The sequence below is a fragment of the Oncorhynchus keta genome, chromosome 17 (genome assembly GCF_023373465.1).
Source record: "Oncorhynchus keta strain PuntledgeMale-10-30-2019 chromosome 17, Oket_V2, whole genome shotgun sequence".
NCBI lineage: Eukaryota > Metazoa > Chordata > Actinopteri > Salmoniformes > Salmonidae > Oncorhynchus > Oncorhynchus keta.
In genome coordinates, this window is record NC_068437.1 from 36,269,769 (window position 1) to 36,341,857 (window position 72,089).

A 72,089-nucleotide genomic window follows, 5' to 3' on the forward strand; every position below is an offset into this window, starting at 1 on the left:
AAGTGAAACTTTGTCCATGTGTGTTTTGGCAATTTATATTGTTTGGTTCACAAGCTAGGTTGAAAAACAATGTTTGACTTTCAACTGACTAGCGGCTACTAGTCAGACTCAACCTCACAGGCAAAAACATTATTTCAGTCGTCTTACCAGATAACCTCTTGCCCTTAAAGGGGCAGGTGAACAATTGTCTCATCTGTGATCTTTTGGATAAAATGTCACAAAAAATGTATTAAACAATTTAACACATTACTTCATACCTGTAATATGAATAATACGTTTATTGTTTTAAAAATATTACAAAGCATGTTCATCCGTTTTAGCTGGTAAAAAAAGGTATGTTTTACGCCCTGCTCACTCGTCTAACTTCCTTTCATGGGCAAAAATTAGCCAGCTAGTTAACCTAGCCTATTACTTCTAGCTACATATTGAACTTCCAACCTCTCAGGCCAGAGGCATAATGTATGAATCAGTGGAGGCTCCTCTAAGGAGGAAGGGGAGGACCATCCTCCTCAGTGAATTTCATCAAATGAAAATTGTAAAACATTAAAAAAGTTATCCTTTTTAGATAAAACTATACTAAATACAGTGCATTCGGAAAGTATTCAGACCCCTTGACTTTTTCCACATTTTGTTACATTATAGCCTTATTCTAAAATTGATCAAATTATTACCCCCCCTCATCAATCTACACACAATACCCCATAATGACAAAGTGAAAACAGGTTTTTAGAAATTTTTGCAAATCTATAAAAATATATATATAAAAAAAAATACCTGTACAAGTATTCAGACCCTTTACTCAGTACTTTGTTGAAGCACCGATCGCAGCCTTCTGTCTTCTTGGGTATATTAAGGCCATGCTCGTTTAAAAAAAATGGTGACCTCCCTCATCTATCTTCAGAGCTCGTGTTGCTAGGTGACCTAAACCGGGATATGCTTAACACCCCGGCCATCCTACAATCTAAGCTTGATGCTATCAATCTCACACAAATGATCAATGAACCTACCAGGTACAACCCCAAATCCGTAAACACAGGCACTGTCATCGATATCATCCCAACCAACTCGCCCTCCAAATACACCTCTGCTGTTGTCAACCAAGATCTCAGGGATCACTGCCTCATTGCCTGCATCCGTAATGGGTCTGCAGTCAAACGACCACCCCTCATCACTGTCAAACGCTTCCTAAAACACTTGAGCGAGCAGGCCTTTCTAATCGACCTGGCCGGGGTATCCTGGAATGATATTGACCTCATCCCATAAGTAGAGGATGCCTGGTTATTCCTTAAAAGTGCCTAAATATTAAATAAGTATGCTCCATTCAATTTTTTTTTTAACCAGGAACAGATATTGCCCCTGGTTCACACCGGACCTGTCTGCCATTGACCAGCACAAAATCATCCTGTGGCGTACTGCATTAGTATCGAATAGCCCCAGTGATATGCAACTTTTCAGGGAAGTTAGGAACCAATATACACAGGCAGTTAGGAAAGCTAAGGCTAGCTTTTTCAAACAGAAATTTGCATCCTGTAGCACAAACTCAAAAAAGTTCTGGGACACTAAAGTCCATGGAGAGAATAAGAGCACCTCCTCCCAGCTGCCCTCTGCACTGAGGCTAGGAAACACTGTCACCACCTATAAATCCACTATAATTGAGAATTTCAATAAGCATTTTTCTACAGCTGGCCATGCTTTCCACCTGGCTACCCCTACCCCAGTCAACTGCCCGGCACCCCCCACAGCAACTCGCCCAAGCCTCCACCATTTCTCCTTCACCCAAATCCAGATAGCTGATGTTCTAAAAGAGCTGCAAAATCTGGACCCCTACAAATCAGCCGGGCTAGACAATCTGGACCCTCTCTTTCTAAAATGGTACCAAAATTGTTGCAGCCCCTATTACTAGCCTGTTCAAACTATCTTTCGTGTCGTCTGATATTCCCAAAGGTTGGAAAGCAGCTGCGGTCATCCCCCTCTTCAAAGGGGGAGACACTTTAGACCCAAACTGCTACAGACCTATATCTATCCTACCCTGCCTTTCTAAGGTCTTCGAAAGCCAAGTTAACAAACAGATTCCCGACCATTTCGTATCCCACCGTACCTTCTCCGTTAAGCAATCTGGATCAGAGCTGGTCATGGGTGCACCTCAGCCACGTTCAAGGTCCTAAACAATATCATAACCGCCATCGATAAGAGACATTACTGTGCAGCCGTATTCATTGACCTGGCCAAGGCTTTCGACTCCGTCAATCACCACATTCTTATCGGCAGACTAAACAGCCTTGGTTTCTCAAATGACTGCCTCGCCTGGTTCACCAACTACTTCTCTGATAGAGTTCAGTGTGGCAAATCAGAGGGTTTGTTGTCCGGACCTCTGGCAGTCTCTATTGGGGTGCCACAGGGTTCAATTCTCGGGCCGACTCTCTTCTCTGTATACATCAATGATATCGCTCTTGCTGCTGGTGATTCTCTGATCCACCTCTACGCAGACGACACCGTTCTGTATACTTCTGGCCCTTCTTTGGACACTGTGTTAACTAACCTCCAGGTTAGACTGTAAACTGGTTAGACTGTAAACTCTCCTTCCAGACTCACATTAAGCATCTCCAATCCAAAATTAAATCTAGAATCGGCTTCCTATTTCGCAACAAAGCATCCTTCATTCATGCTGCCAAAACATACCCTCGTAAAACTGACCATGCTACCGATCCTCGACTTCGGCGATGACCTTTACAAAATAGTCTCAAACACTCTACTCAACAAATTGATGCAGTCTATCACAGTGCCATCCGTTTTGTCACTAAAGCCCCATATACCACCCACCACTACGACCTGTACGCTCTCGTTTGCTGGCCCTCGCTTCATACTCGTCGTCAAACCCACTGGCTCCAGGTCATCTACAAGTCTCTGCTAGGTAAAGCCCCGTCTCAGCTCACTGGTCACCATAGCAGCACCCACCCATAGCACGCGTTCCAGCAGGTATATCTCACAATTCAACCCCAAAGCCAATTCCTGCTTTGGCCGCCTTTCCTTTCAGTTCTCTGCTGCCAATGACTGGAACGAACTGCAAAAATCCCTGAAGCTGGAGACTCATATCTCCCTCACTAGCTTTAAGCACCAGGTGTCAGAGCGGCTCACAGATCACTGCACCTGTACATATCCCATCTGCAAATAGCCCATCCAACTACCTCATCCCCATACTGTATTTATTTATCTTGCTCCTTTGCACCCCAGTATCTCTACTTGCACATTCATCTTCTGTATATCTGTCACCCCGCTGTCTAATTGGTATATTGTAATTACTTTGCCACCATGGCCTATTTATCTTACCTCATTTGCACACACTGTATATAGATTTTCTTAAACTGTATTATTGACTGTGTTTTGTTTATTCCATATGTAACTCTGTTGTTGTATGTGTCGAACTGCTTTGCGTTATTCTACGCCAGGTTGCAGTTGTAAATGAGAACTTGTTCTCAACTAGCCTGCCTGGTTAAATAAAGGTGAAATAAACTTAAAGCGCACTGACCACCACTTGTATGAATGTATGGTTGGATCAGGACCGTTGTTAATTTAGGAAAGTGACAATTTTAGCTAGCCACCGGAGAACAACACAACAATTAAAGTTTTCTTCTGTCAATGGTGTTTAGCGTGATGTGATTGGTCGGAAGCCAAATCAAAACTGTCTTCCCTTGACACTTATTTTTGGTGCGCCAGGAACATTCACAGTTGAGCTCACACAGTTCAGCTCAATGCTGATTGGCTATTATTCTCTTAAAAAAATGTATCAAGGGAGGCCAAATGCTTGCTGGCTTCCCTTGCATTCAATGCTACGCGGGGCAACAATATCATGCTCTTTTTGACCAAACAGCATCAAATAGTTGGGCTACTGTTTCGCTTGGATGCTTTCTACAGTGAGATACATACAGGGATTGAAGGGAAATTATGAAACACAGAGAGATGAAAGATAAATAATTTTATATATTAAAAAAAAAAAATTGTAAATGTTTTGGGGAAGCCTTACTTCCCTTGGAATCCATGAATACACACCACTGCCTAGCAGCCAGTGGAGCAGGGGGAGATTATGGCAAATTGAAAGCTTCCATTTTTCTGCATGTTATTGGAGAGGATGCATTTGAAATTTAGAAGAGGCAAACTTGACATTGACTGTGCTCATGGCTAAATTTGAAGAGTACTTTGTACCAAGCCAGAACATCACGTTTCAGAGACAGGGAGTCAGTTTTGACCAATACTTGGCTGAGTTCATCAGACTGAGTAAAATGTGTGAATTTGAAAATATAAAAGAAAGACTCACTAGTGAAAGACAGGATAGTCTGTGGCATACTTGATAATGGACTCAATGAGAGATTTCTGCTTGAGCAAGATTTAACTTTGGATAAAGCATTGAACATGTATAGAGAAGCTGAAACCACCTGAGCACAAGCTAAAGAGCTGCATAGGGATGAGACTGCAGTGCATGCAGTAAAAAGAGAGGAGCAACAGACAACACTGTACAAAACAAAAACAAGTATAAGAGAAACATCTAAACACTACAGCTGTGTTCGAATACACATACTGTATACTACACACTTAATGAGTATATACTACATACTATTAGTTAATTTTAGTATACTATAAAACAGAACAGTATCCTTTCAGTCAAAGGTACTAGTTCTTTGCTGGTCTACCGAAAGTTGATGCTGTTGCTATGCAACCTCTTGCTAGCTAGTTAGCGTAACAAATTACCACTTAGATATTTTATGCTATGTTTTTTTATTTAATTTAACCTTTATTTAATTAGGCAAGTCATTTAAGAACAAATTCTTATTTACAATGACGGCAAAAGGCAAAAGGCCTCCTGCGGGGACGGGGGCCTGGGATTAAAGAAAATAAATAAATACAATATAAATATTGGACAAAACACATCACAACAAGAGAGACAACACTACATAAAGAGAGACCTAAGACAACAACATAGCAAGGCAGCAACACATGACAACACAGCATGGTAGCAACACAACATAACAACATGGTAGCAACACAACATAACCACATGGCAGCAACACAACATGGTAGCAGCACCAAAACATGGTACAAACATTATTGGGCACAGTTAACAGCACAAAGGGCAAGAACGTAGAGACAACAATACATCTCACAAAGCAGCGACAACTGTCAGTAAAAGTGTCCATGATTGAGTCTTTGAATGAAAAGATTGAGATGTCGTTCGTAAGGACTGCGTAGCAAAAACATTGTCAGCCAACATAACGTGTAAGGTAACTTATTTGAAAAGTAATAACTTTATTACATTGTTCAATTAATTAGTTGGCATAATTAGTTAAAGCAATGAATTTGTATCTGCTAACATTGGACTTCGGCTGCATATTTTCCGCCATTTTCTTAAAATCAATCTGAAAACAATGTGAAGCCACACCCATTTCCTGAAGAATTGCATTATGGGCCCTAAGGTACAGAAACAGTGCCCTGTTTGTATACTTCATATTTTGGCAAATTTAGTACGACATCCGGAAAATTTTGGCATACTAACTACCGTAATTGCTGGACTATTAAGCGCACCTGAATATAAACCGCACCAACTGATTTAAAAAAAAAAAAGGATTTTGTACATAAATACGGCGCACATGTCTATAAGCCGCAGGTGGCTACCGGTACATTGAAACAATTTAACTTTATACAGCCTTTAAACTAAACACGGCTTGTAACAAAAATAAATAGGCTTTAACGAAATACGGCTTGTAACGAAAATAAATAGGCTTTAACGAAACACGGCTTGTAACAAAAATTAAACAGTAGCATACCAGTAAAGTCATTGGTCACTATCTTCCTCCTCCTGTGCACTGAAACCACTGAAGTCATCTCCTTCGGTGTCGGAGTTGAATAGCCTCAGAATTGCTTCATCCGATGTTGGATGTTTTCATTGTCGCTCTCCTCTCTTTCTTCCGGAGGCAAATTCCCGCAGCAGTCCAGCCTTTCGAAACCCGTTGATGATAGTGGATTTTTTGACAATGCTCCAAGCTGTCAGGACCCACTGGCAGACTTGACCATAAGTGGCTCTTCGCATGCGGCCCGTTTTAGTGAAGGATTTCTCCCCACTTGTCATCCAAGCCTCCCACTGAACACGGAGCGCCACCTTAAATGCACGATTTACACTGATGTCCAGTGGCTGCAAATACTTTGTTGTGCCCCCAGGAATCACAGCTGGAATTGAGTTTGTCCTCTTGATGGCTTCTTTCACAGAATCTGTTATGTGGGCCCTCATGCTGTCCAACACGAGCAATGCCTTGTTCTTGTGAAAGAATCCTTCCGGTCGCTTGCCGTAACACTCCGTATGCCATTCATGCATTAGGCCTTCCGTCATCCATCCTTTCTTGTTGACTTTCATAACAATTCCTCTCTGGAATTTTTCTTTAGGCATCGTCATGCGTTTAAAAATCAACATTGGTGGAAGCTTTTCTCCCGATGCCGTGCAGCTCAGAACACAGGTGAAGTGCCTTTTTTCATGCCCAGTTGTTTTCAGCGTGACGGATGATTCGCCTTTCCTGTTGACAGTCCGAGTGAGAGGCAGGTCAAACGTCAGAGGAACCTCATCCATATTTATGATGTCGTGCGGGCCGATGGAATGCTCCTCTATCTTTGCATCAGTGAATTTGCGGAAGTTTGAAACTTTTTCATTGTAGTCGGGAGGGAGCTGCTGACACAGACTCGTCCGTACCCTGATGGACAGGCCCTCATAAATCTTAGACACCACGATGGTCCACCTCTAAAATCCTCAAACTTCATTTGCGGTGGCGATTGTTTTGGCTTTCAGTTGGATCTGCACAGCTGAAACACCTCGACCGTCTGCTCTCTGTGTGTTGACCCAGTCTTCAAGCTCATTTTCTAGTTCGGGCCATCTGCTTTTCTTCCCTCTGAAAGCTTTTGTCGTCTTTTTGCACTGAGTCAGTTCCTCACGCTGCTGTTTCCAACGTTTTATCATTGACTCATTAAGGCCAAGCTCCCGTGCAACAGCTCTATTTCCTTTTCCAACAGCCAGATCGATCACCTTCAACTTGAAAGCTGCATCATATGCATTTCTCCGTGTCTTTGCCATGATGAGGGTGACAAAATGACTACCGTAATCAGAATGAAGGGAAGTTTGAGCGCGCTCGATTTACGTCACATTATGTGACGGTGCTCAGTTTTTTGGCGGCATGAATCTTGTGAAAGCGGAAAAATCCATAAATTAGCTGCGTCATTGTATTATGACCAATAAGCATACTATATACTCAATTCACGTCACAAATAATATGACTAGTGTGGGTAGTATGAGTATTCGAACACAGCTTACATGTGGAAAATGATGAGTTATCCACAAGCTATAAAATTTCCCTCCATATGGAAAATTGTGTAACAACTTTGGGGAAAATAATACTTTCTCAAAATTCTGCAGAGCTGAGGCTACAAAGAAAAATGTTCACACAGTCAAGGAGGAAACTGAAGAATTCTTTGTTGATTGGATATTTGCAATGCAATAAAAGCTGAATGGATTGTGCCATTGATCATGAATGAGACTATAATACCATTCAAGCTCGATACTGGAGCTCAGGTAAACCTGTTGTTGCTGGATGACTACAAAACACAAAGTATAAGGCAAAATACACCCTGTGAAGGTTACTTGGGAGAATGCACCAGTCAAAGGAAGCTGCATAATAACTTTACAGCACAAAGGAAAACAGTTCAAAGCACAGCTGCTGATTGTGGAAAAGTGTACAGCCTGTCCTAGAAAACAGTGCATGTGAAAAGCTGAATCTGGTGAAGAGTGTTTGTAGTGACATCACAGACTGAAAATGACCAAGAATAACTACTGACTGAGTACAAGGATGTGTTTGAAGGTCTCGGATGTTTAGCTGGAGAACACAAAACATGTAGCGATAACAAAGTTACTCCAGTTGTGCATTCGTGCAGGAAAGTTCCATTCACACTGAGGAAAAAGATCAAGGAGGAACTCGGACTCATGGAGAAATTGGACGTCATCACAAAAACCAATGAACCTACAGATTGGGTAAGCTCACTGGTTATTGTGGTGAAAAAAATGGCAATCTCAGGATATGTCTAGACCCTAGAAATCTGAACACAGCCATCAAGAGAAATCTTTTGAAGTTGCCAACCAGAAAATAGATCATGTTGCTGTTTGCTGGAACAAAGTGGTTCAGTCAGCTTGAGGCCTCATCAGGATTCTGGCTAAATGATGCAAGCTCAAGGCTATGCACATTCAACACACCTGAGGGCAGGGACAGATTTCTTCGTCTACCATACAGGATTCTCTCAGCGCCAGAGGTCTACCACAAGACAATCCACATGATTTTCGAGCATATTCCAGGAGTAGAGACAATGATGGACGACATCATTGTCTGGGGGTCCACAAAAAAAGAACACAACGCGAGAGTGTTAGTGGAATTTCTAAATTCCAATATGTTTTATAGCCAAATCAAATTCGCACTCGCTCTAGTTCATTAATGAGGTGTAAGTTAATTAATTATGCATGAAGTAGATCGAGACCAGTCTTAAAAGCCAGGTAAACAGCGTTTAATTCAAGTGAGTACTAACACATACACATATTTCCACAGGTTATAAACTGAAAATGACGTCAGCGTTTTCTAAACGTTCTATCTATTTCACAAGTAGAGGGGCCCTCTAGCTCTCGAGCCTTCGCGTTATCAGCACGAAGTCAAGGCCAGTCAGTATAAATCAACATTCTAGACAGTCTGGAGATGGGCCGTTCCTGCCACCTGGAGATTGTACAAATGTATGAACTAAGGAACAGACCTTCATTGTTACTAAACTCCTGACTACATTATATACAATTGGGAATGGGAGCAAGAGAGAAAATTCACATGTTCCGCTACATTATAGCATTTGGACTAGTCAGTTCTGATTGGAATGTATACATAATTAGTAATTTCAACCATAATTTCCTCTAACAGAGAGTGAGACGTGCTGGAACTGACATGGAAAGTCAACCTGAAACTAAACAACGACAAATGCGAGTTTGGTGGGGGGGAAACACTTACCTTTATGGGAGACGTACTCTCAGAGGAGGGAGTCAAACCAGACCTGAGGAAAACATCAGCGATCAACAAAATGGAGCACTCGAAGAACAAGGACGCCATGAGATGCTTCACAGGCATGATCGCCACCTTGCAAAGTTCATACCTCAATTGTCAGCACAGTCCACTCCACCCAGAGGTCTTCTGGAACAGAACAACTAATGGGAATGGTCCCATGAACAGGAAAACTGCTTAAAAAAAGCATCTGGACTGAATGTTTTTGTTTATGTGAAAACAAAGAGAGCCACAATAGAGTATTGTTGGCCAGAAACTGTATTTCTTTGGAAAAAAACAAACATGCTCAAAATATGTTTATTGATGTGTGATTTTGACCCCCCCCCCCATTTTTTTGTTACATGTTATGCAATGCTGAGTAAACAAATGTGAGATTTGACATGTGAGGTTAGAGAACATTATTGTAATGTTAAAGGAAGGAAGATGTGTTGTGTTAACATTAAGACTGACCCTGGATCACTCCTCTTTTCAGTTCGCTGTAGCTTGCGACTGGAACGAGCTGCAACAAATACTCAAACTGGACAGTTTTTTCTCAATCTATTCATTCAAAGACTCAATCATGGGTGCTCTTACTGACAGTTGTGGCTGCTTTGTGTGATGTATTGTTGTCTCTACCTTCTTGACCTTTGTGCTGTTGACTGTGCCCAATAATGTGTGTACCATGTTTTGTGCTGCTACCATGTTGTTGTTATGTTGTGTTGCTACCATGCTGTGTTGTCATGTGTTGCTGCCTTGCTATGTAGTGTTGTGTTGTCTCTCTTGTTGTGATGTGTGTTTTGTCCTATATTTATATTGTATTTATTTATTTTCTTTAATCCCAGGCCCCCGTCCCCGCAGGAGGACTTTTGGCAGGCTGTCATTGTAAATGACTAGTTAATTAAAAAGTAAAAAATATGCATATAGATGAATTTTACCATTTTTAACACAGATTGACCAATGGTGTTTATATAAATAGTGAAGAGAACAGGTCCCAAAAGCGACCCCTGTGGTACACCTTACATCAAGAAATTACTTACATCAAGAAATTCAGACTTAACCCCATCAATCATGATGGCTTGAGTTCTTTCACTAAGATAATCATTAAACCATGAATAGGAGTCAGACCTCAGGCCTATCGAGGACAACTTATTCAATAAAATAGCATGATCAACAGTATTACATTTACATTTACATTTAAGTCATTTAGCAGACGCTCTTATCCAGAGCGACTTACAAATTGGTGCATTCACCAAGTATCAAAAGCTTTTGACAGGTCCACAAACAAAGCAGCACATTTCATTTTAGTGTCTAAAGCGTTGACAAGATCATTAACAACTAAAGTGGCTCCTGTAATAGTGCTTTGCCCAGGTCTAGACCCTGATTGGTTTACATTCAAAATACATTTCTCAGATTTAAAAAAGCAAAGTTGTACATTCACTAAGGATTCAAGAACTTTAATTAGACAAGGAAGCCTGGAAATGGGGCAATATTCATTAAGATCACTACTATCCCCGCCCATATGGAGTCGCAGCACAAGAGCTGATTTCCATACTTTTGGAATATTTCCTGAAAACAATTTGGGTTATCAAGCCTACAATGATGGGCGCTGCACACTTAAGCAAACTGGGATCCAATTGGTTGGCCCCTGTGGATGTCTTGTTTTCTATCGCTGGCAAAGCATCCTGGAATTATTTTTCTGTAAATAGCCTAAAATAAAAGCTTTGACTATAATTTCTCTGATCATTCAGCATTTTTCCCCTATCAGCATCCAGCCCAATATCATTGTGAATTGGCTTATAAGTTATTTCAAAGAGAGAGCCCGCTGAAATAAAATGGTGATTAAATTGGGGCGGCAAGTAGCCTTGGGGTTAGAGCATTGGGCTAGTAACCGAAAGGTTGCAAGATTGAATCCCTGAGTTGACAAGGTAAAAATCTGTTTTTCTGCCCCTGAACAAGGCAGTTAACCCACGGTTCCTAGGCTGTCATTGAAAATAAGAATTTGTTCTTAACTGACTTGCCTAGTTAAATCAAATAAAATTGATCAATGGTGCCATTTTTCCCAGAAATGAGGCCAGTGTCTGAATTAATTTGCTGTGGCAGAGAGGAAGAAGTAGAACCCTTAACATATTTGACAGTTTTCCAGAATTTAGCTGGGTTGCAATAACAATCTGAAAGAGCGGTTAAAATAATAAGAATTAGCTTTCCATAAACATCAACAAAGTAATGCATATTCACAGCATTGTTCAATAATTTTGTATGGATTTCACTATCATACCCTTGTCACGCCTTGGTCTTAGTATTTTGTGTTTTCTTTAATTATTTGTTCAGGCCAGGGTGTGACATGGGTTTATTGTGTTGTCGTATTGGTTTTTTTGTAGGCATTGGGATTGTGGCTGATTAGGGGTGTGTCTAGATTAGGCTTGGCTGCCTGAGGCGGTTCTCAATCAGATTTTCGTTGTCTCTGATTGGGAACCATATTTAGGTATCCTGGGTTTCACTGTGTATTTTGTGGGTTATTGTTCCGGTCTCTGTGTAGTGTTCACCAGATAGGCTGTTATAGGTTTTCACGTTCCGTTTGTTGTTTTGTATATATTAAGTTATTTCATGTATCACTATTCTTCATTAAAGAACATGAGTAACCACCACGCTGCATTTTGGTCCGACTCTCCTTCAACAGATGAACGGCGTTACAACCCTCCTTTAAAAAATGGACTGATTTGCTCCAAGTAGAGCAAACATACAGCATTCAACAGAAAGTGTCTCTTGCACTTGAAAAGCAAAAATCTATAGTTGGGATGACTTCAAAAACAGCATTACCGACAGTCTGTGCTTAGTGGGGCTGAGGTTGGCCAGTGACAGTGTCAGTTGAAGGGTCCTAAAGGGATGATAGGAAGTTCCTCTCACCACAGCCCCTTGTCCCCTAGGCCTAGGTTGTCATATGCTATTGTTGTCAGTATCACATCTTCTGGAGACCACCATCCACTCAGCTATGAAGAAGGATAGTGTGCCCAGGAAGCCCACTAGCACCATGATGAGCAGCTGCCAGTGCAGTAGTAGGTAGTTACTGTAGAAGAAGGCCAGGGCTGCCATGATGGACTGGACAAGGTAGAAGACAGCGAAGGCGGGAGCGCTGTCCTCCTGGAACATGTATCCCACAATGCTCAACAGCTGGGTGTTGATGCAGCTGTCTCCAAGGCCAAGCAGGAAGCTGCACAGCAGAGCCAACTCAACACTGGGGGTGATGAAGGCCTGCAGGTTTGTACCCTCCTCTGGGGCCAGAGGGGCGTCACTGGCGATGTTCAGGAAGATCAAGTAGAAGGCCACAAAGTGAGTGATCAGCCCCAACAGCACCACAGGGCTCCTCCCAAACCGGTTGCACTTGTTCAACATCCCAAACATGCCCCCTCCCAGGATCTCCCCAATGCCAATGAAAATGCCTGAGAGCCCAATCAGACTTTTGGCATTGTCCCCAAATTGAGTCATGGCCCCAATACACGTCCCATATACCCCACTGTAAAAGGTCAGCTCCAGGCCTGTGTATGCTATGAAGATGCTTAACAGCAGCATCTCTTTAGTGACAGACAGCTGCAATGCCTTCCTGAAAGCATCCAGAGCCTGGGAACCGAGACCTTGAGGGACTACAACAACAGAGGCACTCTCTGAGGACTCAGCCTGCAGCAGTGACTCAGATTCATCAGAGGATATGGACTTAGGCTCTGGCTTCTGGATCAGGAAGAACAGGAAGCTGCCTATCAGGCTTATGACCGTGAGAGCGATGAATACAGTCTGGCGATCCTTGTCTAATATGTGAACATGGCCATACCAGGCAAAATAAATATACATGTTCCCAAATAAAAAGCTGAACTGTAGCAAGGACCAGAAAATACCATAGTTCCTGCCAATGGTGACATCTGTAGAGTTGATGGTGAGTAGGTTACCCTGAGCAGTCCACAATATTGCAGCCGCTATTCCAACAACTACAGAGGCTGCGTAAAAACTCCAAGTGAAGGGTTGGATGAACGTGGCAATGTATCCACTGTATGCTAGTCCACTAAAGAACATGGAAAGTTGTGGTCCTATAACAGCCACTACCGAGGGAGCAATAAGGTTGGATGCAGAGAAAACTCCATAGATGATGGACATGCTTGTGTATCCACTCCCACTGAAGCCAGTGCTGTTGAAACTCTTGATCACAGTTTGCTCTATATTTCCACATGTTGAAAAAGCAGTGAACACGAACATAAATCCAAAGCCCAGGATTACGATGTTCAACAGTGTCTTTCCTTCTGGACTCATGTTTTTTAAGGTGGTGCCGTTTTATTTTGATGATCAGCTAGCTAGTTAATAAACCTCTGAAGTGGTCCACACGCCTCATCGAGTCGGGTGCTGCACTGTCTGTCTGACGAGTCCTCGTTTGTGCAATAACAAGGTGGAGATACCAGATGGACATTGCACCGAAACTGGCAACCTGCTGATAGTCGACAACGATAAGAAAACCGGAAGTTGAGTGATGAGATGCAACACCACACTAGCTGGGTAGAAACAAATTACTGTTAAGGCTGCGCAAAAGTGCTTCAAAACAGAGGTGCAACATCTCGAGACTTCCGTGAACGCTTGCGAAATGTGTTTCCCCCAAACGAGGTTAGCCAAATCCACGCACTTTTAAAGAAGGGGCGTATTCCAGCCTACATACGTCCCCGTCATTGGTCAACAGCATGAAAGCGGTGATTGGATAGATTCAGAGCGCGCGAGAGGAGCATCTTTCAAGCGCGAGTTCTCTCACTTCAGCCGAGAATAATGAATGCCAATAGCGCTACAGGTAGGTAAAATAAAATAGCTTAAAGATTTTTAGGTATAGAATATTTTGACTAGGGATTTTTACTTTCAGTCATAATTTTCATCTTGCTAGTGAAACCGAGAATCCACTATTGAAGGTTAGCTGTAGTTATCACAAAGATTGTTATTGATCTTTTTAATGAATGTAATAAATTCATGATTAAAAAAAACAAAAAAAGTTGTTAGCTGGTATGCTCAAAAAATGTTTGTGACCTATGTAGTTGTCAGTGAATATCACTGTTGACTACATGTATATTTCAATTCATAGTTGGTTACTATACCTCAAATCAAATCAAATCAAATCCAATTTTATTTGTCACATACACATGGTTAGCAGATGTTAATGCGAGTGTAGCGAAATGCTTGTGCTTCTAGTTCCGACAATGCAGTGATAACCAACAAGTAATCTAACTAACAATTCCAAAACTACTGTCTTATACACAGTGTAAGGGGATAAAGAATATGTACATAAGGATATATGAATGAGTGATGGTACAGAGCAGCATACAGTAGATGGTATCGAGTACAGTATATACATATACATTTACATTTAAGTCATTTAGCAGACGCTCTTATCCAGAGCGACTTACAAATTGGTGCATTCACCTTATGACATCCAGTGGAACAGCCACTTTACAATAGTGCATCTAAATCTTTTAAGGGGGGTGAGAAGGATTACTTTATCCTATCCTAGGTATTCCTTAAAGAGGTGGGGTTTCAGGTGTCTCCGGAAGGTGGTGATTGACTCCGCTGTCCTGGCGTCGTGGGGGAGTTTGTTCCACCATTGGGGGGTCAGAGCAGCGAACAGTTTTGACTGGGCTGAGCCGGAACTGTACTTCCTCAGTGGTAGGGAGGCGAGCAGGCCAGAGGTGGATGAACGCAGTGCCCTTGTTTGGGTGTAGGGCCTGATCAGAGCCTGGAGGTACTGAGGTGCCGTTCCCCTCACAGCTCATATGAGATGAGTATGTAGACAAAGTAAACAAAGTGGCATAGTTAAAGTGGCTAGTGATACATGTATTACATAAGGATGCAGTCGATGATGTAGAGTACAGTATATACGTATGCATATGAGATGAATAATGTAGGGTAAGTAACATTATATAAGGTAGCATTGTTTAAAGTGGCTAGTGATATATTTACATCATTTCCCATCAATTCCCATTATTAAAGTGGCTGGAGTTGGGTCAGTGTCAATGACAGTGTGTTGGCAGCAGCCACTCAATGTTAGTGGTGGCTGTTTTACAGTCTGATGGCCTTGAGATAGAAGCTGTTTTTCAGTCTCTCTGTCCCAGCTTTGATGCACCTGTACTGACCTCGCCTTCTGGATGATAGTGGGGTGAACAGGCAGTGGTTCGGGTGGTTGATGTCCTTGATGATCTTTATGGCCTTCCTGTAACATCGGGTGGTGTAGGTGTCCTGGAGGGCAGGTAGTTTGCCCCCGGTGATGCGTTGTGCAGACCTCACTACCCTCTGGAGAGCCTTACGGTTGAGGGCGGAGCAGTTGCCGTACCAGGCGGTGATACAGCCCGCCAGGATGCTCTCGATTGTGCATCTGTAGAAGTTTGTGAGTGCTTTTGGTGACAAGCCAAATTTCTTCAGCCTCCTGAGGTTGAAGAGGCGCTGCTGCGCCTTCTTCACGACGCTGTCAGTGTGAGTGGACCAATTCAGTTTGTCTGTGATGTGTATGCCGAGGAACTTAAAACTTGCTACCCTCTCCACTACTGTTCCATCGATGTGGATAGGGGGGTGTTCCCTCTGCTGTTTCCTGAAGTCCACAATCATCTCCTTAGTTTTGTTGACGTTGAGTGTGAGGTTATTTTCCTGACACCACACTCCGAGGGCCCTCACCTCCTCCCTGTAGGCCGTCTCGTCGTTGTTGGTAATCAAGCCTACCACAGTTGTCGTCCGCAAACTTGATGATTGAGTTGGAGGCGTGCGTGGCCACGCAGTCGTGGGTGAACAGGGAGTACAGGAGAGGGCTCAGAACGCACCCTTGTGGGGCCCCCGTGTTGAGGATCAGCGGGGAGGAGATGTTGTTGCCTACCCTCACCACCTGGGGGCGGCCCGTCAGGAAGTCCAGTACCCAGTTGCACAGGGCGGGGTCGAGACCCAGGGTCTCGAGCTTGATGACGAGCTTGGAGGGTACTATGGTGTTGAATGCCGAGCTGTAGTCGATGAACAGCATTCTCACATAGGTATTCCTCTTGTCCAGGTGGGTTAGGGCAGTGTGCAGTGTGGTTGAGATTGCATCGTCTGTGGACCTATTTGGGCGGTAAGCAAATTGGAGTGGGTCTAGGGTGTCAGGTAGGGTGGAGGTGATATGGTCCTTGACTAGTCTCTCAAAGCACTTCATGATGACGGAAGGGAGTGCTACGGGGCGGTAGTCGTTTAGCTCAGTTACCTTAGCTTTCTTGGGAACAGGAACAATGGTGGCCCTCTTGAAGCATGTGGGAACAGCAGACTGGTATAGGGATTGATTGAATATGTCCGTAAACACACCGGCCAGCTGGTCTGCGCATGCTCTGAGGGCGCGGCTGGGGATGCCGTCTGGGCCTGCAGCCTTGCGAGGGTTAACACGTTTAAATGTCTTACTCACCTCGGCTGCAGTGAAGTAGAGACCGCATGTTTTCGTTGCAGGCCGTGTCAGTGGCACTGTATTGTCCTCAAAGCGGGCAAAAAAGTTATTTAGTCTGCCTGGGAGCAAGACATCCTGGTCCGTGACTGGGCTGGTTTTCTTCTTGTAGTCCGTGATTGACTGTAGACCCTGCCACATGCCTCTTGTGTCTGAGCCGTTGAATTGAGATTCCACTTTGTCTCTGTACTGACGCTTAGCTTGTTTAATAGCCTTGCGGAGGGAATAGCTGCACTGTTTGTATTCGGTCATGTTGCCAGACACCTTGCCATGATTAAAAGCAGTGGTTCGCGCTTTCAGTTTCACGCGAATGCTGCCATCAATCCACGGTTTCTGGTTAGGGAATGTTTTTATCGTTGCTATGGGAACGACATCTTCGACGCATGTTCTAATGAACTCGCACACCGAATCAGCGTATTCGTCAATATTTTTATCTGACGCAATACGAAACATGTCCCAGTCCACGTGATGGAAGCAGTCTTGGAGTGTGGAGTCAGCTTGGTTTGACCAGCGTTGGACAGACTTCAGCGTGGGAGCCTCTTTTGTTTGAGTTTCTGCCTGTAGGCAGGGATCAACAAAATGGAGTCGTGGTCAGCTTTTCCGAAAGGGGGCGGGGCAGGGCCTTATATGCGTCGCGGAAGTTAGAGTAACAATGATCCAAGGTTTTACCACCCCTGGTTGCGCAATCGATATGCTGATAAAATTTAGGGAGTCTTGTTTTCAGATTAGCTTTAGCTTTCAAGGAATACCTAGGATAGGGTAAGATAGGGTAAGTAATCCTTCTCACCCCCCCCCCCCTAAAAAGATTTAGATGCACTATTGTAAAGTGGCTGTTCCACTGGATGTCATAAGGTGTATGCACCAATTTGTAAGTCGCTCTGGATAAGAGCGTCTGCTAAATGACTTAAATGTAATGTAATGTAAATGTAAATGTTAAAATCCCCAGCTACAATGAATGCAGCCTCCGGATAAATGGTTTCCAGTTTGCAAAGAGTTAAATAAAGTTCGTTCAGAGCCATCGATGTGTCTGCTTGGGGGGGGATATATACGGCTGTGATTATAATCGAAGAGAATTCTTTTGGAAGATAATGCGGTCTACATTTGATTGTGAGGAATTCTAAATCAGGTGAACAGAAGGATTTGAGTTCCTGTATGTTTCCTTCATCACACCATGTCTTGTTAGTCATGAGGCATACGCCCCCGCCACTCTTCTTACCAGAAGATGTTTGTTTCTGTTGGCGCGATGCGTGGAGAAACCCGTTGGCTGCACCGCATTGGATAGCGTCTTCCCAGTAAGCCATGTTTCCGTGAAGCAGAGAACGTTGCAGTCTCTGATGTCCCTCTGGAATGCTACCCTTGCTCGGATTTCGTCAACCTTGTTGTCAAGAGACTGGACATTGGCAAGAAGAATGCTGGGGAGTGGTGCGCGATGTGCCCTTGTTCGGAGTCTGACCAGAAGACCGCTACGTTTCCCTCTTTTTCGGAGTCGTTTTCTTGGGTCGCTGCATGCGATCCATTCCGTTGTCCTGTTTGTAAGGCAGAACACAGGATCCGTGTCGCGGAAAACATATTCTTGGTCGTACTGATGGTGAGTTGACGCTGATCTTATATTCAGTAGTTCTTCTCGACTGTATGTAATGAAACCTAAGATGACCTGGGGTACTAATGTAAGAAATAACACGTAAAAAAACAAAAAACTGCATAGTTTCCTAGGAACGCGAGGCGAGGCGGCCATCTCTGTCGGCGCCGGAAGTACCTCCCGGGTACAAGTACCATGTATTTTCCTACGAGGCTCACACAAATGGACCACTGTTCTTTTGAGGCATCCTTTCGAATGGCCATTGAAGGAGTTTAAAAGTTTAAAGAGTGGCTACAGACGACAAGAGTCGGGAGTCACTTGCACTTGGAGCAACACTGTCATGTCACACACGGTCTCACACACTCGCACATATGGAACGCCATTTGTGTCTTTGCATGTAAAAAAAGATACACGTCAAATAACACTATTTCTAGCAACTGGCCCAACGCTCTAACCACTAGGCCGCCCCCAAATAATAAGACATTATTTGTTCGACCGAATGGGAAAACGTCTGTGTGAGCATTTGAAATTAGATCAAGATCAAACGAGCAGGATCAAAAATGTTTGCAAATATATTTGATACACCAGAAGTTGCTAATAACATCTGTATCTGAGCTGACCTGAGCCCTAGGACCATGCCCCAGGACTACCTGACATGATGACTCCTTGCTGTCCCCAGTCCACCTGGCCATGCTGCTGCTCCAGTTTCAACTGTTCTGCCTTACTATTATTTGACCATGCTGGTCATTTATGAACATTTGAACATCTTGGCCATGTTCTGTTATAATCTCCACCCGGCACAGCCAGAAGAGGACTGGCCACCCCACATAGCCTGGTTCCTCTCTAGGTTTCTTCCTAGGTTTTGGCCTTTCGAGGGAGTTTTTCCTAGCCACTGTGCTTCTACACCTGCATTGCTTGCTGTTTGGGGTTTTAGGCTGGGTTTCTGTACAGCACTTTGAGATATCAGCTGATGTACGGAGGGCTATATAAATAAATTTGATTTGATTTGATATCTAGCTCGCTGTAGCATGGCTGCCAAGCTAGCACCAATGGCACCAGCCTGAAAACAACGACCAGCAGAAATTTTGCAGCAGTCATTTTCAATATTCTTAGCAATGATTTAAGTATCCATGTGAGTAAGTATTAGCTAGGTAGCCACTTGTTGTTCTCCTATTGAAATAACTAGTTAGACAGCTACTTAGCCCTGTTGCCCAAAACTAACGTTATAATCAGCCAGCTAGCCTCATCTGGCTGGTAACGTTATAAGCCATAACGTTATGTGTTGTGAAGCTAGCCACAATAAGGATTAGCCACAATAGTGGAATTTGCGTTTTGCCTTCAAAATAAAAGTCCCTAGTTGAAAGTGATGCAGAAGGTTACAATTGGCGTAATCATGACATATTTAGACAAGATAATGTTAAACAATGTTGGAATGTGGAGCAATGAAATGTGGTATCAGTCTTCTCGGTAACACCCACAGAACACAACTGTGAAGAGTTTGCGCAAATATTAGTGTCGTAGCTCTAATTGCGGGACTTTGACTGGGAAATCACCTCCCCAGTCAACCTATTGACATTCATATGACACTGTACAGCCTTATCTAAGGATTGGGGATACATTTTAAAAAAAAACATTTTTATTTCACCTTTATTTAACCAGGTAGGCTAGTTGAGAACAAGTTCTCATTTACAACTGCGACCTGGCCAAGATAAAGCATAGCAGTGTGAACAGACAACAACACAGAGTTACACATGGAGCAAACAATAAACAAGTCAATAACACAGTAAAAAAAAAAAATGTCTATATACATTGTGTGCAAAAGGCATGAGGAGGTAGGCGAATAATGACAATTTAGCAGATTAACACTGGAGTGATAAATGATCAGATGGTCATGTGCAGGTAGAGATACTGGTGTGCAAAAGAGCAGAAAAGTAAATAAATAAGAACAGTATGGGGATGAGGTAGGTAAATTGGGTGGGCTATTTACCAATGGACTATGTACAGCTGCAGCGATCGGGTAGCTGCTCAGATAGCAGATGTTTAAAGTTGGTGAGGGAGATAAAGGTCTCCAACTTCAGCGATTTTTGCAATTCGTTCCAATCACAGGCAGCAGAGAACTGGAAGGAAAGGCAGCCAAATGAGGTGTTGTCTTTAGGGATGATCAGTGTGATACACCTGCTGGAGCGCGTGCTACGGGTGGGTGTTGCCATCGTCACCAGTAAACGAAGATAAGGCGGAGCTTTACCTAGCATGGACTTGTAGATGACCTGGAGCCAGTGGGTCTGGTGACGAATATGTAGCGAGGGCCAGCCGACTAGAGCATACAGGTCGCAGTGGTGGGTGGTATAAGGTGCTTTAGTAACAAAACTGATGGCACAGTGATAAACTGCATCCAGTTTGCTGAGTAGAATATTGGAAGCTATTTTGTAGATGACATCGCCGAAGTCGAGGAATCGGTAGGATAGTCAGTTTTACTAGGGTAAGTTTGGCGGCGTGAGTGAAAGAGGCTTTGTTGCGAAATAGAAAGCCGACTCTAGATTTGATTTTAGATTGGAGATGTTTGATATGAGTCTGGAAGGAGAGTTTACAGTCTAGCCAGACTCCTAGGTACTTATAGATGTCCACATATTCTGGGTCGGAACCATCCAAGGTGGTAATGCTAGTCGGGCGTGCGGGTGCAGGCAGCGAACGGTTGAAAAGCATGCATTTGGTTTTACTAGCATTTAAGAGCAGTTGGAGGCCACGGAAGGAGTGTTGTACGGCATTGAAGCATCAGTCTACCCAGTACCCAAGTGATGTTTTCCCCAAAGTCCACAGAGTTATCAGGCTCCAAAACATCCACGTTGTATTGTTTTTCCTCTGGAATAGTGTTCGATACACATAGTAGGTTGACTGGTGCAATAAATGTGCCTCAATTCACAGTGGTGAATTGAGCTACGATGCTAATGTTCTCTGGGTGTCACTGAGTAGACTGGCTAGCTTCACATAGGTGGGTCTGACCACCATTAATCAAATAAGAACTGTCTTATAAATTAGGGGTATTTTAGATGATGACACCAAGCTAGATAGTTAGCTAGCTAACTATAGCTACTGAAACAGATTATGTCGTTTTGCTATGTTTTTGGGGAAGAACATTGTTTGCATCCATCAGCTAGCTAGCTTTTTATGACCAACACTGTTCAGAGTTTGGGGAAGTGTGTCTGCACTCGTGTGGCAGCAGCAGGTGCGCGAGACAAAACTTTACCAGCATCATAGCATAGGTATTGGTGAATCGTTGTGACATATGAAATACGAGTGATTGTGTAATAACTACGTACAAAATGTATGAACGTGTTCAATGATTACGTGACGTGCAGTCATATTCAGGTCCTGATTGGTGAACAAGCTTATTTGACTCGTCAAATAGTGTTATTTGACATGTATCATTTTTGACAGGCAAAGACCCAAACGGGGTTCCATATGCACACACTCACAGATTTCTTGTTTGTTTAGTATTTAGCTCTTTTGTAGAAATTAGAAAAATAAACTCCATATATTTTTTTCATGCTCATTATAGGTGTCAACACAATCTGATCATCAGATTCCAAACAAAGATTACCTGTACTCTGCTGAAGTGTGCTGACAAGAAGGAAGATTGAGCAGGTGGGTCAGCGTTTCACATGTCTAATAAGACTGTCTGTTAATCCAGTTGTCCCTTATTTGTTCTCTGATTCAACTTGACACAATTCTGTGTGTGTTTGGTCCCAGGAGCAAAGATCCTAATTTTCCAGAATATTTGGCCATTGTGTACAATGTACAGAACCACAATGTTTGTGGCAGACGCCCTCAGGCATAGGGATTTGGGGGCCAAAGCCATAGAGACACTGACCCAGCTCTTTGAAATCGGGCACTCCCCCTCATCTCCCTAACGTCCTGAAGAACGCGTCTGCTAAATGACTTAAATGTAATGTAAATGTAAGAACGACCTGCAGATTTAGTACAGAGAGGACTACATCTTCACCTCTGTCAAGACCTCCAGTTCTGTTACCGGTAAGTTAATATTTTTTTAAGATAGGTGCCTAGGAAACTGGGTGATATTTTTTTCAATTCAGGACAGTCTTGTGTTATGATTATGATAATTTCCTTTTGTATCATGGTAGGTGTAGGAAATTGTGGACACATCATTGTACTACATTTCTCTTTGGCACAGATTGTACCACAAAGTGTTCAGGCAGGAGCATGGGGAACAGAATGGGCCTGAGATGCTCTCAGCCCTAGAGAGGCAGGTTGAGGAGTATAATCTTAGGTGTGGCGAGATCTGTGCCAAGGTTGAGAAATCTTATTGATGAACCCCTCTGGTGCTTCATTGATTCCTCTGGGAACATGGACAGAGAACTGCATAGTTTTTCTTCTCCTACCCCCACCGGTGCTGGTGGTCTCCCCCTTGGGGTTAATGCTGACTCAGTCTGAGGATGAGACCACAATCCTTTAGGGCCGTCAACTGTTGAAGGACATACTGCAGACGCCTTTGCAGGGAGCGGTTAGGCTGGTCCTCGCCTCATCATTTCAGATGACTGCAAGGCAGAGAGGGGCGCTTTAGGGAGGGCATTTCCAGGGGCCGAACTGCTCCTCTACACCTTCCACCTACTCTATGCAGTGTGGAGCTGGCTGTGGGGTAAGGAGAGTGGAGTAGAGAGACAGGCATACCCTCTTCACTGTTGGCAAAGACATCATGTGTGCCAGGGAAGAGATGGTTGAGCCCCTCTATCAGCAGGCAAAACAAAACTCAGTTGTAGCCAGGTTAGTGTAGTATAACAGTATAATGAGGTGCAATCTATTAACTTATGCTTTATTCTCAGTAACTTTATTATGATAAAACCAAGACATGGGGAGGAGCTGCCACGCGGAGCTACCAACCCGATGGAACAACTTTGTGGAGGCAGCAATGCGGGTCCTTATGGATAAAAACCCTCTAGAGGACGAAAGTGTTCAATCTCCCTGCCTTATTTGACCGGCCCGGAGGCCTATTATGAGGCACGGATGACTGATGTTGCCCTTGATGGCAGGGAAACATTCCAGCTCTCTTGTTTTCTGGCCCAGGAAAGCAACATCAGCCCATCTGACATTGAGCAGGTAAAATAGTGATGAATACCGGTTTGTAATATTACAAATATCCATCATGTGGCTTTTATTATTTGTTGTATCTTATATAAGTTGTCTATCTTCTCTCTCCTAATGTCTATCAGGTGGTGGAGAAGCAGTACAGGGTGAAGGACACCACACCAGGCCAGACCTATACTGTCGACATAGAGATGGACCTCTGCACTTTTCCAGTAGGGCACACAGGAGCTCCATGCAAGCACCAGGCTGCTGTGGTTCAGATATACAAATGCCTGTCCATCAACTTCCTCCCGGCAACACCGGAGATGAGGGCTGAGAAGCTAAAGATAACATGAGTTAAAATAGTGGCTAATTAATTATTGTTTATGGTTAGAAAATAATTTCAATGTGAATATTTTATGTACCAAAGCAGAGTGCTGAAGTTGATTAAATATCTCTTACAACAACAATACCTCTGGATGTTCTGCAGCAAACGAGACAGCCAAGTCAGCCATTAGATGGTGAGTTAGCACACCAAACAAATTATGAATGATGCAACAATATAGAATGTCCGTTTATTTTTGTGTATTTTTACAGCTATCCATTTTAGCATTTCAATGAAAACATGCAAATGGTTTGAAAGAATTCATAAGTATCTGGACAAATTGGTGACGTCACACCCCAGCTCATGACTGAATGAGTAACAAGTTTGATGCAGTCCTTTTTTTACTTTAGAATTACCAAAGCTGGTACTTATTTGCTTTATGAAACAGTATTATAAAGTATAGTATTTGTTTTATTATTGGATATACAGTACCTGTCAAAAGTTTGGACAAACCTACTCATTCAAGGGTTTTTATTTATTTTTACTATTTTCTACATTGTAGAATAATGGTGAAGACATCTTTTTTGGTTACTACATGATTCCATATGTGTTATTTCATAGCTTTGATGTCTTTACTATTATTCTACAATGTAGAAAATAGTAAAAATAAATAAAAACCCTTGAATGAGTAGGTTTGTCCAAACTTTTGACAGGTACTGTATATCCAATAATAAAACAAATGGGGTGTGACGTCACCAATTTGTTGATTAAGTTATTTGGTCATAACAAGGGACGTTGTGCATGGCGGCAAAATAACACAGCGTTCCAAGAAAAACACTTGCTACCCACAGTAAAATTTGGTGGGGGTTCCATCATGCTGTGGGGCTGTGTGGCCAGTGCCGGACATGAAAATCTTGTTAAAGTTGAGGGTCGCATGGATTCCACTCAATATCAGCAGATTCTTGGGAATAATGTTGAAGAATCAGTCACAAAGTTGAAGTTACGCCAGGGCTGGATATTTCAACAGAACAACGACCCAAAACACTGCTCAAAATCTACCGGGGCATTTATGCAGAGGAACAAGTACAATGTTATGGAATGGCCATCCCAGTCCCCAGACCTGAAAATCATTGAGAATCTGTGGGATGATTTGAAGCGGGCTGTCCATGCTCGGCAACCATCAAACCTAACTGAACTGGAGATGTTTTGTAAAGAGGAATGGTCCAAAATACCTTCATCCAGAATCCAGACACTCATTAGAGGCTATGGGAGGCTGTTATTTTAGCAAAAGGAGGCTCTACTAAATATTGATGTGCCCAAATTTATGCACCTGTCTAATTTTGTTTTGATGCATATTGCAGTTTCTGTTAATACAATAAACCTAATTTCACTACTGAAATATTACTTTGTCCATCAGTTATTTGATAGATCAAAATGAAATTGCTGATCCAAACACCCAATTATTTATACATGGAAATCATGGAAATTGTCAGGGGTGCCCAAACTTTTTCATACAACTGTAACAGTACAAAACAATACACTCAAATCCCCCAAATAAAAAATAAATGAATATAGAAATATTACATTTGAATGATACTGTTTGTCTTGAAGACTTTGTTTTGCTCCCCTCTCATCTCTATCATGTTTTTATCTAACAGACATTCTGCCTGATTCGCCTGACCTGGTGGAAGACATGCCAAAGGAGTTCAGTTCCTTGACCAAGGATGACTACTACCGTGACACCCTGGTAGCAATGGCCAAGCAATACAGAGCAATGAAAGCAAATCCATCAAGGCTGCTGTCTGCAGTGCTTTGCTTCGGCAAAGCCCATGTCAGCCCAGCAGCCAAGAAAGCAACTGCACTACAACAAGCAGCTAGATGTCCCAACCCCAAGATCCCCTGTCAGCCTACTGCAGTTGGCCTTAGAGCGAGCAAGGTTGGATCGAAGAGTTGTCTGACTGCTGGACGTCCAAAACCCGGAACAGCGGTCCTGAGCACATTTACTGCTTAGACAAAAAGAGGAAAAGGCCTGCCAGGTTTGGGCATCACAAGTTGTCTGAGTCTGTGGCAATGAATTGTTCACGTGAGGAGTTAGTTTGTTTTTATGTGGTTGCTTTAAGTTGTCTATTTATGATGTTTGATATTCTGTTGTCATAAAATCCGTAAAGAGAGCATACATGCATTGTCTTACTAGCCGCTGAAGATAGGCATACTAGTTCATTAAATAGCATGCTGTCACCTAGCCCATTTCCTAGATCACAGTAGAACTCTGGTCTAGCTGTTTAACATTTAGCCACCTTGCGAGTTATTTCAAATCAAATTTTATTTGTCACATGCAGCGGAGACCTTACAGTGAAATGCTTACTTTACAAGCCCTTAAAACCTCTTGTGACAAGCCCTTAAAACCTCTTTTGGAAAAATAACGTTCCCAAAGTAAACTGGATATTTTGTCAGGACAAGATGCTAGAATATGCATATAATTGACAGCTTAGGATAAAAAACACTCTAAAGTTTCCAAAACTGTAAAAATATTATCTGTGAATATAACAGAACTGATACTGCAGGCGAAAGCCTGAGAAAAATCCAATCTGGAAGTGACTCATGTTTTGAAAGTTCTGCGTTCCAATGGGTCCCTATTGAGCAGTGAATGGGCTATCAACCAGATTACTTTTTCTACGTATTCCCCAAGGTGTCTACAGCATTGTGACGTAGTTTTACGCCTTTATGTTGAAGAATACCCGTAAACGGCTACATTGTGTAAGTGGTCACCTGATGGCTCTCGGAGTGATTCTCACGGAAAATACAGAGGTAGCCATTTTTCCTTTCGCTCCTACTGAAAATTCAATTGTTCCTGTGGATATATTATCAAATAGATATTTGAAAAACACATTGAGGATTGATTATAAACAACATTTGCCATGTTTCTGTTGATATTATGGAGCTAATTTGGAATATTTTTCAGCATTGTCGTGACTGCAATTTCCTGTCGATTTCTCAGCCAAACGTGAAGAACAAACGGAGCTATTTCGCCTACAATAATAATATTTTTGGAAAAAAGGAACATTTGCTATCTAACTGGGAGTCTCATGAGTGAAAACATCCGAAGCTCATCAAAGGTAAAATATTTAATTTGATTGCTTTTATGATTTTCGTGACCAAGTTACCTGCTGCTAAACTTGTGTAAACTTACACAAATGCTTGTCTTGCTTTGGCTGTAAAGCATATTTTGAAAATCTGAGATGACAGGGTGATTAACAAAAGACTAAGCTGTGTTTCAATATATTTCACTTGTGAAATATGTTGCGTTATGCTAATTAGGGTCAGTTGATTATTACGCTCCTGGACCCGGGATAAGGTGTTACAACAGGGGTGGGGTGTTACAACCAACAATGCAGTTAAGAAAAATACCACAAATAAATAAATAAAATTAACAAATAATTAAAGAGCAGCAGTAAAATAACAATAGCGAGGCAATATACAGGGGGTACCGGTACAGGGTCAATGTGCGAACGCACCGACCCATACCTGTTTGGTGATGCTTTTCCCACGTCTGAGAGTATATCCATGGTTTGTGGGCGGTTCTGATTAGGAATGCATCGCTTGCGTTGCCCAAGAAAGAATGAAATCCAGTTAGATTCTACCACCATCCTCCAAATCAACACCCAACATTGATGTCAATGTTTGCGCATGCACATGCTTCATTCTTCTTCCTGACGTGGTAAAATCATCGCCAAACAAGCAAACCAAACCGATGGTTCATGCAAGTTTAATGCGGTACCATTTCCATAAACAAACAAAAATACTCTTACAATATGAACAATACAGTTCATAAATAATACTTTTACACAACTCTGCATTAGAGTGCTTCATACATTAAGTCATCTATAGGTATTTGCTGGGTAAAGCACCGCCTTATCTCAGCTCACTGGTCACCATAACACCCACCCGTAGCATGCGCACCAGCAGGTATATTGCACTGGTCATCCCCAAAGCCAACACTTACCGTGGCCACCTTTCCTTCCAGTTTTCTGCTGCCAATGACTGCAAAGAATTGGAAAAATTTCTGAAGCTGGAGTCTTTTATCTCCTTCTCTAACTTTAAGCATTAGCTGTCAGAGCAGCTTACCGATCACTACCTGTACACAGCCAATCTGTAAATAGTATGCTAAATTGTAATTATTTTTGCCTCTATGGCCTATTTAGTTCCTACCTCCCTACATTTGCACACACTGTACATAGATATTTCTATTTTTGTTTTCTTTTGTATTTGTGACTACGTGTGTTTGTGTAACTCTGTATAGTTGTATGTGTCAAACTGCTATGCTTTATCTTGGCCAGGTCGCAGTTGCAAATGAGAACTTGTTCTCAACTAGCCTACCTGGTTAAATAAAGGTGAAATACATTTTTAAAAAGAAAGAAAGAATGGGCCCACACGCGTTTATCGAAGGAAGAATGATTACTGGGTAACTTTGTTGATATGAACTATACTGGAACTTTGAGTACTGCCAGGAGTGCATTTAATGTACTGCCACGAGTTAATGTACAGTGCGAACTACAATTTATGAACACTTGCCAACAAAAAAAAGTGAAAAAGAGATTTGTTATACTGTTAACCACAGCTACCTCAGCTGAGCGTAGTTTTCCGTCGGAGTAACCCTCAAGGTTCACGGTTTTATTTTCACATTACTACTTCTGTTATCTAGTTGTTTTTTTAAATGCAGGAGTTCGTTTTCAACTCACTCAATATCATTAGTCTGAATGCTAAGGGTTTGAGATCTTACCGAAAGGAAAGCCTTATTTTTATTTTGTTAACTCAGATTTTGTCCTTCAGGAAACTTGTTCTTGTGATTTGAAATTTTGGAAATCACAATGGGGAGACATGGCCTATTTCAGTCATGTATCAAACCATTCTGCTGGTGCTTTGACACTTCACAAGTTTAAAGGTGACATTCTAGAATCAACATCTTCACAGGATGGGAGATGGGTCATTGTAACTGTTAAACAATCCCAATGCTATTTTGATCATTTGTAATGTATATGGACATAACTCACATGCTCCAAATAAGACCAAAATTACAGGATTTACGCTACAAATACTCAGAGGCTTTTCTAATTATTTCAGGGGATTTGAATGAAACACCTGATGAATCTGTTGGTCGTTTTCCTCCGAGAACGAGTTAAAGCCTTCAAAATAGCAATATCATCACTACGTTATGCAAGGATCTCTCTGTTAATGATGCCTGGCATTATTTCAATCCAGATGCAAAGGGTCACATTTTGTTACAATTTATAGATGTAGATCATCAGTTGGCTCCCTTTTCTGATCATCACTTGATTTCCCTGAATTTACAAGCTACTAAAAAAATCAAAAAGGTTCTCGAGGATATTGGAAATTAAACAACACGCTTCTTGAAGATCATATTCTCATTGGAAACATCATTGTTAACCAAATATATTTTTGCAAGAAAAGACTTGGGTCATGGAAGTAGATGGAAATTTTTCAAATATAAATTCAAGAGTTTTAGCAATTAAACGTGCCAAAGAGCTGATGCACTTAAATAACCTTAGAGAAAAAGAGTTGAGCAAGCTTGACAATTTTCTAAAGAAAGATAATCAATCTCAAGAAGAGTCTGTATTTAAATCTTTACAACTAGAATTAGAACAGCTTTACATGGCTCTGGCAAAGGGTGCCTTTGTCAGATCAAGAGCAAAATGGATTGAGGGGGAAAGAAACACTAGTTACTTTTTTGCACTTGAAAAGAGAAACTACAAAAGAAAATCTATAACTGCACTCAAAATGAATTTGTTATTCAAATATCCCATTACAATATCAACATTTGTCAATTCCTTTTATGAAAACCTTGACAACTCACAATGTCAGGAAGATGGTTGTGAAATCTACAGAATTATGTCCCTGTAATTGAGGATGATTTCCACTCAGTTTGCGATTCACCTGTGTCAATTGAATAAATTAGAGGCTCTGAAGTCAATGAAAAAAGGGAAATCACCTGGCCCTGATGGCCTGTCAGTTGAATTCTATAGACAGTTTTGGGAGTTACTAGAAGGCAGTATTTTTTATGTTTGAAGAATGCATTGAAAATGGTTTTCACTATGAAACAGGGCCTTATTTTATTGATTCTGAAGCCCGACAAAGACCCATCTCTCATTGACAATTGGAGACCAATTACTTTATTAAATATTGATTACAAATTGATTGCTCTGGTTTATGACAAAATATTAAAGAAAGGAATAGATACCATTATAAATGAGACTCAAACAGGATTTATGAAGGGTCACACAAACTCTAACATTTGTTTAGTCTTGAACCTTCTAGATTGTTCAGATGCAATTGACTTGGATGCGGTTGTCTTATTTTTGGATTTCTGTAAAGCCTTTGACACAATTGAACATGAATTTCTATTAGGTCACTTAAACTGTTTGGCTTCAGGGAAAATTTTATCAAAGTAATTTGCATGTTTTACAAAGATGAAAATAGTTGTTTTATTAAACCTTAATACATCCAAAAGATTCAATATCAACAGAAGTGTACAACAGGGATGCCATTTTTATTCAATTTGGTTGTAGCACTTCTATCTCTAGATATTCTGAATAATGCAAATCTGGATGGCTTAACCATTTTTAACAAAGAAATCAAAATTTCCCAACTGGCTGATGATACTACTTTTTAAAAAAAGAGACAGACCAGGTTGTCCATGCCCTTAATGCTATCACTGCATTCTCTATTGCATCAGGATTAAACTGAATGTTTCCAAATGTGAAATCTTGTGTTTTTATGATTCTGATGATAAAGAAATAGAAAATATTCCTGAAAAGGACTGTTACATATTTAGGAATACATCTGTCAAAGAAACACTTACTCAGACATGAATCTATCCTAAAATTAAGAAAACAAAAAATATATTTCATAATTGCCTACAAAGGTATATTTCTATACTTGTGAGAGTACTTCTGTCCAAGGCAGAGGGACTGTCTCGCTTTGTGCACCCCTCATTATCTTTATTTGTAAATCCCTCTACTTGTAAAGAGATCAACAAGACCTTTCTTGACTTCGTCTGGAAAAACAAGTGTCACAAACGAAAGTCAGTCCTCTAATAATTGTAAGTCGCTCTGGATAAGAGCGTCTGCTAAATGACTTAAATGTAAATGTAAATGTAATACAAGAGCTGAAGGTGATCTGGAAGTGTTGGATTTTGTTGACATAACACTTTCAAGATCAACTGGTTGAAAAGATGTTTGATCAATACTGATTCAATATGGTATTTCATTCCAAGGTATTCAATTTTTACTGAAGTGTAATTATATTCCTGAAAGATTAATGGCCTGGAAAATGTTTCCTGCACAATTTTTCCCCAAATAAAGCTCTTTTGTGGAACAGTTCAGACAAAACTGGAAGGAATACGTCATTGTTCTACCCCAGCTGGCATGAGAGGAATATTGACTTTGTTCTTGATGTTTTTGACAACGGGTAATATTCTTACATATGAACAATTTATAACATCGAAAGGTATTGGGAACTCATTCAGTTTATTTCTGTGATCAAAGCCATTCCCAGTGGTCTACCTACACTAGTGAAAACTCATCTTAGCTTTAGTAATGATCACAAAGCTTATCCAAAACTCAGTTTGGAAGTTGTGGGCTTACTTGAGAAATCTTGTAATAAATATATAAGACAAATTCTCCATTCACAGAACCAACTTACACCTAGAGGAAAAATTTTCTGGAACATGTCTGTGGAACATGTTTAGTTTTATGACTGGAAAAAAGCTTGGTTCAGGCCTTACAAATATTGTTTACCAAACAAATTTAAGGAAGTGCACTTTAAAATTCTACATAAGATATAACTATTTAATTCTATAATGTCCAAATTTGTGGCTATTGACGATGTCTGCATTTTCAGTGAAAAAGGTGAGAATCTGACTCGCTTGTTCTTTGAGTGAAAATGTGTGAATCAATTAACCCAACTTCTTAGGACCAAAAATGAGTCCCTTTAGACTCTAAACAAAATTGACAGACAACCACATATCCAAAACTCTATACCTAAAAAAATATATAAACTCTGCAAAAAAAGGAACATCCCTTTTTCAGGACCCTGTCTTTCAAAGATAAGTAAAAATCCAAATAACATCACAGATCTTCATTGTAAAGGTTTTAAACACTGTTGCCCATGCTTGTTCAATGAACCATAAACAATTAATGAACATGCATCTGTGGAACGGTCAATAAGACACAAACAGCTTACAGATAGTAGGCCACAGTTAGGACACTAAAGAGGCCTTTCTACTGACTCTGAAAAACAACAAAAGAAAGATGCCCAGGGTCCCTGCTCATCTGCGTGAACGAGCCTTAGGCATGCTGCAAGGAGGCATGAGGACTGTAGATGGGGCCAGGGCAATGAATTGCAATGTCCGTACTGTGAGGTGCCTCAGACAGCACTACAGGACGGACAGCTGATCGTCCTCACAGTGGCAGACCACGTGTAACAACACCTGCACAGGATCGCTACATCCGAACATCACACCTGCAGGACAGGTAAAGGATGGCAACAACTGCCCAAGTTAAACCAGGAATGCACAATCCCTCCATCAGTGCTCAGACGGTCCGCAATAAGCTGAGAGGCTGGACTGAGGGCTTGTAGGCCTGTTGTAAGGTAGGTCCTAACCAGACATCACCGGCAACAACGTCGCCTATGGGCACAAACCTACCATCACTGGACCAGACGGGACAGGCAAAAAGTGCTCTTCACTAACGAGTCACGGTTTTGTCTCACCAGGGGTGATGGTCGGATTTGCGTTTATCGTTGAAGGAATGAGCAATACACAGAGGCCTGTACTCTGGAGTGGGATCGATTTGGAGGTGGAGGGTCCGTCATATTCTGGGGCGAGGCTGTCACAGCATCATCGGACTGAGCTTGTTGTCATTTCAGGCAATCTCAACGCTGTGCGTTACAGGGAAGACATCCGCCTAATGTGGTACCCTTCCTGCAGGCTCAACCTGGCATGACCCTCCAGCATGACAATGCCACCAGCCATACTGCTCCTTCTGTGCGTGATTTCCTGCAAGACAGGAATGTCAGTGTTCTGCCATGGCCAGCGAAGAGCCCGGATCTCAATCCCATTGAGCACGTCTGGGACCTGTTGGATCCGAGGGTGAGGGCTAGGGCCATTCCCCCCAGAAATTTCCGGGAACTTGCAGGTGCCTTGGTGGAAGAGTGGGGTAACATCTCACAGCAAGAACTGGCAAATCCGGTGCAGTCCATGAGGAGATGCACTGCAGTACTTAATGTAGCTGGTGGCCACATCAGATACTGTTACTTTTGACCACCCCTTTGTTCAGGGACACCTTATTCCATTTCTGTTGGTCACATGTCTGTGGAACTTGTTTAGTTTATGTCTCATTTGTTGAATCTTGTAATGTTCATACAAATATTTACATGTTAAGTTTGCTGAAAATAAACACAGTTGACAGTGAGAGGATGTTTATTTTTTTGCTGAGTTTCTTTGCAATTAAGCAGATTTCAAGCGGCTTAAGGTCAAACCGCACAGACATCCGGCAGAGTAAGTTTGAATATAATTTTATTCAACATTCTAGCTTGTAAGTAACATTTACACTATTTTGCAGTCATTCATTTCAGACTGTATATACCAATTCATTGTGTATTATAGCCTGATTAATTTGACTAATGGATAAGAAGATAAGTGTGAGCCATGGTACCAGTAAGCATATACAAGCTCCTAAAGCCAAATTCCTTTTGTTATTTTACCAGGTAAGTTGACTGAGAACACATTCTCATTTAAAGCAACAACATAGGGAATAGTTACAGGGAAGAGGAGGGGGGATGAATGAGCCAATTGTAAGCTGGGGATGATTAGATTGGGATATCTCAAGCATAGCCACCAGTTCAGACTTGGAAATTCCCATCTCACGCCCTGGTCACTGCTGTCCACTACGTAGATAACAGCATCGGTTTTGGAGTAGTAGCAGTGCCACTAACGCCTGAAACAGAGAGATGCAAGAAGAAACCGTGTAACCAATACAATTGTTGGTTAACTCTTGACAAACTGACCGCTGACAGTTGCAATCTTCAGTTGTGTGAGACGTATGCTACAATAAATAAATTGAAGTCAGGAATATATTACAACCTAATACTGGTCTGCCCTCCAAGATCCCACACCTGGAATGTCAGAACCTTGTATGTTACTGTTTCCATGTTGAAGCCAATGGCTGGGGGGGGCAGACCAGTAGCTTGAGCCATTTCAGCGACAAATATATATATTGCAAGACATACCATTGTATTGGCATGCAAAGTTACGAGCATCAGTTTGAGTATGTTACTCAGCACTGAGAATAAGTTGAATATTTTCACTCACTGGTTATAGTGGTGACGACCTCCCCAACCAGAAGTCTGTAAAGAATTGTCGTTTTTTTCCCAGCTCCATCCAACCACAGGATCAGTATCCTAATTTTCCTGGTGCAAAACAAGCCAGAAAAGAGATTGGAGAAGAACCCATCTTGACTTAACAAGGCAGGAGAGATAGATAAAAGTATAGTAGTCATACTTTACTCATTACATTGATCAAACTATACAGACATAACTTCAAAGGACAAAATACAAATGTCAGGTCTGGTCAATGCATATTACTAAAGGCCTAGCTATAATAGCATCGTCTGGTATGCATTCACTTTCACGGGTCAGCAAGTTATTTTCCTGAATAACAATGCAATACGAGGAGACAGAAGAGATCATTGAAGTAGCTAGTATACAGCAACAGTCTTACACATTCCCTAGATAGCAAACATTCATCTGGTTTACCTCAAAAAACACCCAAATAATTTAAACTGTATTTATAGGAAATTGTACATTTACATTATCCTGCATAGCTCTTTAAATGCTAACACAGAGCAAACATTGGCTGATGAAAACTAATCAGTGGCTAAACATTGATTTCATGAGAAACGTAACAAAAGTATGACACACTAAAAAAGGTAGCAACAAATCTTACCCATTTTTGCCCAATAACAGTCCCTGCAAACCTATCCAATAAGTGAAGTGTCTTCTTCCTTGTGGGTTTGTTTACATGCCCAGCACAGTTATTGGTACATTATTGCAACCTATTTGCAGGAATGTACTGGTGATTTGATAGTCTACTATATTACAACCAACATACTGTACAGCCCCAACATTGTGTAAATATAAAAAAAGAATACATCAACGTTTGGAGAAAAAAACAAGAGGCAAAAATGTAAAAACACACAGAGGAGTGGATCAAAGTGTTGTTATTGTTGTCTGCCTTGACAAATCAGAAAATACTTCAGTCCATTATAAAAAATAACTGCTACTTATAATGGCCTTAATAAAAACAAAATTGTATTGTTAACAGCAAATTGTTTTATGAAACAAACAGAAGATAAACATACAGGTACACAATAGCAGATCACCTGGCAAATAAATATAAGAATAAGCAACATGTTAATGAATAAATACAGCATGCAAATATACACATAGAATTCAGACCTTCAAAACCTTATCTGTCTTTCATTTCCAGTGTCTAATTGTCGTGAACTCTCAAATTGTAAAAACCCTTAGCGGTTTGACTGTAGAGGCTATTGACATGGTAACATCAGCTTAAACTTCCTCTAGAACAGCATAGACTGAAGAGACTTGCGGACAGTGGCCATCTCTTGCTGTTGCTGTGGACAGAGAGAGATAGGTTATAACACTCAAGTAACCAATGGGAAATCAGTCCAGATTTAAAAAAATAAAAAAATTGAATAAAATTGTATTTGTCACATGCGCCAAATACTTTTTGTGGCTGTTGGACTTCCTGAGCCAACGCTCACAGCGAGTCAAAATAGGTCCCCACGTGTCAGACATACACAATACCAACACAGGCTCTCCTCAGGGATGTGTTTTGTCCCCACTCCTGTACATCTTGTACACTAATAGTTGTACTAGTTCCCATTCTGACAGACACCTTAATAAGTTCGCTGATGACACTTCCTTGATCAGCCTGTTGCATGATGACGAGGAACATCATGGCCCGTTCCTAGATGACTTTGTAGAGTGGTGTGAGGAATCACACTTGGTCCTCAATACCAATAAGACCAAAGAGATGTGCATAGACTTCAGGAAGTGTTCACCACCTACCTCTGCAACATCTATCAGAGGTCAGAATTTAGAGATTGTAGAGGAATACACATACCTGGGTGTCCTCTTGGACAATAAGCTTCAATGGAGTAAATGTACAGACCTGATCTACAAGAAGAGCCAACAGACTGTACTTTCTCAAAAAGCTGGGATCTTTTAATGTAGACTGTACTATACTGACTGTTTTACAAATCTTTAATTGAGAGTATTTTAATTGTTTGTTGGTTTGGCAATGCCCACTGTCAGGCATAGAAATATGCTTTAGACGGATTATCACCACAGCAAGCAAGGTACTAGGAGTCAAACAGACAGGCCTGGATGAGATCTTTAAGGTCAGGGCTCTCCACAAGGCTCACAAAATCATTTTAGACCAAAGCCACCCCCTGTACCCATACTTTGAACTACTCCCCCCCTCGGCACATCACATCTGTTTTTACTGCTAGGTGTGGATATCCCTCCTAAATAGCTCGGTCTAATGTTCCTATCAACTCAGTAAGGCCAGCAGGCTCGTCTTCAAAAAAAAACAAGTTTTATTGGTATGTTACTGTTATAACTTTCTCCTGAAACTCGTCAGTCTATTCTTGTTCTGAGAAATGAAGCCTATTCCATGGGAGAAATTGCAAAGAAACTGAAGATCTCGTACAACGTTGTGTACTACTCCCTTCACAGAAAAGCGCAAACTGGCCCTAACCAGAATAGAAAGAGGAGTGGGAGGCCCTGGTGCACAACTGAGCAAAAGGACAAGTACATTAGAGTGTTTAGTTTGAGAAACAGACGCCTCAAGTCCTCAACTGGCAGCTTCATTGAATAGTAACCGCAAAACACCAGTAAAACCTTATCCCCCACCATAATAATAGAGTCTAGTGTGGCTTGTAGAGTTGAAAAATTCTTATATATATTTTCAAAGAAGCTTGGATCATCATTATTTGGACTGTATAGGTTAATAAGCCATATCTGTTTATTGTCCAATAACATATTTAAAATAATCCATCTACCTTGATGATCTGTTTGGACAATTTGCACATTTGGATCAAAATGACTGTAAATTAATATAATCACCCCTTCTTGAATTTATTTTCCCATGGGAGAAATACACTGCTCAAAAAAATTAAGGGAACACTAAAATAACACATTAGATCTGAATGAATGAAATATTCTTATTATATACTTTTTTCTTTACATAGTTGAATGTACTGACAACAAAAATCACACAAAAATGATCAATGGAAATCAAATTTATCAACCAATGGAGGTCTGGATTTGGAGTCACACTCAAAATGAAAGTGGAAAACCACACTACAGGCTGATCCAACTTTGATGTAATGTGCTTAAAACAGGTCAAAATGAGGCTCAGTAGTGTGTGTGGCCTCCACATGCCTGTATGACCTCCCTACAACGCCTGGGCATGCTCCTGATGAGGTGGCGGATGGTCTCCTGAGGGATCTCGTCCCAGACCTGGACTAAAGCATCCGCCAACTCCTGGACAGTCTGTGGTGCAACGTGGCGTTGGTGGATGGAGCGAGACATGCGGTCCCAGATGTGCTCAATTGGATTCAGGTCTGGGGAACGGGCGGGCCAGTCCATAGCATCAATGCCTTCCTCTTGCAGGAACTGCTGACACACTCCAGCCACATGAAGTCTAGCATTGTCTTGCATTAGGAGGAACCCAGGGCCAACCGCACCAGCATATGGTCTCACAAGGGGTCTGAGGATCTCATCTCAGTACCTAATGGCAGTCAGGCTACCTCTGGCGAGCATATGGAGGGCTGTGCGGCCCCCAAAGAAATGCCACCCCACACCATGACTGACACACCGCCAAACCGGTCATGCTGGAGGATGTTTCAGGCAGCAGAATGTTCTCCACGGCATCTCCAGACTGTCACATGTGCTCAGTGTGAACCTGCTTTCATCTGTGAAGAGCACAGGGCGCCAGTGGCGAATTTGCCAATCTTGCTGTTCTCTGGCAAATGAAAAACGTCCTGCACGGTGTTGGGCTGTAAGCACAACTCCCACCTGTGGACGTCGGGCCCTCATAGAGTCTGTTTCTGACTGTTTGAGCAGACACATGCACATTTGTGGCCTGCTGGAGGTCATTTTGCAGGGCTCTGGCAGTGCTCCTCCTGCTCCTCCTTGCACAAAGGCGGAGGTAGCGGTCCTGCTGCTGGGTTGTTGCCCTCCTACGGCCTCCTCCACGTCTCCTGATGTACTGGCCTGTCTCCTGGCAGCGCCTCCATGCTCTGGACACTACGCTGACAGACACAGCAAACCTTCTTGCCACAGCTCGCATTGATGTTTCATCCTGGATGAGCTGCACTACCTGAGGCACTTGTGTGTGTTGTAGACTCTGTCTCATGCTACCACTAGAGTGAAAGCACCGCCAGCATTCAAAAGTGACCAAAACATCAGCCAGGAAGCATAGGAACTGAGAAGTGGTCTGTGGTCCCCACCTGCTGAACCACTCCTTTATTGGGAGTGTCTTGCTAATTGCCTATAATTTCCACTTGTTGTCTATTCCATTTACACAATAGCATGTGAAATGTATTGTCAATCAGTGTTGCTTCCATCAGTGTTGCTTCCTAAGTGAACAGTTTGATTTCACAGAAGTGTGATTGACTTAAGAGTTACATTGTGTTGTTTAAGTGTTCCCTTTATTTTTTTGAGCAGTGTATATTCCCCCCTCCAGTCCTCTTTCCACAAAACTTCATCTAAAAACAATATATTACACTCATTCTCTTTTAGCCAGGTAAATACTGATCGTCTTTTCTTATTACCGTAATTGCTGGACTATTAAGCACACCTGAATATAAACCGCACCCACTGAATTATAAAAAAAATATGTATCTTGTACATAAATAAGCCGCACATGTCTATAAGCCGCAGGTGCCTACCGGTACATTGAAACAAATGAACTACACAGCCTTTAAACGAAACACGGCTTGTAACAAAAATTTAAACGGTAGCCTACCAAGAAAGTCATTGGTCACTATCTTCCTCCTCCTGTGCACTGAAACCACTGAAGTCATCTCCTTCGGTGTCAGAGTTGAATAGCCTCAGAATTGCTTCATCCGATGTTGGATTGTTTTCATTGTCGCTCTCGTCACTTTCATCCGGAGGCAAATACCCCGCTGAGCTCATGCTGCCCCTTCAACACGCAGCAGTCCAGCCTTTCGAAACCCGTTGATGATAGTGGATTTTTTGACAAAGCTTCACGCTGTCAGGACCTACTGGCAGACTTGACCATAAGATGCTCTTCGCCTGCGGCCCGTTTTAGTGAAGGATTTCTCCCCCCTTGTCATCCAAGCCTCCCACTGAACAAGGAGCGCCACCTTAAATGCACGATTTACACTGATGTCGAGTGGCTGCAAATACTTTGGGCCATCTGCTTTTCTTCCCTCTGAAAGCTTTTGTTGTCCTTCTGCAATGAGTCAGTTCCTCACGCTGCTGTTTCCAACGTCTTATTAAGGCCAAGCTCCCATGCAGCAGCTCTATTTCCTTTTCCAACAGCCAGATTTATCGCCTTCAACTTGAAAGCTGCATCATATGCATTTCTCTGTGTCTTTGCCATGATGAGGGTGCCACCCACAGAACAGAAGCAGATCAACCGCCAAATACATTTCCATCACCCTCACCTCGATTTGTCTTATATATAGCCATTAAAATATATATATATATATATTTATTTGAAGTCGGAAGTTTACATACACTTAGGTTGGAGTCATTAAAACTTGTTTTTCAACCATTCCACAAATGTCTTGTTAACAAACTATAGTTTTGGCAAGTCGGTTAGGACATCTACTTTGTGCATGACAAGTAATTTTTCCAACAATTGTTTACAGACAAATTATTTCACTTATAATTCACTGTATCACAATTCCAGTGGGTAAGAAGGTTACATACACTAAGTTGTCTGTGCCTTTAAACTTGGAAAATTCCAGAAAATGATGTCATGGCTTAGAAGCTTCTGATAGGCTAATTGACATCATTTGAGTCAATTGGAGGTGTACCTGTGCATGTATTTCAAGGCCTACCTTCAAACCCAGTGCCTCTTTGCTTGACATCATGGAAAAATCAAAGAAGATCAGCCAAGACCTCAGATTGTAGACCTCCACAAGCCTGGTTCATCCTTGGGAGCAATTTCCAAACGCCTGAAGGTACCACGTTCATCTGTACAAACAATAGTACGCAAGTATAAACACCATGGCACCACGCAGCCGTCATACCGCTCAGGAAGGAGACGCGTTCTGTCTCCTAGATATGAATGTACTTTGTTGCGAAAACTGCAATTCAATCCCAGAACAACAGCAAAGGACCTTGTGAAGATGCTGGAGGAAACAGATACAAAAGTATCTATATCCAAAGTAAAACGAGTCCTATATTGACATAACCTGAAAGGCTGCTCAGCAAGGAAGAAGCCACTGCTCCAAAACCGCTGTAAAAAAAGCCAGACTACAGTTTGCAACTGCACATGGGGACAAAGATCGAATTTTTTAAAGAAATGTCCTCTGGTCTGATGAAACAAAAATAGAACCGTTTGGCCATAATGACCATCGTTATGTTTGGAGGAAAAAGGGGAGGCTTGCAAGGCGAAGAACACCATCCAAACTGTGAAGAACAGGGGTGGCAGCATCATGTTGTGGGGATGCTTTGCTGCATGAAGGACTGGTGCACTTCACAAAATAGGTGGCATCATGAGGGAGGACAATTGTGTGGATATTGAAGCAAGTCAGGAAGTTAAAGCTTGGTCGCAAATAGGTCTTCCAAATGGACAATGACGCCAAGCATACTTCCAAAGTTGTTGCAAAATGGCTTAAGGACAACAAAGTCAAGGTATTGGAGTGGCCATCACAAAGCCCTGACCTCAATCCTATAGAAAACTTGTGGGCAGAACTGCGTGTGCAAGCAATGAGGCATACAAACCTGACTCAATTACACCAGCTCTGTCAGGAGGAATGGGTCAAAATTCACCCAACTTATTGTGAGAAGCTTGTGGAAGGTTATCCGAAACGTCTGACCCAAGTGAAACTATTTAAAGGCAATGCTACCAAATACTAATTGAGTGCATGTAAAGTTCTGACCCACTGGGAATGTGATGAAAGAAATAAAAGCTGAAATAAATCATTCTCTACTATTATTCTGACATTTCACATTCTTAAAATAAAGTGGTGATCATAACTGACCTAAGACAGGGAATTTTTTACAAGGATTAAATGTCAGGAATTGTGAAAAACTGAGTTTAAATGTATATGGCTAAGGTGTATGTAAACCTCCGACTTCAACTGTATTTGTATTATATATATCTAGCCATTAAAATTAAATTAAATCCTGTTTCTTATTTTCCATAATTAGCTATTAATATTTGTAGTAATGTAGGCAATTTATGCAAAGGATTTTTACTTCTCACCAGTCTCACCATTACCAAAATTACATTATGGCAAGCTATTATATTAGCAAACAATTATTGTGAATCATCCTATATTGTCCCTAACATCTTTTACTCCCTCGTAACAGTTGTGGGATACACACTCAACCCCTTTCCCACACGACAACCATATAATCAGATTCTCAACAGTTGGACCATCCCAGGGCCCAACTCAAGAAAGGTCATGATTTACGAATGCATATACAGTTGCAGCTGTATAAGAAGGCCTGCAAAACTGAGCAAAAACAATGGGCATAAATGGGGAAATTTGATTAACCATTGTCACTTCCTAGATGATGGAGGTCAAATATACCCCCTTCCCCTACCTAACTTTGTGCAAATATACATAGACCGCCACCCCATGTCTTACCAGAGGCCGCTGTTCTATCCTGCCGAAAAATCTTAAAACCAGCCAGCTGTATGTTATTCATGTCGTTCAGCCACGATTCGGTGAAATATAAGATAATACAGTTTTTAATGTCCCATTGGTAGGATATACATGATCGTAGTTCGTCTATTTTATTATTGATTGATTGTACGTTGGCTAATAGGACCGATGGAAACGGTACCCTCTCAGCGACGGATCCTTACAAGGCACCCAGACCTTCATCCTCAGACCTTCGTCCTCGATACCTTGTCGGGCGTCTGAAGTAAATCCTTATTGTACAAAACAAGTTACAAATAACGCGAAAAAAACATGCACAATAGCACAATTGGTTACGGGATCGTAAAATGGCAGCCATGTCCTTCGGCGACATTCTTCTTGCCATAACTCAGTGGTAGCCAGAAATGAGTAGGACTTGGACGCAACATAACTTCCATCATAAATTAATAAGCAGTTTCAATTTACTTGAATTAACCCTCAGACATGAAGGCTACATGACGTGAAAATAAGTTATTTTTGACCGTTTGCTAGCTTTGAGCCAAGCCAATTAGCTGAACTTAACATCACTTTGTCATGTGTACATTTTTTATTAAACTGTCGAAGCGATTGACATTGCGTAACTCACAGTGTCCATCATAACTTTCTTCTGCAACACTGCCATCTCCTTCTTCAGCTCCACCTGTGCCCCCTGCAAGAAGGTCTCATGACTCTTCTCCATCTCCTCCATGTTCTTAAAAAGACATTATGACAAACCCAAGAGTTTAAATTATTTTGATTAACTTAATAGAAAGATCTGGGTTGAAATTGAATCATTCCAAATAGTGTTTTTTTTGCACTTCAATTTGACAAGTGTTTTGATTTGTACAATAGTGTGTTGGAGAACAGCAGCGAGTTGACGTGTAATTTTGAAATTGGTACTCCCGTAGCATGTGTCGCATGACCCGTAAATACAGAAAACAAACCTAGCGGAGAAGTCATCTAGCGGATGCCACAGAACAGCCAATTTATAAATTAAGTACCATACTGATGTGCAAATCAAAAACACTTGTGTAAAATTCCACATATGTAATGATGGAATTCCAGCTATGGATCAGTGTCTTTGGGAGCATTTGCATCTGCCTAACATTGTATGAGGAAACTGTCATCTGGGACTCGCCTTAATGAACTGCTCGTATAACTCTTTGATGGTTTTCAGTTTCTGGCTTTGCACCACTCTAGCCTGCTGGAACAGTTTTTGTTGCTGGCGAAACAAGTTCTACAGAGGAAAAGATCATGTTACATTTCAGCTGTATACTGTATTTGAGTCCCGAAAAAGTTGCATTATCAGTATACAGAAAAGCACTGACATTCAATTTTTCCTCCTGATCCTCAGATTTCTGTGCATCAATCTCCCATTGCTGCAGCACAGATGACACCTGCTGTGAGTACTCCTGAGTCAGCTTCTGCCTGCAAAAACACCCAGTAGACAAAGTTTTCACCGTTACCCAAGACAAATAACAAAGTGCAAAGCAAACATCAGATGTAGGCTAATAAATGTGTAAACTAATGGCAATAAAATGGTGTCTGGGATAGGATTTTGGCTACAGTGATATCAAATGTTACCTGCCATGTGTAGTCATTGACAATGCGCCCAAACATAATTATATTCTTAGTTTTGTTGTTGTTGCTGGAGTCTGGGTGCTTGATTTGAGAGCATGCATATTGTTTCAAAGATGATCCAAAAACATTGACACAAAGAGCAAGCTACGATACAAAAATTCAACTGGCAGTGTTCATGGAGATTTTAACGAGAACAAAGCAAAGCTTTCAGGTAGAAGTATACTTCTGATTGGTACCTTTGTATTCTTCAGCTCCATCTGAATAAAGAAAACACCTAGCTAAACAAAGAATGCATACAATATTTTCTGAGGATTTTTTTCACGTAATGTATATGACAAACTGGGTGCCATCTGTGTGTACATTTTATATATATTTTTATTTAACTAGGCAAGTCAGTTAAGAACAAATTCTTATTTACAATAATGGCCTACACCGGCCAAACCCGGATGACGCTGGGCCAATTGTGCGCCGCCCTATGGGACTCCCAATCACTGCCTATATTCAATGCCAGGAGGTGTTGCTGAGGTGAAGGAGGGCTGACATGCCTCACACAATCTCTGGTCTCAGCAGGTGTTGTTACCTTTGTGCATACTGGGTATTCCACAGCTGCTCCAGTTTCTGATTGCTGCCTTTTAGTGAGCTCTTGGTGAAGGTCTCTAAACGTTTCCTCTTGGCTTGCATGGCTTTGCTTATATCAGCTATGAAACAAATACTCATTTGAGACAAACATGTATTAAAGAACATAGCATAAGCCTACCTTTGGTTACGACAACCTTAACCAACAGTTGTTTTAGAGTATTCAATATATAGCTATTGTCTAGCTAAAATAAATCACATTGTGATAAACTTGCCTCCAAATCTCTCCAACATGGTTTGTACCTCGTTCCTAGGGAATGCCAAGATTCAAGAAACAATTACAAGGATGAAGGCGCAATTAGACGATTGTAAGAGGCCGTTGTTGGTAGGAAGCTTAGTTTATGTTTGCTAACATTATAACTTACCCCACTCCAACTTTAAGATCATCCTCCTCAAATGACCTTTTCTTGGCCATCTTGTCAACAACAGGAGTTTCATCTATGGACATTGGCAGAGATGAAGGTGACAAGATACCACATATGGTAAATAGCTAACTTTTAGCCTGCCCAAATGGGGTAAGAAAACCAATTGCCTTTGCATAGCTAACGTTAGTTAGTTAGCTAGATACCTTCTCGGATGTCATCCTCTGAACAACTCAGTCCTGTCTTTTCGTCCTCAAGAGCGAAATCAAACGATTTTATGTCAGTTGAGTCTTCTGCATGCTTCGTTTTCTTTGACTGTTTTCTCCCAGTGGAGGCCATTAACAGTACCGGACGTGTGTTATTCTAGCCAAAAATCTAAGGAACACACTAGACTAACTAACTACTGTTTATTTACGTCAACGTTTAAATTAAGTGAGGACGAATACTCGTCACTGCTACCGCTATAACCTACTGTAATTTCGACATAAGTCAAATGTTTATTAGTTGCTAATACTGTATATATTTATACAGTCGTCGGTCAGTCTACCTTATGGTTAGGTTGTTGCTGCTGTAGCGTTTCCACAGAGTCTCTAAAGTAAACTGTATTTGACGTTCCTGCTGGTATGTTCCCGCCAAGGAAAATATAATTGGTTCTCCAGGATTTCGCGCCATGATAGCACGAGCTTGCTATGAAATCTTAAGAGGCAGGACGACCTAAACCAGACATCAAAGACACTCAAATCCAGATCTTGTAGTCGTATCTAGGCAAGCTAGAAGAGTACAGGGATCAAATATACAGTAGCTGCAAGCAGCAATGCCAGGGTTCAGATATGGGCCCATTGTGCAGCCACCAGGAAAAATTTGACACATTTCCCTATAACAAGTTACATCAGTATTGTTTACCAGGCTTGCCAAATATCAGAACTCCAAATTCAAAAGGCACTCGCACATCTGAGCAATCTTTTTTGCAGGTGCATGGTAACAGTTGAACAAGATTAAGGAAAAAGGAAACCACACACTGCTCTTGATAGTAACAATAAACTTTAATAAGCTTACGTTTTGGCCTCACGGCCTTCGTCAAAAGTCCTGACGAAGGCCATGAGGCCGATACGTAAGCTTATTAAAGTTCAGTGTCACTATCAAGAGCAGTGTGCGGTTTCTTTTTTCCTTCAAATATCAGAACTCAAAATCAAACTGATCATGCAAGATAATATTATTTTGATGTATTGTGGCCCGTTTAAGGATATTGATTACTTTAAAACGTATTTATCTACAGAATCTGCACCAAATTTGGCATACAGCATACACACCTTCAAACACAATATTTTCCAAGACTCTTGAAAAGATATGGCCGGTATGAGCCAATGAGCTTGTGTAAATGATTTGTCCTGTCTAATAACGCCACTATGTGGCCAAACAAAACCTATACTTTGCAGGGTAGGTAGACTAATTTCCTTGAGCATTTTTGCCAAATTTCATCATTGAGATATAAACATGGGCCCGTTATAGCGCCACCGTGTGGTTGATCTATACTCGGCTATACTCGGACTTGTCTCAGGATGGTAAGTTGGTGGTTGAAGATATCCCTCTAGTGGTGTGGGGGCTGTGCTTTGGCAAAGTGGGTGTGGTTATATCCTGCCTGTTTGGCCCTGTCTGGGGGTATCATCAGATGGGGCCACAGTGTCTCCTGACCCCTCCTGTCTCAGCCTCCAGTATTTATGCTGCAGTAGTTTATGTGTCAGGGGGGTCTAGGGTCAGTCTGTTATATCTGGAGTATTTCTCCTGTCTTATCCTGTGTCCTGTGTGAATTTAAGTATGCTCTCTCTAATTCTCTCTTTCTCTCTCTCGGAGGACCTGAGCCCTAGGACCATGCCTCAGGACTACCTGGCATGATGACTCCTTGCTGTCCCCAGTCCACCTGGCCATGCTGCTACTGCAGTTTCAACTGTTCTGCCTGCGGCTATGGAACCCTGACCTGTTTGCGGATGTGCTACCTGTCCCAGACCTGCTGTTTTCAACTCCCTAGAGACAGCAGGAGCGGTAGAGATACTCTCAAATGATCGGCTATGACATTTACTCCTGAGGTGCTGACCTGTTGCACCCTCGACAACTACTGTGATTATTATTATTTGACCATGCTGGTCATTTATGAACATTTGAACATCTTGGCCATTTACTTGCTATATTGTATTTACTTTGCCACCATGGCCTTTTTCTTTTTTTTGCCTTTACCTCCCTTATCTCACCTCATTTGCTCACATCGTATATAGACTTGTTTGTACTGTATTATTGACTGTATGTTTGTTTTACTCCATGTGTAACTCTGTGTCGTTGTATGTGTCGAACTGCTTTGCTTTATCTTGGCCAGGTCGCAATTGTAAATGAGAACTTGTTCTCAACTTGCCTACCTGGTTAAATAAAGGTTAAATAAAATTTTAAAAAGAATAGAAGTGCATCTGTATATTATGTAAAACAAAAATAGCTTTGCAATATCTTTCTGGTATATTTAGCTGTTGTTGTGTAGTGGTTGTACTGTGCTGTATGTTTATCTGTCTATGTGAATACTTTAAGTCTAATGTTACATGGCTCTTGCACTATGTTTGCAATGTTTGCAAATTATGTGCTGCTAGTATGTCTAGGTGAATAATTGTATATTGACATGATGTATGAGACAAATAAATTCTTAATAAAAGTAATCATCAGTCATCAACTTAGTACAGAAAGGAGAATTAAAGCAGGAGTGGTGGTTATTATTCAAGACTCATCAGTAAGCTTGTCATTTTAATAGACTTACTGCTGGGAAGAGGGAAGTCTATGCTTCCTGTGTTTGTCCTTGTCTTCCTTGTTGGCTCAATAACACTGACATCTGTACTCAGTTGACCTAGCCATTTATTCACTTTGTTAGTCATAAGTATATTTGCCTTGGCGTGTGCTTCAGCACTATAAACTGAGCTTCCATCTTCAGAGGGGGTGCCACCACTCACTGAAACATAAAAGCAGGGTTGAGTAAAGCCCCTCATATTGTGTGCCTTTCTTATCACACAGTAAAAGTAGTGCATTTGTGTGGTATGCACTTGTTGAATAGGTATATATAATAAAAACATGCAAGGTCCAAGGTTCTCTTTCTTTAAATCAAAGTTACTGCTGTTATCTTTTATCTTGACCATCTTCTCGACTAGATCTTCCCATTCAGTTACAGATATCGTTTTTTCTTCATCATCTAGATCCTAATTTCTGGTGAGGCAACTTCTGTTCTTTGCCACCAATTCCTCCTTCTTCTCCAATAGCTCTGTGACCTGGTTTTGTTCATGTTATTGAAAACACATTTCTCAATGAGCCATTGTAGGGCCTCTCCTTCACTTTCATTGTGCTGCTCAATGGCATGGTCTCCTAGCACCATGGTGTGTCTCCAGACTGTCTCACTGAGCATACCCATGTGTTCCTCTGTGGTTCTTCTTTCAACTTCTTTGAAGCAGACGCCAGTAGGAACGACCAGAAGGAATGCATGCGGTTGAGGCACACAGAAACACACTGTGAGCTTTCTCCAGTTTCTCTATCTTTGGAGTGTTGATCTCAGAGGTTGTCCATCTTCCTGGTATGTCCAACAGTGAGCTGTTGTCCTGCCACTGCACCCTGCCCCTCTAAACACTCAGATGTTACTTGCTCAGTCTGAAATTCCCCCCTCACCGGGATGGTGTTGCCTGCTGAACTTTTTCCCACTCATTCTCCATCCCAGAAGAACAATCCTGAGTTCTGAGAGGTGGATTGCAGGTTCTGTGAAAAGAGTGTAGGGTGGAAGGTGAGATACAAAAGTTCCCTGTACCATTTATTTATTGAAAGAGACTGAACAAAAATAGTGTTAGTATTTATTATATCTATGTTTAGGCTTATGTCAAGTAGGCCTAAGTGACATCCTAAAAGAGAAGTTGGTCTTTGCAATATGTGAGAGAAATTTGGCATCTACAACTGAAGAGTTTCATTCCAAAACGCTATATATACATTTCCAGAAATGTTGGTACATTTGCTTTTATTGATGAAAGAAATTATGAAAGAATGTGTTTTGTTCACTATCTAATCATGGCAAGGGGCTGTTCAATGACAGACATGTATTTGTTTAAAATGTATCATTGGTTTAATTTCAGAGACAAATAATCATGTTTTATGTGCTATATAACCACCTCACTCTCAGAGACACAAGAACTACTGCTAGGTTTTGCACAGTCAAATGTAATATAATTACATGTGACATCAATATATATATATATATATATATATATATATATAGACAATTCAATACAGTAATATGAAATCTGTATGTAAAACATTTACATTTAACATATAGCATATGCTCGTATCCAGAGCGACTTACAGTAAATTAATTAATCTTAAAATAGAGAGACAACCACATATCACAGTCAAATATACAGGATATGAACATTCCATTTCAGCTAAACAATAGATATATAGCATTTTGCAAATACATTTATTTTCGTACACATCTAATATCTATGAATTACAAGTCTGAGAACAGTAATATTTTACACACAAATAAGCAATAATTTCTGATTACAAAACACAAATGTGAAAAATTGGTGGATATAGCGTTTTAGAAAATAAATTCTTCAAATGGTTGAATTATTAATGTGTGTGATACCTCTGTCACAAAGGTCAATTAAGCTAATAGAGGAAAGGGGTCAAAGACCACAGTAGTCATGTGGGTCTACTGCAAATGGACCACTGCACTGGTCTTACCATTTTCTTTGATCATATTTCGTTGCTCTTGCACTTTCAACATCCTCTGTTTCCCTGTCAATCGCTGCTCTCCTCTTCAAGGTCTTGTAAAACCTACTGTAATCCCATTTCCTATCACCATGCTCTCCACCTTCCACAGAAGCTCTGTGGTCTAAGGGAGATCATTCCATTTAAGTTCAGCACATGATGCCTTTGATCACACTGTTTCAAGAGCAACTTGAGAGCCTTCCCTTCTCTTTCCATGCTTAATGCCCTCTGCTTTATGTCCTCTAGTAGGTTCTCTGCAGTGAACAGCACTTTCCTGCAGAGTTCTTCAAAGCTTTAGTCTTTCCCAGCAGTACTGTCCTGCGTTCAGATGCCAAGAGATGAAGTGCTGGAAGCCATATGACACAGTTTAGGGTTGGGTAAGTAGGCACAAAACAGAAAATGTTTTTGAAATGCTTGCTGCTGTTGAGACTTGAGACAAATTAATTGACAAAGAACATGTGGCAATAGGGTTCCTTATTGAAACTAACCATTTAGAGAAATGTGGCTATTATTTACCTGTTTCTTTCCATCATCTCCTTTATCTTCTCCAGACGTTTTACAACTTCCGAGTATTTTCCGCTTTGCGCATATTGCCAAGAACATGATATTTGTTCTCACACTGGAGCCACTGGAGGGCTTCCCCCTCCCTTTCAATCTGCTGCTCAATTGTTATTTATTGTAGGCTATCACCATACGTGAACAGGATGCCTCGAAACCATCTCACTGAAAAGACCCATGTGTTCTTCCACTGCTCTCTTATCAGCTTCTCTTAATGGCTCATCGGTTGGGATTACCAGGAGGAATACGTATGCCACTGGACGGCACAGACAAATGCTATGTTGAATCTCTTCTTTAAACCATTTTGGAGTGGTCACTGTCAGAACACTGATCCAGTGTGGTGTTTCGATCACTGTGACCACCATACAGTGTAACTGGTAGTACAACTGACTGCTTTGTGCAACTGACTGTTTTTGCCTACATTTCTTTATACCCAGGATGGTATTTCTAGAGGAACTCTTGCCAGAGATTCTGCTGCCAAGAAGCACAATCTTGACTTCTGGTAGTGCTTGGCCTCACAGAGAAAGAGAGCAATCTCGGGTTGCCTTTCCAGATATGAGCAATGGCAATATGAAACTTGAGCAAATCATGACGTTTTTTCCTGCTTCCTACAAACATTATACTGTATTGCTGGTGTCTATGTCAAAAATACAAAAACATGCTTTGTCTCTCTTTGAAAATGTAGGATTTACCATGACTGGAAGGCATGCAAAAACTTGCCATATTTCCATGATCACTCATAGCCACCAATTTATTCTGGGGTTGAGTTGAAACTGATATCATACTACCAGCTACACCCAGTTTCATTTGGTACAAAGTACAGATATGTCAGTGCCTTCTATGCACAGGTAACAATATAAACCTAATCAGCATAACAGTAAAACAACAGCATATATAATGCTTCAGGCCGTACTTATTTTCCACCATAATTTGCAAATAAATTCATAAAAAATCATAAACTTGCACAATTGGTGGCTGACGAAATAACTTTTTGCCCCACTGTAGTTGATTCTACGAAAGTTGATAGTAAAGTTGAATCTGTAAGTAGGGGGGAAATAATGATCAACATCTAACGGACTCTTGAGGAATGTGTTTATTTAGCAAATAAACTCACTGGAGCAATTTAATGATGAGTGAGGGGCTTTAGGGGTGGTTTGTTACTGTATTGAGTTAGAATTTTGTTTTATGGTTTGCCAGCAAACCCAGTGGTAAATTTGAATTGGTAAGTTCTACACTCCTTTGATGGGCACTACCTGTGATTCAATGTTCACACATTTATAATGATAGCCGAAGACGTAAGAATGTAAAGTCTGCATCCCAATAACAGTACTAGAAATCTGAATTCCAATTACATTTTCAGTTTTTTAAAAATGTAATTGTTGGATCTGCTGTAGTTGCTTCAGCCATCCTCTGTCCAATGACCTTTGTGAGACATATGATTACAACTGAAGTCCTTTAGATATCAAACTTTTCTTCACAAATGAAATGTCCATTCTCCTCATAGTCTTCGCGAGTGACCACCATCTCATCAAAGTCTGGGTTTTCTGCCAGGAGCTTGCCTCCTTCCCATGGGTAGGAGATTGGACTACGGACAGAGAAAGGTAACGTGTTCATTTACAAATCAGTGATAAGATTTTACTCCCTAAATAAAAATGTTAAGCCTTGAAAAGAAGTTGCAAACTGGTGTTTATTTCTCGTTCACTCTTCTAAATAGACTCACTTGGGTGGCTGCAGCACAGAAACCTGGAAGTCGGTGGGGGTGAGGGAGCGGACCTCTTTGTACACCCGATCTCTGAACCCTGGGAACAATGTGTTACCCCCAGTGAGGACAATGTTCTTGTAGAAGTGGGGCTGCATCTCTATACAAGGAAACAGGAGAGAAAATTACATTTTATTTCATTGACACCTCTTCACCCTTCACCAATCTCTTGTATGGCTGTGAGTGAAAGTGTGATGACTGTTCTTTCTCCTACCCTCTGGCATGTTGTTGATGGAGTTGACTAGCGCTTCAGGGATGCCGATCTCATGGATGCCGATGTCTGAGGGGTGAAAGAGCATCTCTGGGACGGCAAACCTCTCATTGGCCAAGCGCAGGATCTGCTCTCCAGTCTTGTATTTCCCTGTGAAGTTCATCTCCTCTCGTGGCTGGGGAAGACACAGAGGATGGTCAGAGAACAGGAGACTACTCCATCCACAACCTCCTTAAATTATAAAGTAAATTCTGCAAAAAAATAAACGTCCCCTTTTCAGGATCCTGTCTTTCAAAGATAATTTGTAAAAATCTAAATAACTTCACAGATCTTCATTGCAATGGGTTTAAACACTGTTTCCCATGCTTGTTCAATGAACCATAAACATTTAATGAACATGCACCTATGGAACGGTTGTTAAGACACGGACAGCATACAGATGTAGGCAATTAAGGTCACAGTTATGAAAACTTAGGACACTAAAGAGGTCTTTCTACTGACTGAAAAAACAACAAAAGAAAGATGCCCAGGGTCCCTGCTCATCTGCGTGAACGTGCCTTAGGCATGCTGCAAGGAGGCATGAGGACTGCAGATGTGGCCATGGCAATAAATTGCAATGTCCGTACTGTGAGATGCCTAAGACAGCGCTACAGGGAGACAGGACGGACAGCTGATTGTCCTCGCAGTGGCAGACGACTAACAACACCTACACAGGATCAGTACATACGAACATCAAACCTGCGGGACAGGTACAGGATGGCAACAACAACTGCCCGAGTTACACCAGGAACGCACAATCTCTCCATCAGTGCTCAGACTGTCTGTAATAGGCTGATAGAGGCTGGACCAGGGGCTTGTAGGCCTGTTGTAAGGCAGGTCCTCACCAGACATCACTGGCAACAATGTTGTCTATGAGCACAAACCCACCATTGCTGGACCAGACAGGACTGGCAAAAAGTGCTCTTCACTGATGAGTCACGGTTTTGTCTCACCAGGGGTGATGGTCGGATTCGCATTTATTGTTGAAGGAACGAATGTTACACCGAGGCCTGTACTCTGGAGCGGGATCGACTTGGGGATGGAGGTTCCGTCATGGTCTGGGGGCGGTTTGCAGGCAATCTCAACGCTGTGCGTTACAGGGAAGACATCCTCCTCCCTCATGTGGTACCCTTCCTGCAGGCTCATCCTGACATGACCCTCCAGCATGACAATGCCACCAGCCATACTGCTCTTTGTGTGCATGTTTTCCTGCAAGACAGGAATGCCATGGATGTCCTCCCTGTAACACACAACGTTGAGATTGCCTGCAATGACAACCAGCTCAGTCTGGTGATGCTTTGACGCACCGCCCCAGACCATGATGGAACCCCCACCTCCAAATCGATCCCGCTCCAGAATACAGGCCTCGGTGTAACGCTCATTCCTTCGACGATAAACGTGAATCCGACCCTCACCCTTGGTGAGACAAAACCGTGACTCGTCAGTGAAGAGCACTTTTTGCCAGTCCTGTCTGGTCCAGTGATGGTGGGTTTGTGCCCATAGGCGATGTTGTTGCCAGTAATGTCTGGTGAGGCATGGCCAACGAAGAGCCCAGATCTCAATCCCATTGAGCACGTCTGGGACCTGTTAGACTGGAGGGTGAGGGCTAGGGCCATTCCCCCCAGAAATGTCTGGGAACTTGCAGGGGCCTTGGTGGAAGAATGGGGTAACATCTCACAGCAAGAACTGGCAAATCTGGTGCAGTCCATGAGGAGGAGATGCACTGCAGTACTTAATGCAGCTGGTGGCCACACTGACTGTTACTTTTGATTTTGACCCCCCTTGGTTCAGGGACAGATTATTCCATTTCCGTTAGTCACATGTCTGTGGAACTTGTTCAGTTCATGTCTCAGTTGTTGAATCTTGTTATGTTCATACAAATATTTAAACATGTTAAGTTTGCTGAAAATAAACGCAGTTGACAGTGAGAGGACGTTTTTTTTGTGCTGAGTTTAGGTGTAACAATGAACGGAAAGTGGGTTCAAATAAATGCGTGTGAAGAATCCATACCTTGCAAAAGCCCTTCTTGATGGAGCTGAAATCTGGTAGCACATAATCTCTCATCACTGTGTTGTCCTCTCCTTTTAACCTGCAAACAGAGTCGATCACCACCTTTAAATCAACACTCACTCAATGGTCTCACTTATCTACGGACATAACTGCTTCAATTAAATAGTAGCCTACAAGTTTGGGGCGGCAGGTTAGCGCGTTGGGCCAGTAACCGAAAGGTTGCTGGATCGAATTCCCGAGCTGACAAGGTAAAAATATGTCATTCTGCCCCCAAACAAGGTAGTTAACCCACTGTTCCCCGGTAGGCCATCGTTGTAAATAAGAATTTGTTCTTAACTGACTTGCCTAGTTAAATAAATGCACATACAGACTTGTGTCTAGTTTAGCAGGCGAGACGATGCTCTAATAAAAATGAAAATGTCCTTACTGTGCTATATCCATGTCCTTGTAGAAATCCTGGGATACATAGCACACATCCTCTTTCACCTGATTGATCACATGGGTCTCATCCATGACATGCAACTGCCTGTTGAGGAAGGACATTCAGCGCAATAAAATTATATCAATTACAATTCTGCACAAACACGTGACATTGGAGGAGCTGTATAAAACTATGGACACAATAGTCAATGTCAGTTTGACATGACAATCTTACCTATATGAAATAATCTCCTTCAAATGATTGGTCAGTAGCTTGCCTCCTACGTTGATCCTACCAAGGGAAATAAAACGAAATTATGGTCAAATCAAAGTAGTGCTACATGCTAATAGCTAAATCCCAAAACCATGTCGCATTAGCTTTAGGACACAGCACAAATAAATAACACCAAAGGCTACTATATTTCATAAAATATGTATTTTTAAGACGTCCATGTGGAGGTTACAGGTTCGGTAAAAGGTGTATATAATACAATTGTGATCTGAAATATTCCAAACTCATTTTGAATCATGTCGTGGCACGTTTTTTAAAATTATAGTACTTTTTGTTAACATTTTTGTACTGTTAATGTTGAATAGCAATAGTGTTAACCTGCATATCCCATCCTTCATTTTCTTCCCCCTGCAGTAGGGGACTATGTGGGTGAAGGAGAAGCCACTGTCCACCACGATGCAGCACAGCTCCTGGTTGTTCATCTGGAAGTAGCGGTGGGCGCTCAGGGATCCAGCTGAAACAGAGAAGACATCCGCATTACACAGCCAAGTAGGAATAATTTCTACCATTATCACAGCCAGGTCTGTATCATCATAATTTAACTTGCATGGGGTTGAATTTATCATTCAGTCACAGTGTAAGATCAAAATATAGATATCTTAGATCTAGCATAGTTACTAATTGAAAACACACAAGCCTTCAGCCACTGGGGAAGTCCTTTACTGAGTACATTGAACTCACCATTAATTCTGAGAGCTGCTTGGAATTGGTATTCCTCAAACAGGATCTCATTCATGGACTCCTGAATGGAGGTGAAGTTGAAGTAGGGCTCTGTGATCACTACACTGGTGTCTGCAAAGTCCACCTGCAGCCATAACATACACATTGCAACTTCTTCCCCACTGTTATCAATCTCCACCCATCTTCAATTCCATAGGGTTACTTACACAACATTTGTGATTCAGCTAATTGTGGAAAATCATTAATCACAACACATTGGATCAACAGCACCTTAAACATTTCCTTTCCAAAGAGGTGATCCCACACTTTTCTTTGGACATCCCAATTAACAAGGTAACCCTGCAACAGAACAGACAATAAAAAGCATTTTAGTCTATCGGATGCAGTGCCCCTTTTGTCCGCCAAGCCTAGGAATAATTTACTGGCAAGATGCAGTGCAACCCCCTGGACGACACGGCCAGATCACGTGCGCACCTTTTGGAAAGGGAGAATGTAGAAAAGTCCTGAGGGATCCTTGATTTCATCCAGTTGGTTGGCGGTAAAAGTCTTCAGCCTTGACGTCTTGGAGCGAAACTGACAATTTGGGATAACGCTATGGGAAAAGAGAAACAAGAGCACTCTGCTTGAAATCGAAGAGGTCTGCCGGTTAAAGAGGTAGTTTAGGATTTTACAACTTAAAGTTAGATGGTTCCTCATCCTGCAAGTAGTCTATGGGCCAGGATAAACTGTAATCAATGGTTCGGTTTTCATTACACAGCCACTACAAACCGAACTATCTTTAGATTTGTTTTTTACATGCCCACATCACTTCCGTTGATCTTAACTTGCAGTGGCTTAAGTTAGCTGAAGTTTGCAGTGGCTGTTTAAAGAAAACCAAACCGTGCACTACAATTTCTCCTGGATCGAAAATAACTTTCAGGGTTAGGAACCATCTAAAATCAAGTTGTAAAATCCTGAAATACTAATTTAAAAGGTATGAATATTATTATAAATGCCCCATTAGCTAGTACGACTATTTTTCTATTACCCAAATTAAAGGTTTTATTACTCCATTGTTTACAAACAAGAACATAAAAAGCTTCAAAATATCATGTACATGTCATGAAGTGTCAGTCCTTGCATCTAGCTAGAGAACAGTCTATGAATTTGAGAGGGAGCTCATTTCCCTAGCCCCATCTGTATAGATGGGTTAGCTGACAAATTCAGGAAAACGATGTGCACGTATCAATGGGGCAGAAATCCAGGAGTTTTTGTGATTCTGGATGGCCAGATAGCTACCAACAATGACAAACCTCCCTGTGGGGAATCGTAAGTGACTGGTTGCAACAACTTTAATCAAGCTGTTTATACCATCCTGTCTTGTTCTGACTGATTTCATGTCAATGCTAATATGGATAAAATCTAGTTAACCAATAAGTAACGAAGTATTTGAGAGACAAGTGCTCATTGTGGAAATGTATTTATGTTAAATATAAACATTGGAGACGAAATATAGTTTACACGTTGTCAACAATCTAAGAATCCCGCATGTTTTGCCTCAGTTGCTGCTGAACAACCAACCCGTCCATACCAAAACAAGTGACGGGGTTCCCGTTTAGCTCAAAAACGAATCACAGATTGAAGCTTGAACCATCCGATCTGATTATTCCCTTGAAATTGGTCACAATAATAATCATTTTTTTCTATAAAACATCGAACAATAAAAAGCACAACGGTATGTTGAGCCAGTTATATTTGTTAGCTCGCATCATAGCTTGTAACGTTAATGTTACCTGACTTTTTCGTGGCTGTATCCAATTTTGGCCGAATAAGCTCCGTTATCAAGAACTAAAGTGGTCATTTTCTGTAACTTGCGACTTTACCAGGGCCGCTTAAACTGTAGTTCAATAAACAATCAAACTACAGTAGCTAGCTACATAGCTGAGCAAATATCGAATGTATCGTGCGCTCTTCTAGCGTGCTTCTTTCTGGCCAATCATAGCTCAAGATATGTGTCCTTCCAATAGTTGGGCCGGGAGGAAGCGTGTCTGATAACAATAGTTCCGGGCCTGTACCAACAAACATGGGCATTTTTTCGCATCTTGAAAATCACAATCCACTAAATTCCGACAGTGTAAAATATACGTCTACAAGGTCCTCCACAATAACATGATCAAACGGGGGTATGCAACCTTTATTGTAATAACATTTGGTTAAAAAAAAACTCAGTTGCTTACATTTCAGAAATGGCAGGTATTTTTTATCATTATTTTCATATCAGTACATTCATTTTGTTTAACATCTCACCCAAAATATGAATGGCCAATGCCTCCACACAATGTACCAAAGACATTAAATCATTTTTGTAACCATACATTTGATCAAATTCTATCCCATTGAAAAATTCACCAGGCATTACATATTTGGAAAATGACAAAATAACATTTCCATGTGTCAGAATAAGGCTTGACTTCAGAAAAATTAAATTAAGTTCAGTCTTTCACAATTAATTTGATGAGAATTCAAAAACATAGAAACTATTTCTAAAATCTATTGAGATGTTCAGAAATCCTGAAGTGAGTATACAGGTTATCATTAGTTCCACTTACTCATATTAGGCTCCATATTTAAACTAATCAACACAATGCAATGTCTGAACTCTGAACTAGGTTTTGTGGGTGAGGTTACTGATAGTAAGGGTGGTAGCGGGACTGGTCTGGGTGCTGGGGAGGACCAGGCATCTGGCTATGGGGTGGGGGCCCCTGCATGCAGGGTGGGTGAGTGCCCCTGGGGGCTGGCCACATCCCTGGGCTCAGTCCCCCGGGCTGATTAAAGGGCGGGCTAAGAGTGCCCCGATCCTTCTGCATGGAGCTTGGATTGTAGTGGTGGGGAGGGGGCGTGTTAACAGGAGGACCACCGTGTTGGGGCAGGGGGCCTGGGGGAGGTGGGTGGTTCATGTAGGGAGGCATCTGGCCCATGATGTGTCCAGGAGGTGGGGTGATAGGAGGCAGGCCTGAGGACATGGGAGGGACCTGGTTGTAGACCAGATGAGGTGTCCCGGAGCCCTGAGGCAGGTGCTGCATAGAGTGGCTGAGGGTGGGTGGCGGCTGAGGGGTGGGCCGTAGTGCTGCTGCTGGGGTGGGAGGGCCAGCAGGTGGTGGGGCTGGCCAGGGTAGTCTCCCTGATGCTGGTGGGGAGGGGGCATGCCCTGGGCAGGCTGGGGAAGGGGCGAGTCCCCAGAGTCATCCTGAATGGGCACAGTGATGAGGTTGCTGTGCTTGCGAGTAGTCAACGTGGCAATGCGGAACGTCTCCTGACCCAGTGGGGGGCGATGGAGACCAGAGGGTCCCAGTTCAGAGGAGGGGGTTGACGGCGAGGCGGGAGGGGGCTGACCATAGGGGTCGTGTACCTGCAGCTGTGGGGGTATGAGGGGGTGTCCTTTGGCCAGGTGGGGCAGTGGTATTCGACGGAAGTGGTCAGGTGGCTCTGAGGCCAGTTGTGGATGCAAGGGCTCTAGGCGTGGTAGAATGCCCCCTCCTGCAGCCTTGGATGCCCTCATGTGTCGGTGGTTGACATGGGCCTGCAGGTCGCGCTGGGACAAGTAGGTGCGCTTGCAGCCCGGAACGATGCTGCACATGTAGAGGAGGCCCCGCAGGCACTGCTCGATCCGCTGGACCGGATCTGTGCAGCTGTATAGGGTGAGACTAATCTCAGGGGTTTAGTAAGGGAAGTGGAGCCAGCGACAACACACGCATTACATCAACACATGCTTTGAGACTTAGCAGAGAGACTAGACTGTGCACTCACAATGTGAGGGAGATAGCTCACAACAGTTCATGACTAATTTAACTTGTACGGTATAATCGAACGCAAAGGTTTGAGAGGCAATTTACCCTGGACACATCTTTTCCATCTTCTTCTCATGGAGCAGGGCACAATCATAGCAAAATACATGCTTGCAGGGAATCTATGGAAGAGGAACAATGTTAGCACACATGAGCGCCAAGTGTCAAGCACAGGAGGCTGGTGAGGGGAGGACGGCTCATATTCGTGGCTGGAACAGAGTAGATGGATTGGCATCAGACACATGGAAACCATGTGTTTAATGTATTGGATACCATTCCCCTGATTCCGCTCCAGTCATGACCACAAGCCTGTCCTCCCCAATTAAGGTGCCACCAACCTACTGTGGTGTCAAGGCATAAAAATGAATGAATAAAGAGTGTGGATTATAGTTACTTGCAGAAATATTCCTAGTGAGGGAAGGAGGCATAAATTTACCATGCGTCCATAGAGCTTTATGGGAAGGCCACATATCTCACAGAAATGAACTGGCGTGTCGTCCTTTTCGCCAACCAGATTCAGCTGAAGAGACAAAAACGAATATTTTCACATTTAGCTGTCTTTGAAAGAATACACACAATATGCAGCCTGCAACATCATGATAGCGTTATTTTGGGTCGCAACAAATTAGAAGAGTAACCGTGTTTTAGAAGAAATATAGAGATGGACACTTACTTTGTAGTCCCAGAACACGGGCTGAGGGAACCTCCTCTGGTTGCCTAACGCATCTCCAGACTTGCGCTCAAATCTATCTTCCTGCTTGAACCCAAAGCCCTCTAGAACATTAAGGAATACAATTGACATGAATGGCAATTCTGGATGTGCTTCTCTCTCCTTCAAGCCACCATCATGCTTACCTTCATCATTAGACTGGGTTTTGGAGGGCAGTCTGCTTAGGGGTCTCTGTGAGTGGTTAACAGCCTTGTTTCTGACTGGCTGCTTGGATATCAGCTTAATGGGGATCCGTCTGCGTACATCAGGGCCCCCAAGAATGCCTGAACCATCAGTGCCTTGTAGATCAGTGTCTAAAAATGATCATATGTCACAATGTCAATAGCCATATGTGCACATTTATCTTTTTCAACTTGTTGGCTGTAACTGTTCAAACTAATGCTTGGGTCATAGATTATTATCTTCTAAGGTCTCTGCTTGGGCTAGTGTCAGTGGTCACAAAACATGCTTATATCCTGCCTGTCCAGTTTGCTTGTTGTTTGCATGCTAACGTCAACATGTTACTGTTGCATAGTGGTGTTACATGGGCTATTGGGTTGCATTTCTGTGGGATACTTATAGACCTTTACCTAACTACCAATATCAACTACAACAATATAATATGTATACAGCTAGCTAGCTAACGTTGGCCATAAGCATATAGCTACTATAGCTCGCTAGCCAACTGAAAATAATGCGAGCTAGGCAGTGCTAGCCCTCAAAGGCCTTGAGGCCAATACAGTTTCCTGTCTGTGTTTTCGGCTCTAGCTACCTACAGGAAACACTGCATAATAATAAAAGCCACTGCAACACAAAATGTATCATATGTACACCATACAAATAGAATAAATGGATGTACACATAGAAACTCCTCACCATTTTGGTACATTATCAAATTATTGACGCATTGCAGTATGGGAAAGGATTGTTCTTCTTCTTTACATTTGTATTGGCCGATCGCAACCAACTGAAAGGCGTATACAGCGCCACCAACTGTACTGGAGTGTGAGGCCAGTCGCAGCCTTCCTAGTCACCTACTGTAGTTCTCTTATCTGGTCGTGTGTTTCTGCCTACTGTTCTGGAGTGCGAATTCATTACACGATGTGAGAGAAAAAGGGAAAGGAAAAAAGACTGGGAAAAGGGAAGAACAATTCCCCTACTGCCTAACCTGGGGCGGCAGGTTAGTTGAATATTGTTTTTATTTACTTTTTTGCTCTTTGGCACACCAGTATTTCTACTTACACATAATCATCTGTACATCTATCACTCCAGTGTTAATTTGCTAAATTGTAATTACTTCGCTACTATTGGCCTATTTATTGCCTTACCTCCTTACTCCATTTGCGCACATTGTATATAGATTTTCTATTGTGCTATAGACTATACATGTGTTTATCCCATGTGTAACTCTGTGTTGTTTGTGTCGCACTTTGCTTTATCTTGGCCAGGTCGCAGTTGTAAATGAGAACTTGTTCTCAACTGGCCTACCTGGTTAAATAAAGGTTAAAAAAAAGGATAGAGCATTGATCGAATCCCGGAGCTGACAAAGTAAACATATGTCATTCTGCCTCTGAACAAGGCATTTAACCCATTGTTCCTCAGTAGGCCGTCATTGTAAATAAGAATTTGTTCTTAACTGACTTGCCTAGTTAAATAAATAAAAAATCTAATTAAACTACACCCATTAAAACCTCACCACTATTCCATCTTATCCAACACCAGGCCAACTCTTCTGCAGTAAAATCTCATACACCCAAGTACTTTTCTGCAGCTGCCTCCACATCATCTACTGTTATGTGATATACGTTCCATTTCCGCGGTAAAGTTGATAACCATGGCTATGAACGCTAACTATTGGCCTTGGCTTATTCACAAGGAGCCTCTTAGGATCCCTCGCCCTGGACCAATCTCCCTCTACTACTCTCTCCAGTGCCGCAGCATACGACACCTTCTGTACTACTTTGATCCTGGCAACCTCAACCTGCCTTTTTTAAAACTGGACACTTCGGATCTCCAGCACCAGATCCTCAAAAGGGTCTACAGCTGCACTTTCGAGAGCACTGGTTGCATCACTGCCTGGTATGGCAACTGCTCGGCCTCCGACTGCAAGGCACTACAGAGGGTAGTGCATACGGCCCAGTATATTACTTGGGCAAAGCTTCCTGCCATCCAGGACCTCTATACCAGGCGGTGTCAGAGGAAGGCCCTAAAAATTGTCAAAGACTCTAGCCACTCTAGTCATAGACTGTTCTCTTTGCTACCACACAGCAAGCAGTACCGGATCGCCAAGTCTAGGTCCAAGACGCTTCTCAACAGCGTCTATCCCCAAGCCATAAAACTCCTGAACATCTAATCAAACACCCCTGTATATAGTCTCGCTATTGTTATTTTACTGCTGCTCTTTAATGACTTATTACTTTTATTTCTTACTCTTATTCCTATTACTATAATTTTTTAACTGCATTGTTGGTTAGGGGCTCGTAAGTAAGCATTTCACTGTAAGGTCTACACATGTTGTATTCTGTGCATGTGACTAATAAAATTGTATTCAATTTGATTTGATTAACTAACGTTGGACCAGATCTAGCCCTTGATTATGAATCTCAGTTCCTTTACATCACACATAATGCCACCTACAGATTTCGAGAGCTAGATCAGAGCTAGCTAATAAGTAACTAATGTGTGTGCAGAGAGGCACCAGAAATAAAATAAAAACATGTTTTACTTTTTTGAAGTTAATAAATCCAATGTGAAACATGATAACTATAGTATACTTAACTAGCGTTGAAAAAGTTAATCCATTGTTCTCTAATAAAAATCTCTCTCCCTAATTTCTGAACCGCCTGTAACATCAGCAGCTACAGTAGACTATGCATGCGTCAGCGAGAGGGGGAGGGCAGATAGCCTACACACACACACACACACTCACACACACACACACACACACACACACACACACACACACACACACACACACACACACACACACACACACACACACACACACACACACACACACACACACACACACACACACACACACAGGCAAATGTTACGGACAGATTTGTGAGGGCCTTCCTGAATAGAGAGCAATAACAAATGAATGGATGCGAAGGGAAGCCAGGCTTTCCAAATATTTGACCAATAAAAATATATAAATAATTATTATTCATTTTTCATCTCTCTGTGTTTTAATATTTTTGTCAATTCGCAAGAGGCTGAAATCATCCGAGCGAGGGAAACAGCACCCCTCTGTCTCAGTATGTGTAGTTGATGCTGTCTGGACCGAAAGAGTATAACATGTTGCCCCCGTAGCATTTGATTGATGCCAAAAGCATTTGGCCTCCCCTGTTACAAAATATAAATAATTAGCCAATCAGCATTGAGCTGAGCTCAACTGTGGGTTGTACTGGTGCAGCAAAACAACCTCCAAGGGAGGCCAGTTTGGATTTGACTTCACACCAATCAAATAACTTCCTAAGAAAAACTTGTCTATTTCTGGTCTGCTTGTGTTGATGTCCTGAAGTAGCTAAATCGGCTACAGTTTGTCTGGAAGCAAGACGTCGGTGTCCGTGAACTGGCTGGTTTTTCTTTTGTAATCTGTGATTGTCTGTAGACCCTGCCACATACGTCTCGTTTCTGAGCCATTGAATTGCTACTCCACTTTGTCTCTATACTGAAAATGTTCTTGTTCGATTGCCTTGTGGAGGGAATAACTACACTGTTTGTATTCGGCCATATTCCTAGTCACCATTCTTGTACCTCATCACAGTGGGTACAATATCTTCTATGCACTTCCTTATAAACTCTCTCACCGAATCAGCGTATACGTCAATATTATTCTCTGAGGCTACCTGGAACATGTCCCAGTCCGCTTGATCAAAACAATCTCAAGGCGTGGATTCCGATTGGTCAGACCAGCGTTGAATAGTTCTTAGCACGGGTACATCCTGTTTGAGTTTCTGTCTATAGGAAGGGAGGAGCAAAGTGGAGTTGTGGTCAGATTTGCCGAAAGGAGGGTAGGGGAGGGCCTTGTATGCATCGCGGGAGTTAGAGTAGCAGTAGTATTCTATCAATATGCTGATAGAATTTAGGTAGCCTTGTTATCAAATTTGCTTTGATAAAAATTCCAGCTACAATAAATGCAGCCCCAGGACATATGGTTTCCTGTTTCCAAAAAGTCCAGTGAAGTTCTTTGAGTTCCGTCGTGGTATCGGCTTGAGGGTGGATATGCACAGCTGTGACGATGACAGAGGAGCGCAACAGCGCCTCTTCAACCTCAGGAGGCTGAAGAAATTTGGCTTGTCACCTAAAACCCTCACAAACTTTTACAGATGCACAGTTGAGAGCATCCTGTCGGGCTGTATCACCGCCTGGTACAGCAACTGCAGCAACTCCACCCACAACCGCAAAGCTCTCCAGAGGGTGGTGCAGTCTGCACAACGCATCACCGGGGGCAAACTACCTGCCCTCCAGGACTCCTACAGCACCTGATGTCACAGGAAGTCCAAAAAGATAATCAAGGACAATAACCACCCGAGCCACTGCCTGTTCACCCCGCTACAATCCAGAAGGCGAGGTCAGTACAAGTGCATCAAAGCTGGGACCGAGAGACTGAAAAACAGCTTCTATCTCAAGGCCATCACTGTTAAACAGCCATCACTAACACAGAGAGGCTGCTACATACAGACTTGAATTCATTGGCCACTTTAATAAATGGATCACTATTCATTTTAATAATGCCATTTTAATAATGTTTACATATCTTGCATTACTCATCTCATACGTATATACTGTATTTTATACCATCTATTGCATCTTGCCTATGCTGCTCTGTCATTGCTCATCCATATATTTATATGTATATATTCTTATTCCATTCCTTACTTAGATTGGTGTGTATTAGGTAGTTGTTGTGGAATTGTTAGATTACATGTTAGATATTGCTGCACTGTCAGAGCTAGAAGCACAATCATTTCCCTACACTTGCAGTAATGTCTGCGAACCACGTGTATGTGACCAATAACCTTTAAATTGATTTGCTTTGATGTTCATTTAAATGCCAAATTGCACATGTGGAGGCAGTCAAATCAAAGGCACTCCTTCGATATAAAGTTGTTTTTGACAAATGAAAAGGTGTCAGTTTGTCGCTTTGGCTCGAATCTAGGTTGTGCTTTTAGATTTCAAGAAAATTAGGAAGAATTTTTAGCCTTCTCTCATTGACTTCTCAAAGCCCAAACCTTGGCTTGGTCTGCTTGGTCTGTTTTGCAATCATTTCCGAAAGTCTTGCGATGTTGCGCCTCTGGGTTTACAAACTATGTGGCAATAGTAATGGCGTCTTTTTGTAGGCACTAAATCCACCATGATTCGTTGGACAAAGCCTATGAGAAGATTTAGTTTTTTACGTTTTTTTTTACAGTTTCCCTAAGGTGTTAACCAGCTTTCCAAATTATTGGCTGTGAATTTTGGTAAAAGGCTTCAAATATTTTAAAATCCTACAAAGTTTGGTAATAGGCTGCAAAGTTTGGTAAAAGGCTGTGAAATACTGTATTTCAAAGCCCTGCAAAATATTTCAAAGACCTGCAAGATATTTCAAAGACCTGCAAAATATTTCAAAGGTCTCCTAAAATGTTTTTTGTGTTATACTTGTAGCCCTGGTTGTCCTGAAAATAAATGGTAAAACACTTCATTATGAGGCTTAATGCCAATAAATGAAAGTCAGATAAATTAAAAGCCGATTTTTGTTGGGGTCTTGTGACTGATAGGGTTCACGTCTTCGGGATCGGTGTCCCTTCCACAGGACGGTTGAGCTAAAGTAGCCTAATGCAATTAGCATGAGCTTGTAAGTAACAAGAACATTTCCCAGGACATAGACATATCTGATATTGGCAGAAAGCTTAAATTCTTGTTATTTTAACTGCACTGTACAATTTACAGTAGCTATTACAGTGAAATAATACCATGCTATTGTTTGAGAGTGCACAATTTTGAACATAAAAAATTATTAATAAACAAATTAGACACATTTGGGCAGTCTTGATACAACATTTTGAATGCAATGGTTCATTGGATCAGTCTAAAACGTTGCACATACACTGCTGCCATCTATTGGCCAAAATCTAAATTGCACCTGAGCAGGAACAATACATTAGGGTCTTTCTCTTGCATTTCAAAGATGATGGTAAAAAAAAATACAAAAGTGTTTTTTTTCTTTGTATTATCTTTTACCAGATCTATTGTCCTATATTCTACATTCCTTTCACATTTCCACAAACCTCAAGGTATTTTTTTTTATGGAATATTCGAAACATACAATATGCTTGCAGTGAAGCTGCTCAACAACTACATCATACCAGTCATCCAACAGATTCTCATTCAGAGCGACACACAGAAGCATCCAGGGTCAATGCCCTGCTCAAGTGCATGTTGACCGATCTACCACCATGCCAAAAAATGTGAACCCGAACCCTCCAAGATCCCCCCACAGTTCCCCAATAGCTGTCCCATGACCCGTCCCACAGTCCCCCCCAGGAAGAAAAATAAAAAATACAATTAATTCCATTCCCCACCCCCAATAACCCCCCAATGCATCAACAACAAGAGAATGAAGTAAATAGAAAAAAGGAAAAGACAGAAGAAAACAGCAAGCAACAATGCATTTTTTATTTTTTTATAATAATAAATGTAAAACAAAAGATATCAAGGACAACTAAAATCATAACAGCAATACCAACTGTATATGTTTGTCTGCATGTCTGGCACTATTACATGTATGTGTGTTCTTGTATGTGTTTATTTGAATGAGAGTGTGTGTATATGCATGTGTACAAACACCTGCACGGCATCAGCCTCGGGCAAACCAGCATTAGTTGTAAAAACACTGCCACTTAGTGTCATTCAAATGTACTTTTTATTATGTTTTATTTGGATTATTTTAAATGTTTTACTTTTATCTTTGACCATCATTCTATCTCCCACACAGCAACTCCACTCCCACTTGTCTCCACTTCCACATACCAACCCTCAGCTTCCTTCAGCCCATCCCATCTATTTCTGCTGGCCCCCCACTCCGGGTATCTACGCAACACATATCGTTCCACTATGCTGTGATGTTTAACGTACAATTTCAATCGATCTAATCTAATAGAATTCACAGATTGCTAATTGAAGATAAATACTTTTACTAAGAGTATTAGTATATTAGTAATTGACTGACCCGGTCACTCAAGATCTCCTAACAGTACTATTTCTAGGGTCAATTTTAGATCAATGCTATGCATTTTCAGCTATTCCTGAACATGAGACCAGTTTTGATCCTTTATATTGGTTTCCCTACCTCCTCCCGCTGCCACCTGCCTCCTCTATTTTTGGGGTAATGCTGTAATCAATTGGCTGTACTCTTGGTTTGAGCAGACCTTCCCATACAATTCTGATAACTCCATGAAGGACATAACTCTACCATTTCAATTTACAATATAATTTAAGAACAAAATACCCCTTTCAAACATCTTTCCCATAAATACAGGTATTTTACCAACGAGCACATTTGAGTTCAGCCATAGTATTTATTTTAATATTTGTTCTATCTTTTCAGGGCGATGAAATTGAAAATGTAGCCAACTCTGCAATGCTTGTCCGAAAAAGAGTGATACTTTGAAAAAGGTATCATTTTCAATGAATCAAAAATGAGACACGGCAATCTGCACAAAGGCAAAAAAGGCCATTTTTAAACAATAGATGAGCTTTTCTTAGTAATTTACTTGAGAACCATTTAAGGTTCAAATAAAACTTTTGAATGAGTGAAGCTTTTAGAGAGAGGTTTAGTGCTTTTATATTTAATCATCTCAACCCACCCAATTCATACTCATTATATAGATAGGCACGTTTTATTTTGTCTGGTTTAGCGTCCCAGGTAAAGCAAAATATTTTTTGCTCATATGATTTGAAAAACTAATCATCAGGAGTAGGCAGCGCCATAAGTAAGTGAATAAACTGAGATCTGACTAAGGAGTTAATCAGGGCAATTTTTCCATAAATAGACAGGTATTTACCTCTCCATGGTTGCAGGATTGTCTATTTTTACAAGTTTTCTATTGAAATTCATTGTGGAGAGCTTATTTATATCTTTTGTGATATAAATACCGAGTATGTCTATTTCACCATCAGCCAATTTTATAGGTAAACTGCAGGCCCTCCGATTTGACACTCTGAACGCTATCAGAGAAGTAGTTGGTGAACCAGGCGAGGCAGTCATTTGAGAACCCAAGGCTGTTGAGTCTGCCGATAAGAATATGGTGGTTGACAGAGTCGAAAGCCTTGGCCAGGTTGATAAATACGGATGCGCAGTAATGTCTCTTGTCGATGGCGGTATTGATATCGTTTAGGACCTTGAGCGTGGCTGAGGTAAACCCATGACCAGCTCTGAAACCAGATTGCATAGCGGAGAAGGTACGGTGGGATTCTAAATGGTCGGAAATCTGTTTGTTAACTTGGCTTTCGAAGACCTTAGAAAGGCAGGATAGGATAGATATAGATCTGTAACAGTTTAGGTCTAGAGTGTCTCCCCCTATGAAGAGGTGGATGATCGCGGCAGCTTTCCAATCTTTGGGAATCTCAGAAGATCTGAAAGAGAGGTTGAACAGACTGGTAATATGGGCTGCAACAATTTCGATACATCATTTTAGAAAGAGAGGGTCCAGATTTTCTAGCCCGGCTGATTTGTAGGGGTCCAGATTTTACAGCTCTTTCAGAACATCAGCTATCTGGATTTGGGTTAAGGAGAAATGGGGGAGGCTTGGGCGAGTTGCTGTGGGGGATGCAGGGCAGTTGACCGGGGTAGGGGTAGCCAGGTGGAAAGCATGGCCAGCTGTAGAAAAATGCTTATTGAAATTCTCAATTATAGTGGATTTATAGGTGGTGACAGTGTTTCCTAGCCTCAGTGCAGTGGGCAGCTGGGAGGAGGGGCTCTTATTCTCCATGGACTTTACAGTGTTCCAGAACTTTTATGAGTTTGTGCTACAGGATGCAAATTTCTGTTTGAAAAAGCTAGCCTTAGCTTTCCTAACTAACTGCCTGTGTATATTGGTTCCTAACTTCCCTGAAAAGTTCCATATCACGGGGGCTATTCGATGCTAATGCAGTACGCCACCGGATGTTTTAATGCTGGTCAAGGGCAGTCAGGTCGGGAGTGAACCAAGGGCTATACAGTTGAAGTCGGAAGTTTACATACACTTAGGTTGGAGTCATCAATACTCATTTTTCAACCACTCCACAAAGTTCTTGTTAACAAACTATAGTTTTGGCAAGTCAATTAGGACATTTACTCTGTGCATGACAAGTAATTTTTATTTTTTTGTAACAGTATTTTTATTGAAATTTCACAATTTTCACCCATATTAAGAGATACAACAGAGACAAAGCACACAGAACAAAAAGAAAAACAGCCCCCATATCTACGTGCATATATATACACATACATACATACACATACATACACACATATACATATACCCATGCATATACACACACATATGCATACATACATACACGCACGCACGCACACACACACATATACACACCCATACATACGCACACAATTTTCCTCTTCCCGCTCTGTGCTTCTCTCACCCCATCACCATCATTGCGTCTCTCAATACATACATTTTAAACAAACTTACAAACAGAAATTAAACAAAAAAGCTCAGTTTAAACCAAGAGGTTAGGTTCCACACATGGAACGTACAGTGTAGTTCTGAAATACATAGATCCCCGCCATTCTAAGAGAATCCTTGCAGTATAATAGCTGATACCTCAGGTTCTAGATACTTTAGATAAGGTTCCCATACTTTGTAGAACTGGTCTGTTTTAGAATGCAATGTACATGTCAGATATTCCAGAGGCACCCATTCAAATAGTATCTTATGCCAGTCTTTAATAGAAGGAACCTTATCACTAATCCACTGTAAAAGGATGTTTTTCCTCGCTGTGAAGGTAAGGATGTTGTAAAGCCTCCTTTTACAGACAGAAGTAACATGCCTGCTAGGGAGACCTAACAGTAAAGAAACTGGGTCCAATTCTAGATCAACCCCTAGGATCTTTTCAATTTCTTGCAGGACACCAGACCAGTATCTTTGTATTTTGGTACATGACCATAAACAATGTGTTAGGGTGCCTGTATCAGTTTTGCATTTAAGACACTGAGGGGAAGAGGAAGTGGGGCTAAAAGCATGTCTGCGATTTGGGGATATATGCAATCTGTGTATTATTCTTAATTGGATTGCTCTAGTACGGTTACATATAGATATTGTTTTTGCATATCTCCAAATGTCCTCCCACATCTCTTCGTCAATAGTAACAGACAATTCTTTCTCCCACACTTGTTTCACCCTCTGACAGCAGAAAAGGACCTTAAAGTATCATAAAACAGACTTACAGACATTTTCCTTTGTGGGAAAAAAAGCATTCTTTCAATGACAGCCACATCAGGGTTACCAATTAAGGTGGTGCTCTCCAGAATATAATGTCTTACTTGTAGGAAGCGGAAAAAGTCCTGCTTTGGGAGTCGATATTTCTCGACCATCTGCTCAAATTACAACAACATCTTATCAGCGAATAAGTCGTTTCGCCTGCGTATGCCCTTATTAAGCCATAAGTTAAAGCCAGCATCCAGCAATCCTGGGCTGAAATCTGGGTTGTTAAGAATTGGGGTAAGAGCAGAGGTTAGTTTGGACCTTCCCAGGAAGCGTTGAACTGACCTCCATACTTTGAGTGTGTTAAGTGTAACTGGATTATTGCAGTGTTCTTCTACAGACTTGAAACTTCTGAAAAATAAAAGATCCTGTAAGGGGTATTTTGAAAGAGAAGTCTCAATGTCTAACCAAATAGAGGAGTCATCATTTGTGATCCAGTCAGAAATATAACAAAGGTGGGCACACCATTGATAGAACTTGATATTGGGCAGGTCCAAGCCGCCCATAGAACTTGGCAGCTGCAATACTGCCATCTTAAGTCTTGGCTTGCGTTTACTCCATATAAAGGAACTTAGCCATCCATTTACATCCTTTATTACCTTATTGGAGAGTAATACTGGGATCATTTGGATTGGGTAAAGTAGTCTAGGTAAAACGTTCATTTTCAAGAGGGATATTCTACCCAACCAAGAAATGGGGAGAGAGTTCCAGCGCTCCAGATCCTGTCTTATTGTATCAAACAAAGGAACAAAATTGGCTTTGTACATTAGCTGGAATTTAGGAGTTACAAATATACCCAGATACATGAAACCTGAGGGAGACCATTTAAAAGGGAAGGGGGAGAAGTATTAGGTACAGAATGCAGGCTACCAAGTGGCATAGCCTCTGACTTAGTAAGGTTAATCTTGTAGCCTGAGAATCCGCTGAATAATTCAATAATATTAATAAGAGATGTAATTGAAGTCTCGGGACTAGAGATGAATATCAGGACATCATCAGCATACAAGCTTATTTTATGGTGAACATCTCCAATGAGCAGCCCCTGTATAGCAGGCGTTACCCTGATGGCCTCGGCTAGTGGTTCCATAACGAGTGCAAAGAGGAGGGGGGATAAAGGACAGCCCTGTCTGGTACCTCTGTGTATAGAGAAGCTATTTGACCATAGCCCATTAGTAAGGACAGCAGCCTGAGGATCATCATATAAAACTTTCACCCATTTTATAAAGTTGTCCCCTAGACCAAATTTATTTAGAGCAAATAATAGGTAGGACCACTCCACACGATCAAATGCTTTCTCAGCATCTAGGAGAGCACAAGACCATCCACAGCACTTTGTTGGTAGGCTTGAATTACATTAAGAAGCCGCCTGACATTGTTGCATGACTTACGGCCCCTAATTTTTTTTTATTTCATTTTTTTTTTTTTTTTTTCACCTTTATTTAACCAGGTAGGCTAGTTGAGAACAAGTTCTCATTTGCAACTGCGACCTGGCCAAGATAAAGCATAGCAGTGTGAACAGACAACACAGAGTTACACATGGAGTAAACAATTAGCAAGTCAATAACACAGTAGATGGGCAGTCTATATACAATGTGTGCAAAAGGCATGAGGAGGTAGGCGAATAATACAATTTTGCAGATTAACACTGGAGTGATAAATGATCAGATGGGCATGTACAGGTAGAGATATTGGTGTGCAAAAGAGCAGAAAAGTAAATAAATAAAAACAGTATAAAAACAGTATGGGAATGAGGTAGGTGAAAAAGGGTGAGCTATTTACCTATAGACTATGTACAGCTGCAGCGATCGGTTAGCTGCTCGGATAGCTGATGTTTGAAGTTGGTGAGGGAGATAAAAGTCTCCAACTTCAGCGATTTTTGCAATTCGTTCCAGTCACAGGCAGCAGAGTACTGGAACGAAAGGCGGCCAAATGAGGTGTTGGCTTTAGGGATGATCAGTGAGATACACCTGCTGGAGCGCGTGCTACGGATGGGTGTTGCCATCGTGACCAGTGAACTGAGATAAGGCGGAGCTTTACCTAGCATGGACTTGTAAATGACCTGGAGCCAGTGGGTCTGGCGACGAATATGTAGTGAGGGCCAGCCGACTAGAGCATACAAGTCGCAGTGGTGGGTGGTATAAGGTGCTTTAGTGACAAAACGGATGGCACTGTGATAGACTGCATCCAGTTTGCTGAGTAGAGTGTTGGAAGCCATTTTGTAGA

The 72,089-nt window shown here is 41.7% G+C and overlaps 3 protein-coding genes and 1 pseudogene across 4 annotated transcripts; all 4 read right to left on the reverse strand.

The window, feature by feature from the left end:
- Window positions 1-10,235: 10,235 nt before the first annotated feature.
- On the reverse strand, window positions 10,236-13,897 carry LOC127908266 (UNC93-like protein MFSD11). Its single transcript, XM_052465978.1, has one exon. It carries the CDS (start codon window positions 13,392-13,394, stop codon window positions 12,033-12,035), a length of 1,362 nt encoding a protein of 453 aa, XP_052321938.1. The 5' UTR covers window positions 13,395-13,897; the 3' UTR covers window positions 10,236-12,032.
- Window positions 13,898-34,825: 20,928 nt separating this feature from the next.
- Window positions 34,826-45,002, reverse strand: sycp3 (synaptonemal complex protein 3). The gene is made up of 8 exons (XM_035789698.2): window positions 44,322-45,002; window positions 44,119-44,191; window positions 43,969-44,003; window positions 43,698-43,815; window positions 42,865-42,964; window positions 42,675-42,773; window positions 42,144-42,248; window positions 34,826-35,257 (listed from the first exon to the last, which is right to left on the reverse strand). The coding sequence occupies exons 1-8, from the start codon at window positions 44,452-44,454 to the stop codon at window positions 35,204-35,206; spliced, it is 717 nt and encodes a 238-aa protein (XP_035645591.1). The 5' UTR covers window positions 44,455-45,002; the 3' UTR covers window positions 34,826-35,203.
- Window positions 45,003-50,527: 5,525 nt separating this feature from the next.
- On the reverse strand, window positions 50,528-56,866 carry actr6 (actin related protein 6). The gene is made up of 11 exons (XM_035789700.2): window positions 56,637-56,866; window positions 55,339-55,456; window positions 55,135-55,203; window positions 54,865-54,988; window positions 54,502-54,637; window positions 54,127-54,183; window positions 53,899-53,997; window positions 53,472-53,550; window positions 51,426-51,597; window positions 51,173-51,311; window positions 50,528-51,037 (listed from the first exon to the last, which is right to left on the reverse strand). Exons 1-11 carry the CDS (start codon window positions 56,702-56,704, stop codon window positions 50,908-50,910), a joined length of 1,191 nt encoding a protein of 396 aa, XP_035645593.1. The 5' UTR covers window positions 56,705-56,866; the 3' UTR covers window positions 50,528-50,907.
- A 156-nt stretch (window positions 56,867-57,022) lies between these two features.
- Window positions 57,023-60,390, reverse strand: LOC118395777 (E3 ubiquitin-protein ligase Hakai-like; annotated as a pseudogene). The gene is made up of 6 exons (XR_008066522.1): window positions 60,274-60,390; window positions 59,544-59,711; window positions 59,362-59,462; window positions 59,125-59,208; window positions 58,737-58,810; window positions 57,023-58,547 (listed from the first exon to the last, which is right to left on the reverse strand). The product of XR_008066522.1 is annotated as an E3 ubiquitin-protein ligase Hakai-like (transcript).
- Window positions 60,391-72,089: the final 11,699 nt, after the last annotated feature.

What these genes read in the sequence shown, in the direction of transcription:
- LOC127908266 (XM_052465978.1), bottom strand. Translation starts at nt 13,394, where the DNA reads ATGAGTCCAGAAGGAAAGACACTGTTGAACATCGTAATCCTGGGCTTT.
- sycp3 (XM_035789698.2), bottom strand. Translation starts at nt 44,454, where the DNA reads ATGGCCTCCACTGGGAGAAAACAGTCAAAGAAAACGAAGCATGCAGAA. An exon ending in AATACCCAGTATGCACAAAG is followed by an intron (nt 42,965 to 43,697) that starts GTAACAACACCT and finishes GTGTTTTTGCAG; the next exon opens with GCAGAAGCTGACTCAGGAGT. An exon ending in AGAAAGTTATGATGGACACT is followed by an intron (nt 35,258 to 42,143) that starts GTGAGTTACGCA and finishes CTCTGTCCACAG; the next exon opens with CAACAGCAAGAGATGGCCAC.
- actr6 (XM_035789700.2), bottom strand. Translation starts at nt 56,704, where the DNA reads ATGACCACTTTAGTTCTTGATAACGGAGCTTATTCGGCCAAAATTGGA. An exon ending in TACAGCCACGAAAAAGTCAG is followed by an intron (nt 55,457 to 56,636) that starts GTAACATTAACG and finishes CTTTTCCCATAG; the next exon opens with CGTTATCCCAAATTGTCAGT. An exon ending in AAGGACATGGATATAGCACA is followed by an intron (nt 53,551 to 53,898) that starts GTAAGGACATTT and finishes CTCTGTTTGCAG; the next exon opens with GTTAAAAGGAGAGGACAACA.